Raw genomic sequence first — 69,869 nt, 5'->3', positions numbered from 1 at the left:
CTTTCTTAAGGTCACTTATATATATATCGAAGTTATATATACATGGATTTATTTATAGAACATATATGCTCAATGTATGAAATCAACAATTCAATTGTAATATAATCACCAATGGGGTGGTGGTCTATTGGGAAAGACAAAGTCTTTAAACACCATTATTTTGGAGGGGGAGATCTTGGGTTAAAGTCTCATAGACGATAAGGATTAAAAGAAATTTATCGTTAAGAAAAAATTGTAACACAATCTTGGGTATTTTTATAAGGCAAATTGGAAATAAATAATCTCACATTTTGTGTATTGGCCAATAATAGTTCTAGCTTTACAAAACACTACCAACGGTCCAACCTTTCAACTATTTTTGTCTCAATGGTCCTTCGTTAAAAACACTTAACGCCGTTACGTTTTTTTCCGAGTTTCAAACCGATATTTTAGGGCTTTTGATCGGAAGACTGATACGAGTCAACTGATGTAAAACTTATCTCGAAACGATGTATCAAATTGGTTGATTTTTGTTAATTGGAAATTCGAACACCCGAATTGAAACACCATTATTTTGGAGGGGGGGATCTTGGGTTAAAGTCTCATAGATGATAAGGATTAAAAGAAATTTATCGTTAAGAAAAAATTGTAACACAATCTTGGGTATTTTTATAAGGCAAATTGGAAATAAATAATCTCACATTTTGTGTATTGGCCAATAATAGTTCTAGCTTTAAAAAACACTACCAACGGTCCAACCTTTCAACTATTTTTGTCTCAATGGTCCTTCGTTAAAAACACTTAACGCCGTTACGTTTTTTTCTGAGTTTCAAACCGATATTTTAGGGCTTTTGATCGGAAGAATGATACGAGTCAACTGATGTAAAACTTATCTCAAAACGATGTATCAAATTGGTTGATTTTTATTAATTGGAAATTCGAACACCCGAATTGAAACACTGTTTCGTCGTTTGGATCACTGTTTCTAGATAAGTTATACATCAGTTGACTCGTATCCTTCTTCCAATCAAAAGCCCTAAAAAATCGGTTTGAAACTCGGAAAAAAAAGTGTAACGGCGTTAAGTGTTTTTTAACGGATGACCGTTGAGACAAAAATAATTGAAAGGTTGGACCATTGGCGGTGATGTTTAACGTGAGATTATTATCGGCCAATACACAAAAGATTGGATTATCTATTTCCAATTTGCCTTTTTATAATACATTTTCTTCTGAATGATTTATACAAACGGTAACAAGACGAGTATGCAGAAATGACTTAAATGATACCCTTGAGTTAGCTTCATAGTTAAAGACAAAGACTAAAAGCTAAACACATTGCCTTAAATTCCTTTTAGTTGACTAAGTCGAACCGATACTTGTCTGCAAGTAGGGTGTTTATCAGGCCAGTTAGGGTTATTCGTAATTGCGATGAAATGGAAAATTATGTACTTGAATCAAATTTAAGGGGAATAAAATAAATAACAAGGTATGTATGTCATAAAAATAAATAAAAATTATATATATAAACCAAATATGAGGAAACATTGAAGGTAATTATGGTTAAGGGGAAAGTAATTAATTAATCAATTAATTAATGATACTTGAGATTAGAAGTTTACATTAATAAAAGAACAAACAACATGTTGGATGGTAACATCCTAAATATCAACCTACGACAACGAGTCATACAATAACAATACTTCCCTTGCACATCACAAAATGTTATTTCACTTTCAAAGTGAAAGTGACTTTACCATTGGTATGTATGCATTTTCTTTATATTTCAAACAAACTATCCTTTCTAAAAATAGCGTTTACATTAAAATAGAAGGCAAATGGCCTACAAGCTGTATTGCTAGCTCTTTTGACTTAGTAAAATTAAGTCGTCCAAATATATTAATGACTCGTTGCACAGGAGTAAGTAACCTCACAGCTTCATACACAAAAAAAATATAAACACGTGTTGGTTGTCAACATATGTGTTTTTTTTTTATGTTTGGCATTAAGCAGCTTTTAACTAGTCTGACAACAGTGAAAAAATATTCCCTAAACTCACAAGAGGAGAAACCTATATGATCTCATTCAATAGACCAGTTGGACTAGAACCACACACAATTGGTTTGGTTTACCAAGTTTGGGCGAGCAGTGGCTGTTGAACCGGTCCTCATTCTTTTAAGGTTTTTTCCTCTGGAAAAAAATCTTTTAGCATATGTTTGGTATTGTGTAAATGAATAGACGAGGTAATGGAAGGAATCATTAATATTTCATTGTTATGTTTGGTTAACCTATGGAAATGAAATGAACCAGTACTTTATGTTGTTTGGTAGATACGAAAAGATGCATGAATGAAATACAAATAACATAAATACATATATCTTAAAATATAGAAAGTTTATTAGAATAAAAAAATAGCAATGGTGGCGACGATCGTGGTGGTGGTGGTCATGCAATGATGGTGGCAGTGGCGGTGAGGATGAGGGTGGTGGTAGCCATGGTGATGGTAGTGGCGGTGAAGGTGAAGTTGATGGTGTGGTTGTAGGGGGGGGGGGGGGGGGGGTAGTGGTGAGAGCCAGGTGGTTGGTGTTTAGGTGGTGGTGTAGACAAAGTAAGGTTAAAGTAGTAACTTGTTTAAAATTTTCATCGAAATACTTATCAAAGAAGGCTCACCAAACTTGACAAAAATTTTGGATCGAGCCCTAGGTTTAATTTCGAAAAATTGAAAACCAAATCAGTTGGGCTAGGTGGGTCGGTTGATCTGGCCGAATTTACCGGTTTAACGGATTGGTTTTGTTGGTTCGACGGCTTGAACCGTTTTTTTAATCATTAGTTTAGCATTAATGGTTTTAAAATAATAAAAGATGGTTCATCATTGTAATATATATAAAACAGCATAATCCATATACAAAAAGGAAAAAAAAAGTGAATAATAAAGGGTAAAAGGCCTGTAAAGTTGTAAATCGTAAATCGCAGACCGAACCATTTAAATCTTAAACCGGCAACCTGCCAAACTTGCTTCAGTTTGAAAGATTCAATCAATTTTAACGCTTTACGAACACCACTAATATTTAAGGGTGTGCAGCCTATGGCGTTTTCTAATTCTTGAGACAAACAATAAGCAAATAAGTTGTTCAGAATAAACAGCTTAACATAATTTGTCATATCACTACATGATTCAAAATTACAAATGCATTGTTAACTCATCTATCTAAACTAGCTTTGACTTGTCTTAAAAACATGACCGGGCTGGGCCTTAAAACCGGCCCTAAAAGGTGAAAAAAGATAAAAACTTTTCATTTGAGTCTAGCTCAAAATTTTATGGATACTATTTAGTCATATGTAGGTGTCTTGAGCCCACAAAGTTTACATGACTGACCCGAAGTGACAATGTGACCCACAAAGTGCACTTAATAATACTTAGATGGAGACCCACAAGGCTTCCTTAACCAACCATATTAGTAAGCCATGGCTGTAATGTCAACATATGAATATAACAACTTGACTTGTAAACAACTTTAATGTTTTGGATGCTTTATTGGTCTGATGGCGACAAAGACGTAGTCGATGTATAATCCAAATAAACAAGGCCTTCGACTTAGTCAACTAACGATTATTCAGTTTCATCAATCGGACTGCATTATTAAGAACAAAAAGTTATTCTAACTTTATTTCGCGTCATAGTAGTGACATGGACTATTGCATCTTTTCTTTAACAGGTGACAAATAGGGTGGACCAAGAAGGCTATGTAAATGTAATGAGTCAAAACGGGCTAGGCTAGCCCGTAACTCTTTTCGTCTAGACATCTTTTATAGAGTGAATTATACAAATACTCACACCTTTTATAGAGTGAATTATACAAATAGTCTAAACGGGCTAGGCTAGCCCGTAACTCTCTGGCTAGACATTCTTTTATAAAGTGAATTATACAACTGGGTTAGGATTTCTAATAAAGGGGAAGAACAAATATCACAACGTCACTATCATCTTCGTCAAGATCCATAAAAGTAATAAATTCATTGATCGAGTTTTTTTAAACTCGGTTAATAAATATCTTCCAACAATAAATTTGACAAAGATGTCATTAAGGTTTTGATAATTGTTTTCCACCTCTATTAGATTCCTAGGCCAGTTGGAACAGAAGGGGGTTAGCAATTGATTATTCAGTTTGGGGCTTCGATAAAACGCGCCATATAATCATATACTCTCGGATATGGTGGGTTTTCTTTTATATTTGTATTACTTTTCAGTAATTATATAAATATTACTTTTTAAAGAGCAAAATAACCATTTCAACCCAACTTATATGATATTTTTATATAATTTAATATTAGTTCCCAAATTTATTACAAACTTACAAAAACGGAACCACATAACGCATACATAAACTTTTTAAAATTTAGACCGCAAACGTGTGACTAGAGCCAAAACATAATGACCACTTGTATAACTAACTCTTTTATAAATAACTATATCAAATCCGATTTCAAAAACCGTATTACTTAGATAATAATAATATAATTGATGAACTTAATGATTTATGACACTTTATGGAAAAACATATGAAGAAACATGGATCGACTTACTAGTATACGATCAACTTTCCTCGGGTATGAGTGTGCTATATCACCGATGGTTTTCCGGAATATGAATTCTTCCACCTACAAAACGAGCAGCACCGTGAACTTACCCCTCAGAAAGGGACAGAGGGGTCCTCTTTGGGGCAACCCTCCGGTGTGAGAATAAGATATTGTAGGAGAAGATAATAATAATCTGAAAGTGAGTAAGGACTTAGAATGTATTTTCTTGCTTACCTCCCACTGTGGAGGTGGTGTGGTATTTATAGTATTAGGGTTTCCAATGATTGGGCTCAGACCCAATTAGGGCCTTTTTGGCCTCCTCCTATTGCTTCGCGCCACGTGTCCTTAGGACACATGGTGCTTTTTCATTAATTATTCTCTGACCAAGGTATTTCACTTGACCCATGTGCAATCACGTGGTAGCACATGGGCTTTGCTGAGTTGTCCACCCTTCATTGGCAGCTGTCAACATCAGCATATTCTTTATTCCTTAAGGGATACCTTCTGGAAGGTTGTCTGATGAGCACAATCATGGTTGTCCTTATCCTGATTTGGATAAGGACGTGGTTGGTTGTGTGCATGTGTGATATGCGCCTATCCTGGGGATGCACGAGGTCTTCTCTTTATTCTCATGCGCAGATGTTTCATGCGCAGATGTGATATGCGTGAGCATGTGATATGCGCAAGCATATGTAATATGCGTGAGCATATGTGATATGCGCCACGCGCAGATGCGCCACGCGCAGATGTGATATGCGTGAGCATATGTGATGCGTGAGCATATGTGATGCGTGAGCATATGTGATGCGTGAGCATATGCGATATGCGTGAGCATATGTGATGCGTGAGCATATATGATATGCGTGAGCATATGTGATATGCGCCACGCGCATAGGTTTTGGCTTTGCGTCTTCATGACATCCTGATTTCAAGCCTCTCGTCTATATCTTGTGGGTTGACCCGCCCCGCTCGATGTTAAGGCGGGTGCATACCTCTTCAAGCCCCCCCAGTCTAATGTGTGTCTTGTCTCGCGCGAGCGAGGTAAGATAGATATTAGACTTAATGGTTTGCTTTTTTAATAGGGTTTATCTTTTCTTTTTCATTTCTCACAAGTGCGTTGCGCGAAATTCTATCCTTTTGGTTGAAATGAATCGTCCCTGTACGTGGTTGGTTGGTGCTGACATGCGTCAGAGATGGAGACGTTATGTGTCAGACTTTTCGTGTGCTCGAGGTGCTACAGTGGCCTTTCATGTCTCCTCATACAGTGTCAGGAACACGTGTCGCACTCATGTTGGCCTGCACCTGCGAGTGGGGGCGCGTGAGCGTAACTCTGATCATTACCTGTTTCTTTCTCTCTCCTGGGCCTATAAAAGCAAGCCTTTTGAGTGGTTTTTTCTTCATCTTCATTGTTATTTTCAGAGCTCTTTCTTCTTCAATTTTTATTCCGATTAAGAGCCTTTATCCTTTGCTTCCAGATTTCCGTGCTTAAAGTAACCATACTGTTTGATTCACAATTGTATGTCTGATAACCCAGACACCACAATTTCCCCCAGCAAACGCCGTGTAAAGTCGTTGGTTATGTCCACTTTGAAGAAGACCGGCAAGGGTAAACGGGCTGCCGAGGCCTCGTCGGAGGAGGTGGGGAAGAACAAAACGGTGAAGAGATGGGATGAGATTCCCTGCAAATTGAAACAGTCTGACTTCGATAATCTCGTCGCCTCTCAGGGTTTTCTCCCTGAGCACAGCTGTCTGCTCCCGGCGACTGGGCAAACGGCGGCAGATCCGCCCACCGGCTATATCTCTTTATACTCTCACTTTTTCACTCACTGTAACCTTCGTCTTCCGATGACAAGGTTTATGGGTGCGCTCATTCAGTTTTATGGGATTCACATATCCCAAGTCCATCCTTGTGGACTAGTGCGCATGACTCATTTTGAGTTCATGTGCAAAGCTCAGCGCGAGGAGCCCACCCCTCGGCGCTTTCAATATTTTTACAAGCCAAAAATCCAAGATTCTTGGTTCTCATTCATACCGCACAGTCAGAAGGTTAAGTGCTGCACTGTTTCATTCAAAAGCCTTCATGACTGGGCTGAAAAATTTTTTTATATTAAGGCTGGTGTGATTCCCATCCGCATGACCATGCGCTCGATCACTTCTGCGCCCGCGGATGAGAATGTTCTTAAGAACCCAACGGGCGCATGGGTTAACAAGTTATCTGCTGAACCATCCCCCGCCAAGAATATTTGCGAGGAGGCGCTGGTGGGGGTTGGTATGAGCAAGAGGTGGACCGACAGCGCGACTGAGCCTGTCGTCCAAGTTGATGGCTTAGGTGAGTTATTAGCTCATTGCATAATTTCTACGCGAATATAATTCGTTTTGCTGATATCATTTGTCTTGTTTTATGCAGTAAGCAAGGAATACGTCCACGCCGCCTATGACGAGCATATGGAGGGCGGCTCTGTCGCGCTGAGCGCTGGGGAAGTTGCTTTCCCCGATCGCTTCGATGATATGTTCATCCCTGTCGATTTAGAATTTTGCTTTGACAGCGATGCACCTGGTAAGCCTTTGTACTTATGCTTATGTCTTTAGAATACCAAATTTGGTTAACATTTCTGTTGCACGTATTGTAGATGCGCTCGAGAACTATGAGTTGGAGCTTGCGGAAGAGGAGGTGGAGGAGGAAGCAGCTGAGGCGCCACAACTCAAGCGCAAAGCTAAAGGCAAAACTGGCGCAGGGGCCAGTAAAAAACTGAAGAAAAATGATGCCCCTGTTGCCCAGAATCTTTCTCCTACCCAAGCGAAGGGACTTGAGAAAACCAAGGGATTTACCTCCAAGTTTTCCTCGTCTTCTTTGCCTCGAGGTGTGGGCAATCCTCCCGTCCACACGAGGTATGGTGCTGCCACCTCATCTCTTCGCGCGGCGGACAAGGGAAGCGGCGCTGCGCCTGCTGTTTCATCTTCTCTAACAAGTATACTTTGTTTATATTTTGTGGTTTTATGAGCGTGATTCCGATAGAGTTATTAATGAAGCTTTGTTCACTCAAATGTTTGTAGAGCCGGCGACTTTGGTGGCTCAACCTCAGGCGCAGCAAGGTACCGAGGCTGCGCCGAAGGTTGCTTTGAAGTCCCCTGTTTTACCCTCGAAAAGGGAGAAAATGGACTTCATGGCGATGCTCAATTCGCGGACGGCGGTGCGCCAAGGTATTTATTGCGCTTTGATTTTCTGATTTTTTCCTTTAAATCAAGTCATGAATCATTTCTCCTTGGTTTTTTCATAGGAATTATAGCTGGCACACAAGCTGCTGGTGGCACTGCTGGCGCCGGCGCCGGCGCCGTTAGTTCTGCTCCTGCTCCAACAAGCACTGAATCTCCTCTCATTGGGATTACTAAGGAGCAGGAGACTATTTTACGCGCTGATCTAACGGCGTCAAGACCTCCCTCACCTCCTCCTGGGCGCAGCCCTCGTGAGACTGTTTTTGATTTTTCCAAGTCGCAGGAGAAGAGACCTGTTACAGAGGATGATGAGGAGGTCAATTCTGAAGGCTCTGATGGTGGCCGCGCAAGCCCTGTAGTGCCACGAGATTTCGTGACGCAGCCTTCTTCTCGTGGGGCTGGCGCTGACTTTTCTGCTGGCTCTCCGCAGGTATAAGTTTGTTTTGCTCCGCTGTGCGGACTTCCAGATTAGTGTTTAGATGACTAAAACGTTGCTTTTGCGTTGCTTTGTGTTTGCAGGAAGCCGATCGCATATACCGCCCGAGCTGGAATATCACTGAAGATAGCTCATTTCAATCCATGGGCGTATGTGAAGACTTCTGGGCTCACTCTGTTCCTCCGGCTGAGAGGAGGTTTCAAGAGGACCGCGCTCGCGTGGACTTACTTAATGACCACCTTTTTGCTGGGTCTGCGTTCTTTGCTGCCTCCCAAGAGCTTCGCAATGATTATATAAAAGTGCGTGATGCCCTTGTGGAGGCCAAGCAAGAGGCTAAGATTTCTGCTTGGAATCTTTCTGACGCTCGAGAGAGAGCTGAGAAACTCCAAGCAGAACTTAGCGAGAACCGAGCAAGTGCCAACGCTGCCTTTGTGTAGCGCGGGCATGAGCTGCAGGCTGCGCGGGAGAAGCTGCAAGCGGCAGAAGCGGATGCAGCCAGGTACGCGCGTCGAGCGCGTGACTTGGAGTTGGAGGCAGAGGCGCGTGATCAAACTCTTGCGCAGGCTAACACTGACAAATCTTTATTAGAGAGTGAGGTTGCGCGCCTGAAGAAAGAGCTCAATGCTGCGCGAGCAGAAAAGAATGAAGCCTTGGCGGCAGCAGCGTCTGACAGAGAAGAGCTCGATGCTGCGCGAGCAGAAAAGAATGAAGCCTTGGCGGCAGCAGCGTCTGACAGAGAAGAGCTAAAACAAACCAAGGAAACTGTTGAGTTGTTAAACTCTCAGATTCCTGCTCTTGAGACGTCTGTTTCTTCCCTCGCGCAGGATCGTCAATGGCTAGTTTCACAGGGTGTGACTCGTTGCGCTTATGCGATGAAATACTCAGACGAGTTTCAGACCCATGTGATGGATTGCAATGCTGCGTCGCGCTTGGTGGGTCGAGCTGAAGGGTTTAAGGATGGCTATGAATATGGCATGCTGAAGAAGAATCCATCCGACTACCCTTATCAGCTCGACGTTGTCTGCGCTGACATGGCCGAGGTGGGGGAGAAGTACTTGAATACTCCAATTCCCATCCTTGAGCAGGTATTTTAACCTTAATGAGTTTACCTTGACTTATTTTCCTAATCTTTTGTACTCATACTTTTCCTTGTGACTTGCAGATAGCCGCGCTTGCTGACCAACCCGATCTTGGCGCGCTAAAGAAATTACTTGACGAATGTGAAGGGACTGGTGGCAGCGATGATGGCGCGGGCAATGCTGCCTCTGCTAGCGGCTCTGGCGTGGCCAAAGGACTTACTCCTGACACTATCGTGATAGAAGACGACTCCATTCAAGAAAAACAGCTTGATTATGGTAAGTTTGGAGATGACGAGGAGCGGGCTGCGCCAGATGCTGAGGGAGGAGGTAATGATGAGGACGATGAAGAGGCTGATGTTGATATAGAGACTTGAAAAGCCCTTCATGTTTTTTTTTTGTTTGTAGTTTTTATCTCATCATTTTGTAAATTTGTAAACTTCTATGTTTTGGAATGAAATTTTGTTTTCCCTTATTCGCATCTTGCGCATTCCCAATTCATCTCTTTATATTGCATGTTTGTGGTCGTTGAATATAAGGTATGCTTACACATTGAAACTTGGACAAGGCTGTAAGGAAATTATTTTATTTAATCCTTAACAGTTGTCACATTTCAAGTTATTTTGCAATATTCTGAATATGCTGACACGTGCCTTGGCACTTCATTATTCCTCCTTTGCGCGACGTTATCGCGCATTTATTATAGGGAATTATGAATGAGTTTTTTAGCCTTTACGTGTCAGTATGTGTTACTTTGATATCCATTATAATCCCATGCGCGACCTCGACCTGAGACCTTAACAACTATGTTTTGGCATGTGCTTTGCCTTAGTTGTGCTTATGTACTTTTATGGTCTAGCTGCGCAGCATGTAGGATGGATGTTGTGAGTGATTTGAGCTAAGGCTCATATTATTGGGCTAAGGCCCCGACGTTTTAGAGTTAAAACTCGTTAACGCGTTTGAGCTTGAAGCTCGCGCATGTATGTTTTACTTCGTTTTATTTTTAGTTTGATGTCAGTACAATGTTGTCATATTGCTCAAAATTAATAAAGGGAAGTGTGAAACATGTATGCAAAAGGTAATAGAACACACATTAAGAGAAAATAGCGCGCATCATTATTCATAATGGCTTAAAGGGCCTTGATTACAAACTTGACAACTTTTACATGAAACATTTTCTAAGCTGTGCTGCGTTCCATGTGCGCGGGATCTTCTTTCCATTCAAATCTTTTAAAGCGTATGCGCCTTTTCCCAATTCTTCCGAGACTTGATAAGGTCCCTCCCAGTTGGGAGACATCTTTCCCGGGGGTATTGCGCGACTAGCTTCATTGTTCCGAAGGACAAAATCATTCTTCTTGAAGTGGCATTCTTTCACGCGCTGATTGTAATATTTTTCTAGTTTTTTCTTGTATTTGGCTTCACTGATGATAGCCGCCTCTCTGCGCCCTTCAAGTAAGTTGAGATCCAACCTCCTTTCTTGCTCGTTGTCTTTTTTACTCATCATGAGCACTCTATAGGATGGGCATCCAATCTCTGCTGGAATCATAGCCTCCGTTCCATAGGTTAGGCTGAACGGGGACTCGCCATTGCTGGTTTTGCTTAATGTCCTGTGCGCCCACAGGACATTAGGTAACTCCTCGACCCATGCATGGGATTCTCCCTCCAACCTTTTCTTCAGTCCATTCAGCAAGCTTTGGTTCGCGCGCTCCACTTGGCCATTCCCTTGAGGGTGGTATACTGAAGTGAAGACTAGGTTGATGCGCAATTCCTTGAGCCAACTGGATATCTTCCTGTCAGTGAATTGTTTGCATTGTCGCTCACAATTTCCATTGGCAGGCCAAAACGGCATATGATGTGGCTCCAAATAAATTGCTTCATTGCCTCGGCTGTGATTTTTGCTAGTGGCTTGGCTTCAACCCATTTTGTGAAATAGTCTACTGCCACTACCAAAAACTTTACTCGCCCCAGCGCTTGTGGTAAGGGACCCACAATATCGATTGCCCACTTGTGGAAAGGCCATGCAGAGGTCACCGGAATCAAGTTGTTCTTTGGCCGCATGGTGTTTGGCGCATAGCTCTGACACGCTTTGCATTTTTGGATCTCTTTTAACGCGTCCAAGTACATGCCTAGCCAATAGTAACCTGCGTTCATTGCCTTGGCAACCACTATGCGCGGGCCAGCATGTATTCCACAGATTCCTTCGTGTATCTCTCTGATCACATAGCTTGCTTCCTCAGCATCCAGGCATTTCATGAGCGGTCCAAGATAAGAGCGTCGATATAACGTACCATCAAGCAGTTCGTAGTTCTGCGACTTGTGTCTTATCTTCCTCGCCTGTGCGCGATCGTCCGGTACCTTTCCCTCCTTCAAGAATTCCATTATTGGAGTTATCCATGATGAAGGTGTTGTATGAATTACAAGGACAGACTTCGCTCCCACCGACGGGTTGCTCATTACTTCCACCCTGACATCTTTGCCAAAGTGATCGAAGCTGGTTGATGCCATCTTGCTCAGCGCGTCGGCAGACTTATTTTCACTGCGCGGAATGTGTATGATTCTGAAAGATTCAAATTGTTCGATGAGTTTTTTCGCCTGCTCTAGATACAGAGGCATGGTGTTCTCCTTGGCATCATAAAGGCCATTGACTTGCGCTGCTACCAGGTATGAATCTACATGAGCCTCTAGCTTTTTGACTCCGAACTTGTGCGCGATGCGCAAACCAGCCAGCAGGGCTTCATACTCAGCTTCATTGTTGGTGCTCTTGAAATCCAACCTGATTGCGTAAGTATACTCATGATTTTCTGGATCCACCAGCTTGAGGCCTGCGCCGGACCCTTCGTTGTTTGAAGCTCCGTCAGTGAATAATCTCCAAACGTTTTCTTCATTATTGGCTTGCGGAGGGTCTAATTCGCGCTGAGCCTCTTCAACTTTTCCTTCAGGGATTTATGCGATGAAATCAGCTAAGACTTGTCCCTTGATTGCTGGACGAGGCTTATAGGCGATCGTGTGCTCTCCTAATTCCAGCGCCCATTTTGTCAGCCTTCCTGAGAGCGCGGGACGCCGCAAGACTTGCTGGATGTTGTAATCAGTCAGGACTTCAATAGGATGACCATTGAAATATCTGTGAAGCTTGCGCGACGCATGCGTTAGTGATAAAACTAACTTTTCTATGATGGTGTAGTGCGTCTCAGGATCTGTCAGCACCCGACTTACATAATAAATTGGTGTTTGGATTCCTTTGCGATCCACTAGTAATACTGCGCCAATGGCGCGCTCTCCTGCTGACAAGTACAACGTTAAAGTTTCACCAGGAAGTGGAGCTGTGAGCGCAGGCAGATTTATCAGACGTTCTTTTATCTCATTGAAAGCTTGCTCAGCCTCAGGCGTCCACTTGAATTGGCTTTTCTTTAAGCAATTTCTCAATGTGTTAACGAATGGGGTAGATTTGCTTGCATGGTTTGCTAGGAACCTGTTAATTGATATCAATCTGCCATTCAACTTTTGAACTTCCTTCATGGTGGATGGTGAGGGCATGTCAAGGATAGCCTCCACCTTCTCTGGGTTCACCTTGAAACCATCCTTGGTGACCATTACACCGAGAAATTTCCCTTCTTCTACGCCGAATGTGCATTTGCTCGGGTTGAGCTTCATGTTTACTTCCTTTAGGCGCCAAAGGGTTTCTTCGATGTCTTTGAGCATTTGTTTTTCCTCCCTGCTTTTAATCACCAAATCATCCACGTAGACTTCTAAGTTTCTTCCAATTTGCTCGTTGAAAACCGCATCCATGAGTCTTTGGTAAGTGGCTCCTGCATTCTTCAAACCAAATGGCATTTTTGTGTAACAGAAAACACCCTTGTCAGTTCTGAAGGCAGTCTTGTCCTCATCTTGTGGTGCCATTTGAATTTGGTGATAGCCCTTATAGGCATCCAGGAAACATTTGAGCTTAAATGGCGCCACAGAGTCCACCTTCGCGTCAATGTTTGGGAGGGGGTAACAATCTTTTGGACACGCTTTGTTGAGGTCCTTGAAATCAATGCACATTCTCCATGACCCATTGCTCTTCTTTACCATCACAGGATTGGCTACCCATGTTTGGTATCGTATTGGGCGGATAATATTTGCGCGCAGTAGATCTTCTACTTGCTCATTCATGGCCTTTGCCTTCTCATCCCCCATGACTCTTTTTTTTTTGAGCAATTGGCTCTACAGACTTGAATGTGTTGAGAGAATGCTGCGCCAGGTCTCGCGGAACCCCAGTCATATCAGAATGTTGCCACGCGAAGACCGATATATACGTTGTGAGCAATCTTTTCATTCTCACCCTTGTGTCATCTGATATCGTAGCTCCAATTGTGATTGTTTGTTCTGGGAATTTTGGGTTGAGAATCCATTCCTCTGGCGCGTTGTTTGCCATTGGAAGCTTCATTCTCCCTTCTCGCGGTATACTTGTTACTGCGCACAAATGATCTCGGTATACAAATGTTACTCCTGTTGGTGTTAGGAACCCCAACGCGCCGTGCGCTGGTGACGGTATGGCGTTGAATTGGGCAATCGTTCCTCTACCCAAGATCATATTATGGCATGAAGTGGTGGGCAAGACCAAGAAGTTGACAATTTCAGCTCGCTTGTGTTTCTCATCCCCCATAGTTAGTTCGAATTGTATCTGACCTAGGGGGTGAATAATTTCGTTTGAGACACCCGCGATTGGTGCATTCACAATTTCGAGCCTTGCTTGGTCTGCAGGATCCAACTTCCTGAAACATTGCTTATACATGATGTCTGATTCACTGCCGGTGTCCACCAAGACTTTTGACACCTCATAATGAGCGATGTGTGCAGTGATGACTAGAGGACTGCTGATAGACGGGCCTCCTCTGATTCTTGGGAAGATTACTTGTTGCTCGCGCCAATCCCCTTGGACTTGCGCGCTTCTCTTCCTCGATCTTTGCCCTTGCCTTCCTCCTTCAGCTACACAGATTCTTTTGAATTTTTTACTGGCTAAGGCTCCGTCTGGTTGTTCATTCTCTGGTCTTGGGTTTTTCACCAGGTGAGCCAACTTGCCTGATTTCACATCTCTTTCAATCGCATCCTTCAAATGGTGGCATGCATCGGTGTTGTGCCCTGTGGACTTGTGAAACTCACAATACTTTCCACTGTTTGGTGGTCCCTTATGGAGTAATGGCTTGGGGCTTTTAAACTGGACATTCTCTGTGCTTAACACTTGCGAAGGCGTTTTGGTGAGGGGAGTCCATATTCTTGGTAGAGGTCTGTTAGGCTCTCTGCCGCCTTCCCTCTTGTCACCTTCTCCGCGATTACGAATGTCTTTTTGGGGCTGGGGTGAACTTTGTTGCGCTTGCTTTTCTGCGGGAGAATAACTGGTTTGTTGCTACCTGGACCATACGGAGTTTTGTTTGCCCCTCCTTTCATTGTTGCGTGGTGCTTCTTTTTGATGCCCTCTATCTCTCTCTCTCTGTTTTGGGCAATTTGTTTTTCATTTCGCGCGAAGACTCGCGATGCTTCCATAAGCTTAGCCCAAGTGGTTGGCATGCCATCTCTGCTCACGAGAGCTCTGCGGAGTTGATCACTGCGCGCACCTTGTATAAAGGCCACGCGCAAGAGTTGTTCAGTGATACCTCCAATTGCAAGAGATTCCTGATTGAAACGAGTTATGTAGTCTTCAATGGTTTCATCGTTCCTGCGCACGCAGTGCATGATGTCATCGGGGTCGCGCGTGTGTCTGCGCTGCTGTACAAAGTGAGCCTGGAACTTCTCCAATAGCTCTTCGAACCCATCGATTTGTCCTGTCGGCAAGCTTTCGAACCAGACACGCGCTGTGCCCGTGAGGCAGCGAGCAAACATGTGACACCATGTTGGCATCGTCCAGCTTTCTAGGTTTCCAGTGTTGTAAAAACCTTGTAAGAAATCATCTGGATCTGTTGTACCATCGTACTTGCCTAGACCATTTGGCATCTTGGTTTTGTGTTGAATGGGAGCCTTCGCAATGCGCTCAATGAATTTTGAATGCTTCACCAAGATGGCTGGCCTATATGGTGTGGTTACGTCCACTTGCCCTTTCGCTTGTGGGTTGTACGGTGTGTATAGATCCATATCAACTTTGGCTCCAGGCGCTATGTTCATGTGCGCGCGAAGCTGTGAACCTCCTGCATGAGTATCTCGCGTCTTCCTCATGCTGTGCACCTCTTCCTCATCACTAACATCAGCGTGTTCGGTGTGAACAGAGTGACCATCTTCCGGCGCGCGCGCCCTTTTTGTTGTTCCCTGAATGGTTTGTTTATCAAATGCGAGCCTTTGTGTTAAGTCGGCTAACTTTTTGTGTTTGACCAGCTCATTGTATTTGTCCATTTAACGCCGTTGTTCGTTTATGATCCATTCATTAGGGTCATTGGTTTCAACTTCCGGACCCATTGGTCCTTTTTGTTTTGCACCAGTCAGATTTTGGAACGTGAGATCGTCTGGAGGAGTTTCAGTCTGGCTATGAGGTGTTGTGATGAAGGGATGGTTACTGGTGGTGCGCGCAGTATCACGCGGCGCCCTCAGAAACTGATATCCCTCATTAACATCCTCAAGCTCATTATCCTCCAGAACTTGATCGCTGTTTCGAACACCGGAAACCATGGTGAAGATTTTCAGAGAGAACTGATGAGAAAGTGGTTTTGTTGCCGTTGTAACAGGTGATGGCGCCAATGAAGAAACGTGGATCGACTTACTAGTATATGATCAACTTTCCTCGGGTATGAGTGTGCTATATCACCGATGGTTTTCCGGAATATGAATTCTTCCACCTACAAAACGAGCAGCACCGTGAACTTACCCCTCAAAAAGGGACAGAGGGGTCCTCTTTGGGGTAACCCTCCGGTGTGAGAATAAGATATTGTAGGAGAAGATAATAATAATCTGAAAGTGAGTAAGGACTTAGAATGTATTTTCTTGCTTACCTCCCACTGTGGAGGTGGTGTGGTATTTATAGTATTAGGGTTTCCAATGATTGGGCTCAGACCCAATTAGGGCCTTTTTGGCCTTCTCCTATTGCTTCGCGCCACGTGTCCTTAGGACACCTGGTGCTTTTTCATTAATTATTCTCTGACCAAGGTATTTCACCTGACCCATGTGCAATCACGTGGTAGCACATGGGCTTTGCTGAGTTATCCACCCTTCATTGGCAGCTGTCAACATCAGCATATTCTTTATTCCTTAAGGGATACCTTCTGGAAGGTTGTCTGATGAGCACAATCATGGTTGTCATTATCCTGATTTGGATAAGGACGTGGTTGGTTGTGTGCATGTGTGATATGCGCCTATCCTGGGGATGCACGAGGTCTTCTCTTTATTCTCACGCGCAGATGTTTCATGCGCAGATGTGATATGCGTGAGCATGTGATATGCGCAAGCATATGTAATATGCGTGAGCATATGTGATATGCGCCACGCGCAGATGCGCCACGCGCAGATGTGATATGCGTGAGCATATGTGATGCGTGAGCATATGCGATATGCGTGAGCATATGTGATATGCGCCACGCGCATAGGTTTTGGCTTTGCGTCTTCATGACATCCTGATTTCAAGCCTCTCGCCTATATCTTGTGGGTTGACCCGCCCCGCTCGATGTTAAGGCGGGTGCATACCTCTTCAACATACATGTTGGGTTAACTTTGGACTATTATTTAAGCTACTTTTTATGTGTTTGGACTCCGTTAATATAAGTGAATAACAAGTATTTGTTTCACTTCTTTGGAGCATGATTTATTGCCAACATATATACGAACTAATATTAAAGATCTTATACTCATACAAAAAATAAGCAAAATCATATTAGCAAGTTATAACTTTAGGAGAAATGGAATAAAGCACATATGCATTGAAAGTTAAGTTAATATAAAAATAGAGATACTAAGATAACATAATAGTAAGCATATACTAAGATTCTATCTACTAAAGAGGTTTAAGTAATGGTTTAATCCAACGAACTGCATAGAGTTTGTGCATACCTATTTAGATAATTCACATAGTTTTCTTATTCATCAAAACATTGTTGTAAAAATCAGTATTAGTCATTGATTAATCGCTAATCAATGAGTGAGCGATTCGGTTTCATCTAATACGACCCAATAACCGGTAGGTGGTCAAAGCCCGTCAAATTTTGGTCAAGATCAATCAAAACATGTCAAAATTTTTGAATTATTTGAAAACATTATAATTATTAATCCAATCCAATTAATAAGTTTGTAAAACAATATATAAAATTTTGAAAAATTACATATAATAGTCCAATAATAGCACCGAGCAAGTCCTACTAGTCGACGGCATTGAATCAAAGTAGGGGTGTAAACAAGCTGAGCCGCTCACAAGCAACTCGAGATTATTGATCTGTAAAAAGCTCAAAATGAGCTAAGCATTATCGAGCTTGGCTGAGCCCAAGCCTCAAATACAGCTCGTTTACTTATCAAGCTCGAGCTTTGTATGCGTAGTCAAGCCTTGTGTATTTTTAAGTTTGAACTCTTTTGAACTTCTATGTATTAACTTCAAACTACACATCTGAGCTTGACCCGTGGCTCGTTTAAGGTACTGTACACGAGTTTGAGCCGAGCTTAGGCTTGTTTAAGGTTTTCCTAAAATACATAAGAATAAGTATACAAATGTATAGAATTAATTAACAAATAATAAACGAGCCGAGCACGAGCATAGCCAGAGCTTTAGAAACTCGAAACGATCTGAGCTCGAGCTTTAAAAACTCGAAACAAGCCGAGCTTGAGCTCTCGTAAGTCAAAACGAGCCGACCTCAAGCTTTATCGGGCTTAGGCTCGGCTCGTTTACACCCGCGCATCAAAAATATGTATATATTTAATGCTAATTAGGAATGCTCGAACCTCAATGGGCGTTGATTATAAGCGATGAATTTGAATGTTGAATCTCAAGTTCTCAAATCTCAACGGTTTCTTCAATTCGGTGATCATTTGATTTCTGTGTGTAGCTCGTAGCCCATATGGCCCAGCCCAATGAATCAAACCGAGGCTATAATTTTTCCTATGAGCCCAACCCAATGTGTTTTTTCTATTAATAGCTAACTTTTATTTTTCATCCTTTTTGTCTTTTGTGATGTTTGAACCCTAATCTTTGCTAGGTAACACAAACATTTTTACCACCAGAGGTGCCCAAAAAACTTGGAACCGGACTTTAAAAAAAAACCAGAATCAGTTTTTTTATACCCAGGTTTTTACTGTCTGAACTCGTGGCCGACCCTACCAGTAGGGGTACGGATAGGTGTGCATTTTAGTAACAAAACTCGTACCCAGAACTGGACCTAATTTGTACTCAAAAACCAGAACTGGTTCCATACCCGGAACGAGGTTTTTTTAATACCCGAGACCTGATATTTCAAATACCCGATCTATACTCGAAATTATCCGAAAAATACCTTAAAAATACCCCAAAAGTAGTTGAATCGGATCTTGAATCCATGGAAGGAATTATGGTTGATATTTTTTCTTGTGGAGGAATCATGTTCTAGATATATAGTTAAAGTGGCGAAGAGAAAGAGTGTATTTTCAAGTTAGGGTTCTAACCCTTTTATATTTAGAACATAAAATAAACAGAGTCATCAAATATTGAGACCCGACGTAAACTACGCCGTGATGGCATTGCGGTGCACCCTACTCCCATCTGCTTAAAAATCCAGCCCCGGCATATTGCTACGCCATAGGGGGTGTAGCTTGCATCCTCTGAAAATTATGCCATAGGAAGTAACACACCTCTTGTCTACCTATGCTTCTGACAAAAATAAAAAATAAAACTATACATGCATACCCTAGTCTTGGTTTCTTTATTCTTTTCAACGCCGTAAGCAAATTGATCTCGTTTCACTTCCGATCTTCTCCTGTGAATAAAAACAATTAATAATCACGATATTACACTAGTAGAAAAAAGACCTATAATGACATGCGTACTACGACACGCGATGATTTATGATGTGTAAATGTGTGTGTCATCAAAAAAATGTCAAATTTTTTAAAATTAAAAGATTCATGACACTTATTTTTGGGTGTCAGCAATTTATTGTTACAAACTGAAATTAAAGCACATGATCAGAAAATGCATGTCATATTCGGTCCTAGTGTGTCATCAAGGATCAGGCCAAATAGAAAACTTTAGCACGCCCAGTTAGTACTTCTCTAAAAAATCACCTTCCATCTGACTACCTCTCAAACCCTAACAAACCTTCTTCATGACCATCACATACATCTAGATAATTGGAGAGGGCTTCAATGAATAGATGAGGAAATGGTGGTGGTGGTTGTGGTCGTGGTGGACAGAGCATAGTATTAGACTAGAATATAATTTGAAATATGTAACTTTATTGATTTGTAATTTTTATGTTAATTACTTGTTTTTATTTTGCTTGATCTTGGCCTATTGTTAAGCCTTGATCTTAGTCTTTTTTCTAGTATATGTAACCACACATTGTGAATAAAATATTTAAGTTGATTTGATAAACTTATTATAGAGAGAGAAAAAGTTTTTGTTAACAATATGAAGTATTTTTATTATTTTCAATTTATATCCAAAAGTATGATTGTGTTTATGTTCTGTTTTTTGTGTTTTGCATATGGGATTATTTGGTGAGTTATGGGGCAAGTGAGAGAGTTATGGGCTTATGGAAAGTGTTCATGGGCTTATGGAAGCATATACACAGATTTTGTGACTTATTATTTAGTCTCGCTTTATCATCTTGTTCATTACAGTCTCGATCGTCAAGGTCTCAATCACCATTGTGTCGATCTCGACCAGCCTGCGTTATTCAAGAGAAATGTACATCACAACTTTCATCAATCGTTAACTGTAGGGTTTTATCTCTTATAATCGCATCTAATTTAGGGTTTTTTCACGTTAATAGTTCTTGTCTAATTCTTTTGTGGTTCTGATGGTATTCATATGTTTGACCAGATCGTTGTTTTAAGTCTTAATTTGTTGTTCGTTTGTTTCAGTTTTGTGTTTATTCAAACTTTTGTATTGTTCTTTGGTTAAACAATTGTGATTTGGATTTAATAAGATAAGATTCTATGTTTGTAACAGTTTTGTATTGCATCTGCTTCAAGTCGGCATCTACATCGAGGTAAGAAAATTGATTTGCTAGATAGGTCGTTTTAATTTTTCCTTCTAATGGTTAGTGTTTTTTCGTTCCGGTGTGGTTTGTTGATTTAACCATTAAACAATTGACTTTACAGGTGGGTCGACTAGCTGGGATAATTTTAATTTAAGTTTGTTAATATAAGAGCGTGTGTAGTTTGGTGACAAGTTGGGGCTTTTTTGGGTGTAAAACGGCTACAACACCGTCTCCTAGCCTACAAATGGGCGATAAGTGGGGAAGACGATATAGATTTGTCGTCCAGCTTGAGGCTAGAAAATATATAATTTTATTCAATTGGCCACTGGCAAGCCTTGCGCGCGCACCGGGGGGGGTATTTTGGGCTACAACACCACTACACCCCTAAAATAAAGATCACTCCTTTGCTGACGTAGCGTCACATATCGAAAATCCTCCCATTCTATAACCCTCCACGACTCCAAACAAAGGAAAACGAAAAGTCCCCATTTAATTATGTTATATTGAACTACTCATACTTATCTAAAGTGCATGTACTTATATATAAAAAAAAATACTTTGAATAGTAACTCGTTACCCCAGCTAAATTATTATATATAGCATTTAAAGAGTTCGATGTTGCTAAATGGCAAGTCGCATTAATTAGGCCACCTAGCGACATAATATTGGTTCACCCTTTTTTTTACAATATTGGTTAACTGTTTATTTTTTACTTTCGGTGGCTTAACGAAAGTCGATCGAATGTCAATTTTGTTTGTGTTTCTTAGTTCCAGTATCGTAATGAACACGACGGAGACCGACTAAATTCGCATAGACTCACTGCATTTTGTTTTCATTCCGGTACCTTAATAAAAACCGACCGAATGTCAAATTTGTTTTTGTAATTTTTTTTGTTTAGTTACAATACCGTAATAAACGTGACGGAAACCAACTAAATTTGCGTAGACTCACCTCCTTAATGGTCGGGATTGACAATGCTTGGGTCTTTCCAACACACGAGTTTTACCATGACGCTACCCTGTAGATCCACCTCAATTTTTTATATATATTTTTTGTTCTTATTTTTTTTGGTTTTTAGTTCCAGCATCATAGGCGCATGTAACAGAAAAAATCCAAATTTGCATTAACTTATCGCCACAACGCACGGAGTGATAAACGTTTGGGCTTATCACTATCCAAATTTTACCGACCTGTTCAACGTGTTAACACATCGGGTAAAACACTAGTTCATCGTAATGTTTGAATGCTACTACGTCATTATTTTTAAATATTTTTCACAAGCACTTGGAGCGCCGTGTCAGTAGAACAACCAACAAGAAAACCGGTTAGGAAGTTGGCCATCATATTATTAGAATCAAGAACAAGAAACCCAGTTTGGATTATACCAAGAAGAAAGAATTCACAAGAATTCAAGCTAGAGAAAGAAACTAGCTTTTGGGTTAGTGCAAGAAATAAACAAGAAGGAAAGTAAGAGCAAGTAAGAAAAGTAGCAAGAAAGAAGAACCAAAAAGTGGAATTCACTGAAAATCATCGATTATTTTTTTACCATTGGCCGACTGAAATTAACCGAACCATTTATATTTTCATATATTTCTAGTTTTCATACATCAATTTAATGTATTTCATGTTATATGCCACCATTTCGTGTAGTTATACCTTCATTTCATATGCTTATGTATCTATTTCATATAAAGCCCAAATTTGAATTTAGTTATTAGCCGAACCAAAAATTTAACCAAACCGAACTGAAAAATTAACCGAATAAACTGAACCGATTAACTGAAAACCAATTGGTTAATTTAATTAGGGCTAATAACGAAGTCGTATTGAAGCATGCACACCCCTACCGTCAAGATCCGTGTTGTTCAATCCGGGAAGAGAGCAAGAGAAGCATGATCTAACTAGGAGCAAAGGAGCTAAGAGTAATGAAAGTTAATCAATGTGTGATAGTAAAAGGTATGAACTCTAAAAGAGTCAAGAGATTAGTTTTAATCATTAGCAAGCTTATCGGTTTAATAGTTTGATTTGATAAGTCCATTCACATTAAAAACGTTTTTAGCCGGATTTCAATGAAATAAAATGAATGCGTTAGTCAAAGTAAACACATAATCGTTATGTCACTCTTTATTATACAAATTGAAGTAGTTATGCTTTTAAGTTAACATCTTTATAAAACAAGAGTCTTAAGAGATTAGTTTTAATTATTAGTAAGCTTATCGCTTTAATAGTTTGATTTGATAAGTTCATTCACATTAAAATGTTTTTAGCCAGATTTCAACGAAATAAAATGAATGCGTTAGTAAAAGTAAACACGTAATCATTATGTTAGACTCTTTATTACACAAATATAAGTAGTTATGCTTTTAAGTTAACATCTTTATAAAAAGTATTTCACAATAAAATGGAAACACATAATCGTTATGTCAGACTGGTGAGCGATGTAGCATTTGCTTCAGAGCTCACGACCTAGGTGGGCGTCCACGTTTCCATCCACTTACAGCCGGTGCAATAGTCGTCAGAGTAGGAGAGACCCTCGCTTTTGGAGGACGGCCTCTTCACTTTGACAAACAGCCACCGGCAAAATAGGCTCTTTAGCCTTTGGTGGACGGCCACATCCACAACGGGAAGGGACATCTGCATGGGGAATAACGTAGTTATATTTAAATTTCAATAAATGTGACTACTCACATTGCGAATCATGCACATAACATAGGTAATAATATTACTAGAATAATATGAACCACATCACATAGGTGATTACATATGTCTTAGTATCACATTCAAAACAATATTGGCTATGAATGCTTTATATTTTTCTTAAGCCCTCACCAGTGTTGTCAAGTATCTATGTTCTCTTGATAACGGTCGCCACTCGCCAAACACCCAACCGTCGCCTATCTTCACCGCCCATTCCTGATCCCCGTACTAAGTATATATGGTGATTGTATCGTTCCTTAAATCCTTTCTCAATCGTTTCAGTATCAACTGCAACAACATATGCACATGCAGTCAACAATAACATAATATTTATCAAAGTACATTACAGAAAAGCAAATACCATTTAGTCCCAATATAATGTACTTAATTTCTGAGGAATTTTTATAATAATTTCTCATCAGCAGAATTTGTCTTTTATATTGCAAAAAGTAGGGTTGTGGATGAGACCGAAAAAACCAAACTGTTATAACAGAATAAAAAAAACACGACCGGTTAGTTTTATGTTTTTTTGTAAAACCGAACTTTCGGTTAAATTTAGTTTTTGTTGTTACCCATATATACAACCAACTTACAGCTGTAGATTAATAAAAAGATTCTAAAAGTCATATAGTTTTAAATAAAAAAATTGGGGGGACTGAAAAGAATTATTTAAATAAAAGTCATATAGTTTTAAATTAATATTTATGCACTCATTTCCTGTATTACAAAGTAAAAACTTTAGCCCAAATTTAAATTTAGTTATTAGCCGAACTGAAAATTTTATCGAGCCAATTAATCAAAAACCGATTAGTTAATTTAATTTAGGCTAATAATTGAATCGAACTGAACCGTGCACACTCCTATTGTGAAGACCCATGTGGTTCGATAAGAGAAGAGAGCAATAGAAGCAAGATTTAAAATATGCTACTTGTTGTAGATGCTGTTAAACTTGTTAGTTAAAGCGTCATGTCACCATCACGTAGGCAGTGAAGAATTATTTAAGTGTGTCATGTCACACCCGAGTAACGTTTTGATACATTCAAACTTAGCATGTACTGGTTTAGAGCCTCGCGCAGTTATTAAACATGTATGTCATACTTTATTATAATCTTTTTTATACTGATTCATAAGAGACATGGTGTATGAGTCAAATGAGTTAAATCACTTTTGTACAAAAAAAATGCAACAATTAACTAATCTTTAACGTCACTATTTAGTCTTTAACTGCCATAAGGATATGATACTAAACATGCAAAACTTGAACTTGGTGGATGATACTTATGATGAGGATTTGAAGATCGAAGCACACGTGCTAGTGGTACCGCCTGGCACTGCTAGACGTGGTTGCAGTGGTGGCGCTAGTGGTTGATTTTGAAGAGCGAGAATGTGTCCGGCTGGAATATTTCCTTGTTGAAGATAATGAACTAAAGGATCTACCTGGTGTGGTTGGTTCGTCTAGTGGGCCCACGTTCTTCGATAGCATCACTACCACCTGGCGCATGGTGGGCCGTAACTTCGGGTCAGATTGCGTGCATAGTAATCCGATTTGTATACAAGCCGCCTCCTGATCAGTGTCCACTGTTGTGGCTAGTGTTGGATCCATAATTTCTACACTTTTACCTTTCTCATATAGCTTATACACCTACAAAAATATTGATGTTTGAGCTACAATTCAAGACTGTATTGCAGTTGACTTTGAAAGTCAAACAGTCTCCACTTTGACTTACAGTTTAGAACTTGTGAACCAAAAATGTAATACCACAATAGGTGTTTTAGTAGATGATAATAACAAAATGATTTGATGGTAGTTTTGTTAAAGAAACTATGTATGATTCTGTTTGATAAGTAATAAATTTGACTTCAAAAGTCAAAGTATACGTAAACGGTAAAACAGACCAAATTCTTACCCAATCAAGTAGATTTTGGCACTCTGGATCAAGATTAAATGTAGAGTTCTTGTGACCACTAATGAGCTCTAGGACCACTACACCGTAACTATATACGTCTGCCTTCACTGATAAATTACCATGCAACGCATACTCTGGTGCCATATATCCGCTGTATTTACAAATATAGAAGGAAAGATATTAAATAAAACAAAAGTCATATGATATGATGATCAAGCCCTTTATTATATATATGTACTTGAGAATATATTCTAATGCAAATATTTTCTAAAAGTCATCACTTTAATAAGTTATCAAATTCAAAAAAATCATATATTGATTTGGGAGTGCATACTCGGTACCGGCTACACGGGTGTTGACATGAGTTTTATCTTCAGGGTAGAGTCTGGCCATGCCAAAATCAGCAATCTTGGGTCTCCATTTTTTATCTAACAAAATATTACTCGCTTTAATATCTCTATGAATCATACGATCACGCGAGTCCTCATGAAGATAAACCAGGCCTTGCGCTACACCAATGATAATGGAATATCTTCGTTTCCAGTCAAGTATACCCCTCTTTGCCGATTCTAAAACAATAAAAATCCAAAAAAAATTAAAATATCTTTTTTTAAGATTTATAGAAAAGAAACGGCGGAGAAGAGATCGTACTGAAAAGGAGCTTATCGAGGCTCTCGTTAACGACATATTCATACACTAAAAGCTTCTCCGGGGACGCGCAATACCCTAACAAACTAACGACGTTACGATGTTGTATGCAAGCTAATAATTTGGCTTCATTTGTAAATTCTCTTTTCCCTTGTTTTGAGGTTTGTGAAAGCTTCTTCACAGCAATCTCCCTTCCATCCTGCAACTTCCCCTGCATATCCAAATAATAATTTTATAATAATAATAATAATCAACATTTAATTATTAATCATCATGAAAAGTAATAATAATAATAATGATGATAGTTTAGTAAATAAGTAACTATCCACCGCCACGTGTTACAATTATATGAGCCCAATCTAGCTTTTTACGTTTATCTTATTTCACCTTTCAGCCATTCGCAACATATCAAAAAAATTTATTTAAATTTGAAACAAATTGGGTAAAAAGGTAACTTACTTTCATCTTACAAACTGACTTTTAATCATATCTTATCTTAAAATAACGTTTTGTCATTCTTAAATCATCATTTCTAAGTACTTAATGTTTCTTTAGTTAACAGCGTGTTTCACGGGTTCTAACCTAGTAGTAGTAGTAATAATCAGGGCGTCTTAGAGCATGTGCGGGCTAGGCAATCATGCAAGGCCCATCGAGGATTGAGGCCCATAAGTTTTTAATTTCTTTGAATATATTTCATATATTATATGAGTTTTTAATTTCTTTTAATATATTTTGAGGCCCATTTTTATAGCTCGTGCAAGGCCCACGACGACCATCGTGCTCTTAGAGACGGACTTGATAATAATAATAATAATAATAATAATAATAATAATAATAATAATAATAATAATAATAATAATAATAATAATAATAATAATAAAAGACAGATGAAACCCTTTGAACCAAACCTTGAAAACAGGGCCAAAACCGCCTTGTCCAAGCTTATTTTCCAAATTATTTGTAGCAGACATTAAAGTTTGGAATGTAAAAATCTTCTGTTGTTGAGGTACATCAACTTTTTTCAAATCTTCTGGTATACCTTTTCACCAAAAATTATAAAATCCAAAATAAATTAGCAAACAAAGAAAACAATAATATTGTAGAATTCTGATACAGAAACAAGTAAAAATCAACATTTAATGCGGTTTTCAACTAGAGATGTACAGAAAAACCGTCCTGGCCACGGTACAGTTTTTTTAGTGAGGCGGGCTTGGTTGGGAATCGTTCTAACCCATGCTACCTCACCAAAAAAATCTCATTCACTGAAAATGGTTTTTTACCTGAACCGATTTGAAAAACATTAAAAAAAAAAAACGTTTTTTTTTTCCAAACGGAGTCGACTTGCTAGGTTCGAACATTTTCCCTCCTAAATTGATTTATAACCGGGAACAGTTTTTTACAAATAGGTTTTATAACATGTTGATCAACCCGGTTCAGTTTATAATTCTTATCTTTAACTATTCAAGATTGTTACCTGTATAGCTAGAGTCACAGGGTTTGATGATTGCGCGACAAAAGTACTTGAATTTGATCATGCTGGTTACAAACTACAAAAAAAACCCATGAATTTAATGTGCAAAAATAAAGAAAATAAATTGATAAAAATGTGTGAAATGTTGTGTATATATATATAATGCAATATTTGCATTAGAACGATGTCGTTTTCTATTTGTTGGTTTGTTAACTTTGCTGTTCAAAATATATTTTTCAACAAATTAAAACAAACACAAAGATCACTGAATATGTCATTTTTTTGCATTAAATTATTTGTCATGTTATTGTTGACTTTTTCTTCCTTGTGTTGGTGTACAAACAAGACTTTGTTTCACATTACATCTAGGGATGGCAACGGGGCGGTTTCGGGGCGGGGAATGCCAATCCCATACCCGCCCCGGTTTATAAAACCCATTACCAAAACCGTCTAAAAACCCGCGGGGACTAAACGGGGAATCCTCATCGGGGATTCGGGGAAAACCGCGGGTATTCGGGGAACCCGTCTAGCATAAATGGTTTTTAAACGGGCTAAATTCCCCGTGGGGATCCCCATTTAACCGTCGGGTTCACCGTTTAAAACCCGATTGTAAGAAAATGATACAAAATTACAATACAATATTAATACACAAAAAGTTCAATATCCAAACACATTACACATACAAAAGACATTATTAATACATAAAAATGTTTATTTCTCCCATCACAACGGAAATTAACTTCATGATTGATCCTTCTTACACGTCCATACCGCACCCATTCAACCATTCAAACACTTGTCACGCCGGATTGCTATGATAATCAAACATTAACATATTAATTGGAAACTATATAAGAATCAATGTTAAACCATATTAAAATGTAAACGATAAACCATATATATATGTATTACCTCAATACCATCGTCACAATCATATTCAATAGTTTGGCAATATGCCTCGGAGGTTGTTCTAGGGTTAGGGTAAATGGCCAAATGGGAAAGTAGGAAACTGGTTTTAAACGGGTATACGGGAAAATGGGTTAGGCAGCCTTATTGGGAAAATAAATAATAAATAATATATTATATATAAATATAAAAATTATATTTAATTAAACGGGTTTTAAACGGGTATACGGGGCGGGTACAGGCTATACCATACCCGCCCCGAACCCGATTAACTTAAACGGGGAAACCCCGAACCCGGACCCGTCCCCGATTAAGTGTCCCCGAACCCGCCCCGTTCGGGGCGGGTTTCGGTTTTCCCCATCGGGTTTGGTTTTTTTTGCCATCCCTAATTACATCACATTAATATTCTGGTTTGGATTTTATATAATTGTTTATCTGTATAGTACATTGTATTAAGATGTTAGTAGGAATAGAAATGGTCAACATATATACTTTAATTGTTTTATTCTAGTTCATACTCGGGCGGGCCTAGCTAGGTGTAGGTACGGATGTGCAACGGGTCTTGCCTATCAAAACCGAACCAGGTCCTATGTGGGTTTGACCGGTCCATGAACCGTTTAGAAACACTGGACCGGATTATGTATTTAAGCCTTAAAAAAAGCTGGGCTTAACAAAATATTGAAACCGGACAGTTTAGGTTTTACACGATAATTGGAACAGAATCACCGATAGAGGTGATCTCAAAACCAGGCTTAGATACTGATCGTGATCTTCTTATACAACTAGATTTCTATATGAATTGAAATATTGACTAGTTTCAGGGTTCTCTTCTCATATACATTACTAGACCCAGACCCGACCTGATACCTGAATGCATTCATATGCTATTAGTTAATAATTATGCCAGTGAACCAACCATATTTAACAATAAACGGATTTTGACGAATTTGCTGGTCAGGGTGTGGCAGGTCTTGCGGATTTTGTGGTCTTACATGGTTTACACAAATCCCTACTGTATATGTGATTTTAACTCGAGAGACCAGGGTGAAGGTTAGTGAGGGCCCCCTGTTATTTTGCGCAGTGGTGTAAATTTACCTGTTTTTGTCCGAAAATTTTGTTATGTTGTGTAAATTTACCCATTTTCGACTTAAAATTTGAGCCCCCCCCCCCCCCACGCGTTTGTGAATTGTTGAATACATTTTGAGTCCCCCACGAACACGTCCAAGCTTCGCCACAGCGAGAGTACCCAAAAATTTTGGAAATAATAACTAGAATTTCCATCCATTATTCCACTGTTTTCACAAACCTTAGCATTATATATAACTTCAAATAAACTATACATATAGATGTATATATGCTTGTATATACCTAAGAGAGGTATGAGGTTATTGGAGAATGCTACAGAAAAAAAAACAGAGTGTTATTTTGACATATAGTTATATTATATTATTGTTTGAAAAGGTAAATAGATGTTTTATGTTGAACCGTCCAAAAAAGTCAAAAGAACGTTAATCAAAGGGCAAGGCTGATGTCAACAATTCAGATATGTTTTGCTTGTATTAATATAAAAAAGGATTAAAAAAATCAAAACTGAATATATTTTATTTTATAAAAGAGCCACCAGTAGGTAACTTTTAATTAAACAAAATTCTATGTTAGCTTAACTAATCAAAAAGTACGCCAACTAACAATGATATTAATTTATAACACTGACTCTATATAGTCCCAAGGGTTTGTAGCTTAGTGGCAAGACAAAGTCTCCATTGATTTACTTCCTCTACATGACCGTTATGATTCTATGAATCCTTTTGTTATTGGGTTGACAATTCTGTTACTAAAATTTTTCATTACCGTCTTGAAACTAACAAGATCTTGACAGAAACATCTTTAAAGTAAGGAAAAAAAAGTTTAAACGTGACTTAAATAAAATAATAATAGACCAAAAATACCTTTACATGCTTACATGACGGTGACATTGCGGGTATTTTTCCACTATGGATGCCCTCACGGTTGCGTTGAATGCCCGTTTGGGCTCAAGATTTGGACATTTTTCTTCTTTTGAGTTTCTTGGACTAACTCATAGCCTCAAAAGAGCCCAATAAGTACAACCATTACCAGACTAAGGTCAAATGAGAGAAGGCCCAAAAGAGATGGTATTCATTCCCACCAAACCGACAACTTATTATTAGAGGTGTAAAACCGGTTTTAAACCCAAACCGAACCAATTTGGTCAACGGCTGGTCAAAACAGGTTTGACTCAAACCGGTTTAGAAGCAAGATAGGTCGGCCTGATCCAAGTCGGTTCGGTCCGGTTTAGAGCCGGTTTTAAACCGGTTTTCCTCAAACCAGTTCGGTTTTAAAACCGGGTTGGTTGTTCAAAAGGGGAACCGGTACCAAAACCAAAACCAGAGGTTTTGGTTGGTTCATGAACCGGTTAGGGTGAAACAGGTTTCCTTCTCAAACCGGTTCGGGTCGGTTTTCCATGAATCGGTCCCAAACCGGTTTTTTTTATCACGCCTACTTATTATTTATTACTTGCATGCTCTTTATTAAATCAACTAATTTTTTTTCCTAGAATTAGCAATTTATACCATATGCATGTGTGCATGGCAAATAAATAAAAACATGAAATGATAACACAAAACACCATTTTACATACTAACAATTATCAATTTACACTTTAATTTGTCAAGAATAGGCCAATCTACTTGGCTTAGCACACTACATATTTATAGAAAAAAAAAGTAATAAAGGAAAATATAATAAAAAAAGAAAAAGAAAACATAAAAAGAGATCCGACACCTAACTCCCTATAAACAAGCATACACATGCATTCACCATCCACCTTTTCCCCTTAAAAAGGTGGGGTAAATTTGCACCTAACTCTCAAGAAAATTTGGCCTAAAAATAATGATTCTCTAGCATGTACATGAAGTATTAATTGCTGTATATTATTCTTAAATTAACTGCTAGCTTTTAGGTTGCTTGGAAACCAAGATAATAAAAAGGACAAGACAACCAAACCAAACCAAGAAAAGAACAAAAGTTTGGTAGCTTAGCCTTCTAAATGTGATCACTTCATTCAATTGATGGATGGATGCCCTCAATTCATTTAAGCAAGTCTCTATTTTTCAAACTTCATTCAATTGATGGATGCTCAATCAATTCATTTAAACCAAGTCCCCATTTTTACCTATAGATAGAAGAACAAATGAAATAAATGATAAATTACAATATTACTTGGGAATTTAGAATTATTAGTGATATTGATATAAAAATGGATTCACTCGATGCTCTTGATAGTATCGAGTCAATCCACGTTTATTGAATGGATTCTGAATAAGAGAAAAACAAAATAATTGTTATGGTTATACCGTAGAGAGTCTTATAGACGATCATACTAGAGTTCCATCGGTGAAACTTTGTGCTCGAAGATCTACATTTTTAAGATCGCGTAGATGTTGCAAAATTTCTTGAAGAAGCTTCATTCCTTTATCGCCTTTCTTTAATGATCCAACGCAGTGTTTTAAAAACTCTCTATCTGCTTCTATAGCTTGTAACCTTACATAAAGTTGATCAACTTCCTCTTCAACGTCGATCCTCCTCTTTTGCAACTCAAACATCGTGACCGCGGTGTTTTCCACCTTGTTGGCATGGAATCCGTTTCCATTCCCGTTTGACGTGATCACACCGTCATCACTCTCGGTTTCAAGTCTCCCAAAAGGAGGAAAAGGTCTATTTCTCATTGAACCAATGACTCTTCGATCTTGATAATCTATCTCATGTGGTTCGTTTGGAAACCCGTTTGCCATGTCGTTGACTTCTTGACCATCATGGTCGTAATCCTCGTTTAGATGCTTTCCATTCTCTTCAAAGTAATCCTCTATTTCCTTTAACTCGCCAAAATGTCGATCTTCTTCGTCACTCAAAGTGAAAAGCTTTTCCTCTAAAACCTTAAGTTGGGAAAGAATCGACAATCTTTCGTCCTCAAAGTCTACAAACGACGAGTCTGGATCCAATCTAGTGTCAACGGGCGGATTTTGATTTCCATTCCTGCTTTCCTGATTCTCATCACCGATTCCCTCTTCTTTTGACTCATGATTCACATCAACCCACATTCCATCCCCATCATCGGAATGGCTACATGAACTCGAACACGTCACACTTTTCACACTACTCGTTGAAAACTGCATCCTATCCTTCGCCTCGTATTCCAACACCTTCTTTCGATACAATTCCAATTCCTTATCTTTCTTCACCTTAAGTTCATTCAAAAGTTGCAAAGCTTCTTGATCATATTCGGATTGTTCTTCCATCATTCGTTGATAATGCAATGCCTCCATTTGCATTGCGGCTTTCTCTTCTTGAAGACGATTTATCATAGCCATTGTCTCGCTAGCAGCAACCGCGGAAGCACTTCTCTCTTCTTCTAACTCGGTATACAATGCTTGCAGCGCCTTCCTCTCGGCTTTCAATGCCAGTTTTAGCTTCTCGGTTGTGTTACTCGAATCCCCACTGTCCATTTCACCTTCATCTAAAGATTCATCCACCGTTGATTCCTTTCTTTCAATCTCATTCAAGTTCAAATCCTCTGTTTTTTCATCTTCTCGAGTTTCTTCAAACCCTATAACAATATAATCACATTTTCTTGAATTGTAATTCATAAATAAGATTAACAAGATTGCATCAAATTGAATGATTAATTGATTACCACACTCAAGATTAAACTCCAAATCATGAGAACTCGTCGAAGGTTCTTCGTGTGACAAAGAATATAAATCGAAATTATCTTGAGCTTTAATCTCATCAATTGAATCCAAAACCGGAATCTCTGTTCCAATCGAAACCTCTGCTTCTTCATCCTCTGCATAATCAAATTTCATTTAACAAAAATAACATAAAAAGCACTAAAAACCAACAAAATCGAAGCTTTAACATTAATACCTGAATTACCCTCCTCTGTTTCTTGAACCATTTGACTCGGTTCCGAAACAGAACTGCTTGAATTCACATGAAACACGAGCGAATTTTCGGTCTCTTCAAATTCCATTGAATCCAACTCTGAAAACTTGGATGAATCCTCTGTTTTTTCAGTCACAACAACCACTTCTTCAGTGACTATTTCGGGTTCGGCTTTCAATTCCGACACAATTTGCGCTTCTTGAAAATCCCCAAATTCTTGATCTTCATCAATTGGATCAATTGATTCAATTGGGACCAACTGATTCCCACTATAATCCAAAAAGAACTCAAGATCTTGAGTCAATTTCTCAGAATTTAAATCTTCTTTCTTTAATAATCCAACCTCTGTTTCCCCTGTTTCCTCTGTTTCTTTCCCCTGTTTTTGAACTTCATCCGATCCGATTAGATCGATAATCGAATTACAACTAGCCAACCGATTAATCACAATATCAACCCCACAGCAAGAACACTTCAACCCCACTTCATCTTGATCATCACTTTCAACCGAACACACCAATTTCTTCGACGAGCAATCCGGACACATACCATGGGACTCTGCTAACTTTTTATGCTTTAAACACAACCCAAGTTGTGAAATTTCTTTAGAATGAAGCTCACACAAAAGATCTCTATGTGAATTCTTGTTTTCGGGTTCGAAAAGGCGGTCGAGGCGCGTGCACCATATGCAGGGTGGCTTTAAACCAAAGAATTGAGTGAATTTGATGATGAAATGTTGGAAGATTGAGTTGAGAAAAAGTAGGAGTATTAGTGTCCATTCAAGAAGTGCATAGATGAGAACAAGTGTGATCTTGTTTGTGTTGTTATGTACCATTGTTGCAAATTTGTTTGGCGCCATTGTTGCATTTACACACTCACAGAATCACAGAAACAGAGAGAGAAAAGAATGTTTTTGGTTGAGGTTTTAAGCAAGTTATGAAATGGGAAAGAGTGTAAACTATTGGAGTATTCTTAAATGTTTTTTATTTATTTTATTTTATTAATAATTAGGTGCTTAGGTTAACAAATAAAAAGAAATTGCTAGATTGTTCTTTATTTTTTAAATAATTGATTGCTTTTATATCATTATATATGATAACTTTTTTGAAGCATGATATTCCTTTAGCAAATTTAATTTAGGTGACGTCGTTAATACTTTATTAACCAATAAAATTTTGACAATGAAATTAGGTAAATAGTAGTTTGTGTTAAACGGGTGGTATAAAAGATTATGATAGAAAGCGGACGAAAGCTATATTCAAGCATAAGTTCTTTGTTTGAGGAATTTGGTGCTTTACATTTCAATATTAAGGTTAAAAGGTTAAAGAAAAAGAAACGAGTGTATCGAGTATAATATCATTACTCCTTGTAGTAGGTATTTGTAGGGTATGTAGAGGAAAAGAGGATGTGATGGGATTAAACCTTAGGGTGCTTGGGGCGTTCTTGGTTTAGGGCGCCCCCGCAACTAGCTTGATTTTTGGAATTCAGGTTGTGAAATTTGTTTGGTGAAACCGAATTGAACTGAAGGATGAAGGATGATCAGCTTGCTCGGCTTAAGCCTCTAGTGCATTCATGTACTTTAGAAAGTGAAGGCGAATTATTAGGCAGCATGCGGTTTATAACCGAACACCCTTGCTTTATATGAGAGGATAAAGAGACTGCTTAATCAGAGAATTTTATTTAAATTAAACACTAAAGTGTATATATGTATATGATTTTTTTTTATATTTTCATGGATAAATCAACTTTTCTTATATCATAAATATGATGTTGGATATTTCACTTTTCTATTCTACATATTTTCTAATAAAAACAAAACTAGTTTTGTGGACGTACTTTGTTTTCAAGGGAATTAATTTGCATATCTAATAAAGACAAATGGGTATTTGTTACTAAATTAAATAATATCAGCAATAATTATGTTGCAATTGTTAATGAATTTAATAATTTAAATTGTTTTAAATCAGCTATTCTAAAAATAAAAAATAAACAAATATTGTTTTCTAAGGATGAAAATGGCAACTAATAACTATTTTGCTAAAAGAAATGGGTAGTTGAGAATCTTTTCCAAGTTCTAGAATTTGCCGACCAACTTATTGTCATATTTGTTATGCATTCAAAATTATTTTAGGTTTTCTGTTCTATTTGTTCATTTGTGACCAGTAATCTTTCCACATATGATTTTATTCACTAACCTATCATCTTCATTATATATTTGTGAAAAGATGCATAACTAGGTAAGCTAAGCCCCTATTAGTTGTATTGTTATGTTGTTAGTTGCTACTATGATTAAGCTTCTATTATTTTATGTCTTATCAAACACTTAGTATTTCATATGAATAATAAATAACACACATAAAATAATATTAATGATTCTTGAAATGATTTTCGTCTTTAACAACTTTACATGTTTTTGTGTATAACTAATTCTTTTCATTCTATTTGATCTAGAACACAATATGAACTATAACTTATCACATTTTTTATTAAAATAAAGGAAAATAACAATACCAAGAAGCATAATTGATGATACTAGTGATCAAAACTCGAAAACATATCAAATAAACAAAAGGGTTTATCATTTAGGCTTAAACATGTTTGTTTGATTTGTGTTAATAATAATAGATACAATTAAACATAACTAAAGTTATGAGTTACTCATCAAAAAATAGTTAGGAGATCCAAAAAATAACTTAACCAGAAGATCAAAGATAAATAGTCATACTTTATTAGTCATGTCACCAATTATTTTATTTACTTAGGTAAGGGTGTTAACTTAGATATAAGAGGTAATACTTAAAAGTTAAGACCCAACTAGGCCTAATGATTTGAGACACACACTTGGTTATTTTTGTCGATGGGATCAAATGGAGGGACCTAGAAACAACACAATATTACATAGGTGGGACCACATACAAAGTAAGGTGTGGGTCCCACCATGGATGGCATATGTTGGACCTAATAATACTTGTCTACCTTTTACTTTTTCTTATTTTTGGCCAACAATCACCATGGTATACCAATGCTATCACTTAATTCTTGGTTATTTCTCAATACAATCTCTATTTTATAAGTTAAAACCATAAAAATCTTTATCGAAAAACTCATAGTGCCCGTCAATATCTGTTAACAAACTCATGGTACCCGTCAATATCTGCTAACAAACGGAACCAGATAAACTGTTTGTGTTAGGCATATGATTTTTGAAAGATTATTATAGGAAACCAGTAAAACAAGATTCAAATGTGAAAATCAAAATACTGATAGAGTAAACTTCAGATGATTACAAGTCGAGTCTGTTGATTATCGGATACGAAGATATCAAATAGGCTACATCAAACTCGCATACCTGGTAATGTATGTGTGGTATTTGAAACTTCTTCCTAGTTATATTGTAAATCTTAATATATGTTACGATTCATATACTTGAGTTTGATAGATTGATTTATATAAAAACTACCATATTTTGAAATGCTCTTAATTTTTTATAAATACAAGTTTTAGCATGTTAATTGTCACACCATTTAATGTTTTTGTTTATAAAAGTTTAAGAATACTTTTAGCATTATAAATATATTTTCTTGTCAAACTCTACTAAATGACAACCTTTTGTTATTTTTAATATCCAATATTATGGAATGAGTTTATTATTAAAAGTTTTCAGTTATTATTCTTTTTATTAATATTCGTATCGTTTTCAGTCCTTTAAACTTACTAATGTCATAGCAATATTTAAAAAGATTAAATATTTAGACAACAACATTTAAGTTTGTAGCTAACACTTTTAAGCTCAAATTTCGTTTTTTATATCTATGGTACTACTAACTAATCTGAATGCTACTTGTTATTATTAGCCATTTGATTTTATATCTTGAGCAAATAATTATTTGATTTTGAGTGAAAAGCATTTGCACATTGTTAAGACATGTTATGTGACATGATTGCGATACACACATTATTCAAATTCAGTGATTCAGTCACACATGAAGGAGAATTTTAATAATTTATATTAAAAATATAAAAATTGAATTTTAAATTGGCTGATAATTCCTCAAATACTTACAAATAAAATGCATTCTTAAACCACAATATTTAACACTTGATATTTTGGTGAAATAAAAAAATATTAAAACTTTAAGACTTATGTGTCTGTGAAAATACCAGGTAATCAGTTTAATTTTTTTTAATGTAATAAAATAATGGGATAAGACAAAAGAAAGGTGGTTTGAAATATCGAAGGGAGATGTTTCAAACTTTGTGGGCAATGTTCTAAAACAAACTGCAATAAATATTATTATTATTTTCACATGTTTTTAGAAACTAGTTTTCACATGTTTTTAATAACTTCATTTTTAATAACCTATTTTCACATATTATTCATTTTTAATAATAACTTCAAACATTGTTATTTTCACATGTTTTTAGAAACTAGTTTCTTCAATCCAAAATTTTCACGTTGACTTAAATAAAACAATTATAAAATTTGATATTATTCATGTTGAGATCTTAAGCTTTCACACAAAAACTATTTTTATCCTATATGATTTTTAGGTAATTAAATATGTTAAAATATTTGTGGAAATTAAGAAAGTGTGAAGTAAAAAAGGTTATGAGATCCAAGAGCCACTTCAAACAATTCATAAAGTTAGCATTACACCTTTGTTTTTGCTTTTTCTTTATTTTTATTTATCCTCGGCTTTATTTTATTTGGAAAAGAAACACCGATGATAAGAATCTATTACGCGCTTTAGTGGTACTCCGGTAACTTTCTCTAGAGGAGATACAGTTCGAGTCTTGTTCGAGATAAAATGTCTTAAGCGAGCCAAGGTTTTACTACAACGGCCTTTAGGATGTGGGTTTCCCCAGTTGGTGTGATAGCGGATGTGGGTAACCTTTATAATAATAATAAAAAAAAAAAACCTTACAATGCTATACAAATACCACCCCAAAAACATATACTAGGTTTAGGCCTGTAAATGAACCGAACGTTCGGTGAACTTTCGTGAACCGTTCGGCGGGAAGTTCGCTTATGTTCGTTTATTTAATAAACGAACGAACATGAACAAAAATTTTGTGTTCGTTTAATTAAACGAACAAACATGAACACATGTTCTGTTCGTTTATTTATGTTCATGAACGTTCGTTTGCGTTCATTTATGTCTTTTTATTTATGTTCGTTTATGTATTAATAGAAAATAATTAAATATTATCTGGATATGTCATCGGCTTAAAGGTTGTATATTTGTTAATTTGTGTTCATTTAAGTGTTTTAGTTTAAGTTCGTTTATATTTGTGTTCATTTACATATGTTTATACATGTTCGTTTATCTTTGTTCAGTTATGTTCGTTTAGATTTTAAACAAGCGAACACAAGTGTCCATCTTTAAATAAACGAACATGAACTTCGAATAAGTGTTTGTGTTCTTCTAAAGTTAAATGATCGAACTTGTTCGTGTTCATTCGATTCGTTTATATGCTTTCATTATTCACATTGATGAATACACCGGTCTCAATCTCTAGGCTCTGCCGATTTTATTTGTGTTCGTCTGTGTTCGTGAACCGTTCGTGAACACATTAATTTCCTTAATGAACGAACACGAACATAAAATCTCGTTCGTTAAGTGTCACACCCCGCCTTCGGGCCTAGGCGTGTGACTCACAGTTGGTACCACTTTTGTCAATTTATCAAAGTTTGCAACGGAAAATGTTATTTTAAAATATTTACTTTCATAACATAGGGAATTAAATACCCTAGTTTGATTTACAAAATTACCTGTTTTAAAAAAATAAGTTTAATATATATATGCATCAATACAAAATTAGCCGAGCCACCAGCTGCATTCTATGCCTAGTGATCTTCTATCTTCATTGGCATATTCTTCTTTATACCTTACTCTTGGTTACCTGAAAACAGTTTGAAAATACGTCAGCTATATGCTGGTGAATACGCTGACTCAATAAAACATTTTCACCATTCGTAATGACACAACACCAATAGTGTTCAACGACTCAGTGGGCCTCAATCCCATCTCATCGGAACTAACATACGCACAAACCACATAATCGGACTTCACTGACCCTAGAGACAGTCACTTGCCTCATGGTCAGTATGCCTGTAGTGTGCCCACTACAGTACATGTATGTAAGGATTCAGATACATGTGTATTTTAGCCTGAGTGTTTAGTACTACCTTGTATCAAAACGTTATAGAGGATTTGAACCAACCCTCATGCAAATATTTTCATAACTCTTTTACATATGGATAACGGTCCATAGTTTTAAAGAGTAAATATCTTTTCAAAATATACAGTACATAGACGTATTCACGTCATAAAACTATAAAAAGGTTTCGACGTATTCACCTTTTATTGATTTCAAGAATTCTCACCAACAGATGTCTGATCTTTATCTCGGACCTATAGTACGAGAACAACATTCTATAAATAACTAGATCTATGATCTAGCTTTAGACCTTAAGTCTATTTGCATAACCTTTACCTTGATATTCATTTCATTTTATAAAACATTTATACACTATGTTTCTTTATCATGAAGAAACGTATATTCATTTCTTCATCCATAAGATAAATCTTTATAATAAAGATTTATATTTTATTCATACTCTTATCTTATGAAAGCTACATTTCACTTATTATTTAATCAAGGTATAGACTATACCCCCGACTAGGGTCTAAGCCATATAATAAAATAATCGGGCAGAACCCCTACCTTGTATGGCTTATCTTGAAATGCTTAACCTTCACATGGGTAGCGCTCCTACTTGCACGTATTTCTAGACAACGAGCGTATCAGGAATGACGGGACTTTGGCACGAAAACCGAGGTAAAGTGTGATATGAGATGTGAGGTGATGTGATAGGAACTTTATCCCATGGCCGGCTATTTATAGGCAAAAATTCGTGCATCTTTGCGTATCGCGAAGGACAAATGTAAATGTAGCCGCAATTAATATTATATTCCTTTGCGTATCGCGAAGGATTCTTCGCGTATCGCGAAGTTGCTTAATAGCCTTGCTGAGTCAACCATTAGGGCTGCCACGTGTCAGCACCGGGTGAGATTACTTCATGTATCTTCGCGTATCGCGAAGTTGCTTCGCGTATCGCGAAGGTGCTAAATTTTCATTTTCAGTCCTTGGTCTTTGGTAACTTGTCACATCTTGATCATAGTTCAAAAATACTAAAGCGGCCCTTATGCGGCTCGCGGTGATGCGAGCGTGCGAAATGCAAAATGCGCCATCAAAATGCCACATTACGCCCATCGCCCGAGTCCGTGTCCGAGTCCGTGTGCATCGGGTGCTTTGCACCCTCCGCTAGGACTAGTGAAAGTGGTTAGCCATACAAGAACATTACCATGGAAAACTCCTTCCTTATAAAGTGCTTTAAATTCTTTTCCACTTTCCATGTGAGATGGAGTTTCCTTATTTATTCCTTTAACATATAATTCTTTCTATTACTTATCTTATAGATATTTTTAGTCCTTTATCTTTATAAACTTGTCAAATTTGTATCAAAATTTTGTAGGTGTTACATTAAGTGTTCGTGAACACATTATTTTCTTAACGAACGAACATGAACAAGGCCTTGTTCGTGTTCGTTCGGTTCGTTTACAGCCCTATAGCTTTATTACATCATACGAGGCATATGAAGTCATATAAAATTATCATACCAGCCAATAGAGGTGCACAAATTGGGCTGTTCAAATACCCGGGTTCGGGTATGGAACCAGGTTCAGGTATGATCGGGTATTGGTAATACCCGGGTCGGGTTCGGGTCCGGGTGTTGTCTCTAAAAGCCATACCCTATGCATCGGGTTCGGGTCGGGTATAGAACCAGGTATTCTAAAACCGGGTATTTGAATACCCTATTTTCGGGTACTGAATAAACCCTATTTAGGGGTATTTTTGGGTATTTTTCAGGTAATTTCGGGTATTTGATAAACCCGGTTTTGGGTATTGGAAAAACCCGTTTCGGGCTTGGAACCGGTTCCGGTTTTCGGGTATTACCGGATATAAATCGGGCCTGGTTTCGGGTACGGATATTGGTACTAAAATGCATACCCTATCCATACCCTACGGGTAGGGTCGGGTACGGGTAATTAAAAACACAGGTATAAAAAAATCGGTTCCGGATATTTTTTTCGGGTCCGGTTTCGAGTTCAGATTTTTTTGTGCACCTCTACCAACCAATAAGCCATATGTGATATAACTTTCTCAGCGGCCACATTGATTATTTATGTGTATTAATTGTGTTATTATATGAAGTATTATGAACGGTATTTTTTGCATGTGACGTCATCACTTTTTTTCTGTTATTCAACCTATAGTTTTTAAAAATATTTTTATATCTGATTCTTTCTTATGTAATAAGTGTTAGCTTTTGAACAGACAAATTCGACAATGACACCTTACCACCCACTAAAGTTATAATAATAAAAACATATAAAAAATTAAATAATAATAATATATAATAACTTTTTTGTAATATTTCAAGTTTTTTTTTCCTTTGTATTTTTTTTTTAAAAAAAATGGGCATTTACATATTTCCCCTATTTAAACTTTGAAATTACATATTTCCCCAAACCATGCTTAAAGAGCAAAAATCCAATTACAATAGAGAAGCAGATTAGCGAACAACAAACTGCGCCACTACCCCATTTTGAATAGCAAAACCGATCCTACTGAAAACAAATTAATAATAATAATAATAATAATGATAATAATAATAATAATATAAAATGTTCCAAGTCTGAATTTACCCAAAAATGATTCTACAACTCACTTTAAATCTTTAGGACAAAAAAAATTCCAACAAAGATTCATTACTGTGGATAAAGTCATCAAAACATCATTGTGTTCCACAAGATTCTACCTTTGATATATAAACATTAAAAGTTTACAAAGACTATCAGCAATGCAGCATCCTATGAGTCAATCCAGGAAACCGGTCAAGATCATAACAAACAAACAAACATGAAACATGTTTTTCTACTATTATTTCCTTAAAACACTTTCTAACTACGAAAATACGTGTACGAACGATACTATGAACACGAAAATAAACAAAATGTTTACAAGCCAAATCACATGACCATATTATCAACCACGAGCCGTTCACGTTCATTACAACTACATTCACATTGCAAAAAAATCATAACTTGCAAGAATATCGAACCGTGTGTTTTGATATACACCAACAATCGGACTCTCGGCTGATGTAAGTATGTTCACATTTGTATCATGATATCATAATAAGGTTGATCCAAAAGGGTTGGTGGTTTGGGGGTGACTGTTATTAGTGTCTACTGGAAACGGACCGAACCCTGAATCAAGAAAAGGGTTTGGTGGGGCCATCATAAGATCCTGTGGTGGCTGTGGCGGTCCATAGGTGGGGGCAGGTTGGTATGGGCCGAAAGGGTTAGCGGCTTGATACGTTGGTGGGATCTGGTTGTGGACTGGTGGGCCTGATACGGCAAATGGGTCGGCTACTTCAAAAGGGTTTGGAGCTGGAGATCGGCATACGGGCTGCTGAGCGGCTCTATATGCTCCTTCATCATACAAACTGTTGAGCGTGAGTGAGTCCAATCCGCCAGCCTGCCAACAAAATTTTATCAAAATACAGAAAATAAAAATAAACATAAAAATCTAAATTTAGCAGGCAATTATGGGTCTCAATTTGGCTCGCTCGTTAGGCTCGTCTAGTTGGCTTGTTGCCTCGTTTAAACGGCATCCCAAATTATAAAATATATAAATATAAATTATAACCCAAAAGTATAAACTACACAATTTATGTAAATTATAAATTTAAAATATTACGCATTACGTTTATCTTAAAAATATTATTTTTTCGTTTTTAAATATATCAATATGTGTAAACATATAAAATTAAATCTTTTTTTAAGATATATACAAGCTGGCTCAAGCTTTTTGCTCATTAGGCTTTGTTTAAATTAAAGCCCACATACTAATATATATATAAATTTTAACCCAAATTTTAAGCTATATAAATTACAAATTTTGTAGTTTATTAACTATCTTAAATATATTATTCTTTTCTTTTTATACATACCAATATGTGTAGAAATAAAAAATTAAATTTTGTTAAAAATAAACGAGCCAGCTCAAGCTTTATACAAGCCGAGCTCAAGCTCACCAATTCAGCTTGCTAAGATAAACGAGCCCAAGCCCAACCTGGCTCGGCTCGGCTCATTTACAACCCTAACTAAAAGAGATGTTTCAATCCGAACCCATTTTGAGATGTTACCCAACCCGCCTGATGCATACAAGCAAGAATCATTAGAGCCGTAAGAAAACGGTTTTGACAGTTATTACCAGTTGCCGGTCCTGAACGGAAGAGATATCGGTGCTAGGAGTGCTGACTAACGCGAGTTCCCAGCCCGTTGGATCAAAATCTTTAGCTTGAAAGCCCAATCCAGAAGACGTAGTATCTTAAACAACAAACGTCAAGAGATTGTTTAAGTAACAAAAAAATGACCAAAATACCCTTTTACCTAAAATAAAGACTTAAAACATATTACCAGATGGAATAATGGCAAGAGCCAATGCATTGCTTTCCTCAATAGCCGACCCGTTAGGTGCATCGAAATTTAGTCCCTACACGTAAATCATTGAGAAAAATGTTTTATTTTCAATATTAATAAATAAAAAATAAATTACCAATAAAAATATATTTGAGAAAAAGGTTTTATTTTTGAGTTTAATAAGTAAAAAATAAATTACCAATAAATAATCATTTAAGCAAAAAGCTTTATTTTTAATATTAATAAGTAAGAATAAACTACCAATATAGAAATATTTAAGAAAAAAGGTTTTATTTTCAATATTAATAAGTAAAAAAGAAATTACCAATAAATCATCGGGGTCCCGGCTATTAAAAGTTGGCTGGTGTGGCGTTTGTGTGGGTTCAGGAACACCGTTAGAGTCAACAAAGTCAACTGTCGGCGGTGGTTTAGGTTCATCAACGGGCGATACCCTCTCTTCTTCATGAAGGGCATTATCTTCTTCTTCTAGTTTATAAGTCAGCATAAATCTTTCTGGAAATTCCTGAACATAAATAATTAAACATAATTAAAGGAAATGAATATTTTGGTCTTTTGAAGTGCGGTTATCGAATAAAAAAAGTCAACACTCACTAGTGGCTGTGTGGGTCCCTCAACCAACCGCGGGGCCTCTCTTATGTACTCTTCCATTGTTGCAAGAAAAGATTGTGGAGGCTGAAACAAATAACAGAATTCAGATGCCAGCTTGTAAATTACCATAATACCCTCTTGTAAATTACCATAATACCTCTCGGAGAACCGGAAACTGAAAATTTCTGGCAAGCTCCAATCCTTTGCAAACTTCATAAAAGTCAGAAAGACTCCCGGCCTGCATAAAATAATTAAAAATGATGGCATGCCAATAATAATTAAAAAAATTACATTTCAATAATACTCTTGACCGTTTGAATAAAGTGAGTTACGACGTTTTAAGCATAAAAAAATTCACTTTGAGTGACTCTTGACCCGTTTGACCCATTTAACCACATCTCCTTTTTAATCAAGTTTTTTTTTAATTAATTTTTCCCGTTTGAACTGTAAGAAGAAAAAGAAAGAATAAATTACACTTTTCGTCCTTTACATATATAGCAAATTTCACTATTCGTTGTTAAACTAATGAAATAACAGAAATCAAAAATGCCCTTTTCGTTTGATAGAAGATAAAACATAGAACAAATTACACTTTCCGTCCTTAGAAGATAAAATAAAGTACAAATTACACTTGCTTCCACTAGAAGATAAAATGAAGAACAAATGACGAAATCGCCCTCACGTGCAACGCACATGACTGGACTTAACAGAAAGAAACTTAACACATGGAAATGACAAAAAGCGTGACAATATACGAGCATAAAGGTCATCAATCAATCAATCAATCAATCATGCCCAGTAAAATCCCACCGACAGCAAAGCTATAAGTAGGGTCTGGGGAGGGTGGGATGTAGGCACACCGTACCTCTATCCAAAGGAATAAAGAGGTGGCTTCCAGAGAGACCCTCGGCTCTAGGTACATGTGTATGAAGCAAAATAAAGGAAATCAAAGTTTAACAGTTATATAAAAACTACTACTAATTATAATAATATTAATAATAAGATCACAGTTTAACAACTATATAAAAGCTAATAATAATTATAAAAATAATAATAATATATGTAAGGGAAATACCATTATGGTATGTGACTTAAATAAGTTAAGTCTAAGCCCTAAGGTATTCAATTCTCTCTAAAAATCCTTAACTTTAATTCTACTTCTCCACGAATTCCTATCCTCAACCATGTCCTCTGAGAGGTTTAGGTCTATCAAATCCTGCCTAATCCTCTCATCCCAAGTCAATTTCGGTCGTCCTCTACCCCTCCTCCCCTCTATAATAATGTTTTCTACGGATCTAACAGGATTCGTCGTCTGTCTTCTCTTTACATGTCCAAACCATCTCAATCTCCACTCTCTTATCTTGTCTGCTATGTTCGCCACCCCTAATCTCTCGCGAAACACAACGTTTCTTATTCGGTCTAGCCTTGTGTGCCCACACATCCAACGTAGCATTCTCATTTCTGCTACCTCCATCTTCCGCACTTGTGCCTTCTTGATGGCCCAACAATCTGTTCCATATAGCATTGCAGGTCTAACTGCCACCCTATAGAATTTTTCCTTTAGTTTAGTCGGGAAACTCTTGTCGCACAATATACCTGTGGCTGCTTTCCATCTACACCATCCTACCTGAACTCGGTGGGTCACATCACTGTCTAATTCCCCATCGCTCTGTACAAAAGATCCTAAATACTTGAACTTCGTTACCTGCGGGACCACCTGCCCTTCAATTGTGATCTGTGCGTCTTCATTGTCGTTTATCCCACCAAAATCACAGTGGAGGTACTCCGTCTTAGATCGGCTAATCTTTAAACCTTTTGTCTCTAAGGCTGTTCGCCACTCCTCAAGCCTCATGTTTAGATCTTGTTTTTTCTCAGCAAGTAACACAATATCGTCTGCGAACATCATGCACCACGGGAGAGTCCCCTGAATCGACTTTGACAACTCATCCAAGACTACTGCAAAAAGAAACGGGCTCAACGCTGACCCTGGTGAAGACCTACCTCTACAGGAAAGAAATCAGTATCCCCCACTAGCGCACGGACACTTGTTTCACTCCTGGTATACATATCAATAATTATCTCTATGTATTTCCTGGACACTCTCTACCCTCCAAGCACTCCCAGAGCACCTGTCGTGGCACACTGTCGTAGGCCTTTTCTAGGTCAATAAACACCATATGTAGATCATGCTTCTTCTCCCTATACTTTTCCATTAATCTTCTTATAAGGTGTATTGCCTCTGTGGTGGAACGCCCCGGCATGAAGCCAAATTGGTTGACCGTAACCTGAGTTTCTCATCTAAGTCTACCCTCAATCACTCTTTCCCATAGCTTCATAGTATGACTTAGTAGTTTGATTCCTCGGTAGTTACCACAACATTGGGCGTCTCCTTTGTTCTTATAGATAGGAACTACAACGCTGCTCCTCCACTGGTCTGGCATCTTACCTGATTTGAGAATACTATTGAACAGAGTAGTTAACCACATGACTCCTTCCTCCCCCAGACACTTCCACACCTCGATGGGTATGTTGTCTGGGCCAACCGCCTTAGACCTTCCCATCCTCCTAAGTGCATCCTTCACCTCTTCTCGTGTGATCAGTCGGCAGTAGCAGTTATTCGATTGTTGTCGTTGAAAGTTTGTGTTGTCATGTTCTTCTTGGTAAGCTCTCCCATTGTTAAAAAGATTGTGGAAGTAGGTTTGCCATCTTAGCTTGATGTCCTGCTCCTTGACCAGTAAATGCCCATCTGTATCCTTTATGAACTTCACCGGTCCTAGATCTTGCCTTCTACGCTCCCTGGCTTTGGCAATCTTAAACATAGCATGTTCCCCCTCTTTTGTTTCTAGACTTTCATACATCCGTTTAAAGGCCGCCTTCTTTGCTTCCGCCACTGCCTTCTTCGCCTCTATCTTGGCCGTTTTGTAGTTGTCCCTCAATTCCACTCGCTCCACCTCATTCGTGCACCTCATTAGCTCCCTAAAACATCCTTGTTTGTCCCTTATCTTGTCTTGCACTGCGTCATTCCACCACCAAGACTCCTTATGCCCACTTGTCTTTCCTGTTGTGACCCCGAGAGTCTCCTTTGCTACTTGGATGATCTTTGTCTCCATAGCTTCCCATATATGAGTTGAGTCCCCATTTAGTCGAGCCCGCGTATGCAGTATGAGTTTATCCTTAAACAGTAGGAAATTTTCGTCCTTCAAATTTCCCCATCGAATTCTCGGTGTACCTTTCTTCTCTCGAACAGTCAGCTTATTTCTGAAGGCTATATCTGTCACTAGTAGTCGATGTTGAGTCACAACTGCCTCCCCAGGTATGACTTTGCAGTCCTTCCACCAACGTCGGTCTCCTTGCCTCATCAAAAGGTAGTCAATTTGCGTGTCGCGTCCGCCACTGCTAAAAGTGATTAAATGAGAATCTTGTTTCCTAAAAAAAGAATTTATAATACCTAGGTCATGTGCCACCGCAAACTCTAGAAGATCTGTTCCGGTCTCATTCTTATCACCAAAACCGAAATCCCCATGTACGGCTTGAAAACCATCGTTAGCCTTACCAATGTGTCCATTAAAATCACCTCCTATGCAAATCCTCTCCCCCCTAGGTATGCCCCCTACCACTGCGTCTAGGCAATCCCAAAATTCTCTCTTTTCCTGATCCCCTAGGCCTACATGAGGCGCGTAGGCGGAGACTACTGCCTACTTCCTCTCCTAGTACTAATTTCAACACCATAATTCTGTCATTATGTCTTATCACCTCCACCACACTAGTGTGTATTTCCTTAGCCACTAGAAACCCCACTCCATTCCTAGCTCCATCAGACCCCGAGTACCACAACTTATACCCATTACACTCAGCCCCTCTATGTCCTTTCCACTTAGTCTCCTGGAGGCATGCTATCTGAACCCTACGTCTTTTAAGCACATCTACCAATTCTAGCAACTTACCATTTAATGTTCCTATATTTATTTTACACCCGTTGTTTCGCTGGTGTAATATTCCAAGCAGTGTATTGCTATTAGACTTTTGATTTGGTGATATTTTCCATTATCCACCAGTGTCGGGTTTGACCAGAAATAAAGTCAACCGACCAGACCTGTCTCTCGTACCTTTATTTCTAGTTCTTGATTCCGTTCTTCAATCACCGATATGAACCTATTCATATTATTATTATATTATTCATTTCACCTAGGGTTTCTTGTAACCTGGCTGCCGTTGAGCTGTATCTGCCTTCATCATCTTCACGGTATACTTGTTCCTTTCTCACTATTATTATTATTAGTAGTATTATTATATTATTATTATTATTATTATTATCTTTTGTCACTGGTTGGAATATTACACCAGCGAGCATAAAGGTCATGACTTCTGTTATTTCTTTAGCTTAAGCACGAAAAGTTAAATTTGCTATACATGAAAATGTAAAATAAATATACCAAATTGCCCTATTAGTTACCTGCTGACCGGCTCTTTTGTAAATATCCAAGGCTTTAATAGCTTCATGTCTCGGCATCTCAAAAAACTGGTAACAGAAAAGAACAAAAATAAATAAAATGAAATAACATAAATAAAAACTAGTATACTGTTTTAATGTTTTATAGATATATAGTAATATTTTACCTTATCAATAAGATTGATAATTCCATCGTTCACGGCACAATAAATTTTGAAACTCTCTTTAAGTACTAAAGCCAGGGCATATTGTATCAAATAATTGCCGACAGCTGCACCTTCAGGCTGCACAAAATAAAAAATAAAAAGAGGTCATTTTAACTGATTAAAACGAGATTAAATAAGTATAAAATTAACTTACCCTGCATCCCATAAGACGATACAGTAGCTGCTGCAATGAAGGCAGTTGTTCCAATAGCTGTTCACTTTCTAGATCCCTTGTTCTGCTATAACCCTGCAATTACAAATAAATATTGGCCTAATAAAAAAAATTATATAATCATTAACATGAATTAAAAAAATAAAAATAATCCATTGAAAATTTGTATGAATTACAGTGAATGGAAAACTAAATCTTCCAATGACTTCAATTTGAAAAAAAAAACAAATAACCAAACTATAACCAATTTAACGAAAAAAGTGAACCGAATTAACCAAACTAACTGAAAAACCGATGGTTCTGTTATGGTTTTTTTAAATTACCAATTATAGTGGTTTGGTTTCGGTAATACACACACACACACACAAATAATTGCCTTAGCCACAATATATAAACGAAAAACAGATTAAACCAGCCAAAAAACATCCACGACTTCAAAATATTGGTTAACCAATACAACCAAACAAAAAATGAACGACCATTCGAAAATCGATCATCAACAATCTTTAAACCGAAACCGATTGGTTACGGGTGTCTGATAACCGAAGTGTTCGGTTATGGCCCGGTTTGAGGCAATAATCGACCCATGCTGACCCATGTTCACTCCTACATATATTTTGTAATATCCAAACATTCTTGAAATATAGTTTATAAAAGTACTAAACTTGACAGATTTAAATTCAAGAAACCACATATTTCTTGCCAAATAAATGTGACTAATATTCAATCTATCAATTATCCCGATATTTTCTTTTACAAATATACAAATAAAAGTCTTATGCAAATAATCCACATATTTCAACTTGAAAATTCTACAATAATATAATGAATGATATAATTTTAATCATTTAACAACTTCTAAAATTGTTTAAATTACATCATAACATCAATTGTTCAGTAACAACATATTTTTCATACCTTATTATCTTGACCTGGTGCAGGTCTCGGGATTCTTTCGACTTCAATATCATATCTCAAAACTTTAAAGCACTCGAGTCGTTCTTCTAAAAAAAGCCCATACGTACGCACCCAAGCAGAGCAATCCCAAGCTAGAAACAAACAATTACACAAAAACATTATGCAACTATTAATTAAAACTATTATGCAATCAACAAAAATCAAGATTAGGGTTTAAACAAGAACCAATAGGGCTTGAATCATCCTTGAAATTAGCTAACTGAAGAACTCGCCCTCGTTGTTGGAAATTCAAAAGCTCTTCCCGGAAAGTAGGATCACTCTCCCTTAATAACCTATGAATCACTATAAGTGTCTTTAATGCCACCTGTTGATTTCATATACCAAAAATTCAAGAAAACAGATTAAAGATTGCATTTTATTCCTAAATCGATTCAACAAATGACACTAATCTATCGAATTACGGGTAAACAGTACCGTCCAATTACGGGTCTTTGCCAGTCTCCGTGCTAAAGCATGCAAGCAATACTGCACATCTGCCCGAGGCTGAATCGCAGATGAATATGCCAAGATTTCTACAAAAGAATCCACACATTCAAACAATTTTGAAATTTAACAATTTCAACTAGCTGTGCATGAAGCCGAAAAAAACAAACCTAAAGAAAAGCCGGTGGTTTGGGACATTTTTTGTAAAAACCAAGCTTAAGGTTCGGTTTTGGTTTTGCATATAAAAAACCCGAATTTATAGATTTTTATTTTTTATATTTTACTTAAAGTAGTTTATAAGAATTCAATATTTAATAATTAATTAGTTATTAATAGACATGCAACTCAAATAAGCATAAATGTTTAATAATTAATTAGTTATATATTAACAAAATGATTTTCACCCAAATTCATTATTTTGGGACATTTTTCGGCCCAAAAATCAAAACCTAAAAAACTGAAACCGAACCCAAACCAAAAACCGAGAAACCCGGAACCGAACCCAAACCGCAACCCAAAAAAACATGTTTTCAAAAACCAAAGTTTATGTCATTGGTTCAATTTTAACTCAAAACCAACCCAACCCAAAGATTGATTTTGCATATAATAGAAACCATATAAACCGAACCGAACCAAATTTATAGATTTTCATTTTTTTAATTTTTACTTTTAAGTAATTTATAAGAACTCAATAAATATTTAACTCAAAACATTTTAAAGCAAATATTTAATAAACAATTAGTTATTAATTAACAAAAGGATTTAGGCCCAAATTCATTATTTTGGGCCAATTTTTTTCTGCCCAAAATTTTCAAGTCGAAGAAAACCAAAATTATTTTCAAAAATCCAAAAACCGAAGTTTCTATCTTTGGTTCAGTTTCGGCCCAAAACCAACCCAAACCAAAGTTTAATTTTGCATGTAATAAAAACATATAACCCGAACCGAACTAAAATTATAGATTTTCATTTTTTAATTTTTAACTTTAAGTAATTTATAAAAACTCAACAAATATTTAACTCAAACATTTTAAAGCAAATAATTAGTAATTAATTAACAAAATGATTTAGGCCCAAATTCATTATTCTGGGCCAATTCTTTTCAAAAAACCAAAATCATTTTCAAAAATCCAAAAACCAAAGTTTCTATCTTTGGTTCAGTTTCAGCCCAAAACCAACCTAAACCAAAGTTTGATTTTGCATATAATAAAAACCATATAAACCGAACCGAACCGAACCAAATTTATAGATTTTCATTTTTTGATTTTTTACTTTTATTTATAAGAACACAATACTTTTATTTATAAGAACACAATAAATATTTAACTAACATTTTAAAGCAAATAATTAATAAACAAAGTAATTAATTAACAAAATGATTTAGGCCCAAGGCCAATTTTTTTCAAAAAAACCAAAATCATTTTCAAATATCCAAAAACCAAAGTTTCTATCTTTGGTTCAGCTTCAGCCCAAACCCGACCCAAACCGAACAGCACACACCCCTAACCTCAACAAAAACCCAAATTAAAAAAAAATGATCAATTTACCAAAAACATAACAAAATTAACTCACTTCTGATGTGTCTATCTTTAGGCGGACACTCAACATGATTAGTAGCTTTCACAATCGCCACATCCACTTCCTGCACCAAAACCCTAACCCTAATTACCAAAATTCGCTCAATTGGACGAAAACAAAAGAGGGAAAAACCTTGAAATCGCTATTGACGTGTGCCAGTCCGACTGTGGTCTGATCTTTCAGCGCGCCGTAAGCTTTCCGCCATGTTTGCATAGTAGCCATCGGATTGACCGGTGGATCAAGGGTTTGGTTGATTATTATTAAAGGAATCCAAAGAAGACAACTGCTCACAGCAAATGGAGTCTGGGGTTGGTTTCTTGTGATTGAGGGCTTTTGCTATATTCTTGATTATTATTATTATTATATTATTATTGTTGTTATTATTATATTGGTGTTTATATATTTCTAAATTTAGTGATTGTGGTCAACTTGGTGGGCTCTGACGGCCAACATATCCACGTCATCTAGAAATAGAAATGGTCCATTTTTATTTATTTTTTTCTTTTGACTTGTTTTATATATTGTTGAGTATTAGATATTAGATGCAGGTGGGCGAGAAACATGGGCACTCTAATGTGGATATGTATACATCGGTTAACTGGTTATTCAAAAATCGATTAATTTAATTGAAGAGCCTACGATGGTAATGGGTCGGGTCTGGGACGGGTCTAGGTATTCCCAGACCCGGACCCGTTTATAAAACTCTATCCCAGACCCGTTAGGTATTTATCGGGTAATTACCCATCGGGTCTCGGGTATACCCACGGGTTTCGGGTATACCCGTTAGTTTATTAAAAATACTCATCGGTTATACCCGTCAAGTTTTGACAATATGCAACTGGTCAATATGTTTTTTTTAATTGATTGCTGATTGATATACACATAATATCCTTTTAATAGTCTTGAATATTACTAGAATGTAAAAAAATTAATACGACAGTTAACACAAATTAGAAATATTAATTTTTATATTTACATATATATACATATATATGTATATAGATATATAGTTATTGGGTACTTCGGGTACATAATCGGGTAAATAGGTCCATATTATCGGGTAATCGGGTATATTAGAAATCCCAAACCCGTCTCAAACCCGCGAAAAATTTAAAAACTAATCTCAGACCCGTCCCAAACCCTAATGGGACGGGTAAGACACGTTCCAATTATGTCGGGTATCGGGTTTTCCCATCGGGTTCGGGTTTCACTTCCATCCCTATATAAGACGGGCTCATGGGCAGACCTTAGCCCAACAACCCAAGCGAGGCCCAACAAAGACAATCCCAATAGCGTAGGAAGTTCTAGAAGATGGCCTGGAGGGAAAAGGGTTTGCGAGGGAAACTCATGCAACATGTCCGATCCAGTGGGTGGCCCGAGGCACGTATGACCCGGGATAGGGGACAGTAACCAGGGGATAAAGATGTTCGAAGGAAGCAAGGTCCGAGGGAAAGGAGATCGGACCGAAGGACTCAGCCGGAAGTAATAAACCGTAGGATCTTGTGTATACATATCCTCTCCTATAAATAAAGGGGAGATGATATTTGTACATTCATTCACTCAATACATAGAACATACTACACACACTTTGGTTATACATTGATCCCATTCTTGTGATAGTTAGGAACCTTCCCAGGTCAGCCGGAATAGGATCCAACATTGGCGCCATCCGAGGGACCTCTTGATCACGGGTCTTACCGTAACATCAAAGAATGGTTGATCAAACCCTAAAAAACATGCCACCACCTTTCCCTTCGAGTTCAGGGAAAGGTCACGCTGTTAATGAAGAAGCCAGCGAAGTTCAGCAAGAACCAGACTCCCGACCAGAAGAAGGACGACCCATCCTCGTAGAGGATATCACGGGGCGAGAGGGGGAGGAAGAAGATCCCCAAGACAACGAAGGCAAGAAGGAGGGGTGGAAGGTCACACTGGAGTTCATACGCGCTCACAGGGACACTTTAAGGGCCTTCCTGGACGAAGAAGAGAAGAAAGAAAAACCAGAAACGCTCCGGACTCGGCTTTCCTTCGTAACGCCCGGGTCACGGTTGAATACAGAAGGCACAGGCGTCCCCACCGGGAGTCTCGAAGCGCTGCTGAAATCTTTGGTGACTCTCCTGTCCACGGCTAAAGGGCAAGAGAAAATATCAGGAAACCCATTAGAGGGTACCTACCGACCCAGACACACATCCGACGTTCCCAATTTCACCAAGCGAATAGCTGAGGCATCGCTGCCCCTGAAGTTGAAATACCCCTCCACGGTTGATAAGTATGATGGCACACAAGATCTAGAAGACCATCTGCATGCCTATCGAGGGGCTGGGCTGGTAAGCGGTTGGCCCATGTCGGTTTGGTGTCTAATGTTCCCCTAGACGCTGACGGGGGGAGCCCGAGTGTGGCTTGATAGCATAGAGCCCATAAGTATTGATAGCTATGAAGAGTTAAGAGAGAAGTTCCTCCGAAATTTCAGCCAGCAGCGGAAGGCCATAAAGAATCCTAACGAAATCCTGCATATACATAGGAGAGACGAAGAGAAGGTAGAACAATTCATGGAAAGGTACGTATCAGAAAGCATGAACATAAAGGGGGTGCCGGAGGTAATGAAGATTAGTGGGTTCATTAATGGAGTACGGTTCTCCCAGCTCACAGAGAAACCGGGAGAAGATTTCCCAACCACCTTTGATCGGCTTATGGACCGAGTCCGAGCCTTTGTCAGGGGAAAGGACACGGGGTCCAAGCTGAGGGAGTGGGAGGGAAAAAATGGGGGAACTACCGTGGGGAGATATGTTGGCATCCAAGCGGGACGGGGAAGGACCCTAGGGGAAGGGGCCAGGTTCTTCCCTTACAAATCCCCACATCTTGTCAACGCATCCTACTACCCCCCTCGGTTATCAACCCCCGGTAAGTCAGACGCTTCCTGTCCTAGACCCCTTTTGGGGGAACGGCTAGGCGTGGGACATAGAGAGGTGATGATGGCATATCGATCCAAGTATACTCCCAGACCTCCTGCCCAACTGAAGCAACCCTACAGGCCCAACCCTCAGGGGTATTGTAACTATCACAAAAGTTCGGGGCATTCCACCGAGAGTTGTGTGCAGTTAAAGAAATTGTGGGAAGCAGCTTTAAAAGCTGGACACTTACCACTTCCTCCAAAGGAAGGGACATCCAAAGTCAAGGAAGAGGACGAAGATAAACATTTCGTCGATATGATTCGGCGAAGAGGGGAGGTAGAGGGACGTGAAGATGAGCGGGCCAAGAGGGGGAAAGGCGAGGAGTTTCCCCGGAATCCTGTATGGATGAATGTTCCTTTATCGTTCTCGGGGTTAACAAATGAGGACGCCAGGGAGATGCCTTTGAACATATTTGCTAGCATAGCGGGGCACCGGGTCGCCCAAGTCCACGTAGATGGGGGAAGTGGGGTGGAGGTCATGTACGAGCATTGCTTTGCAAGGCTTCAGAAGAAAGTACGGGACCGTCTGGAAGAAGATGTATGCCCTTTGGTAGGTTTCTCGGGGGAAGTGGTCAAGCCTTTGGGCTCTATAACCCTACCTTTCAGTTTAAAGGAGGGGAGGAAGACTCGGACCGTTCAGCTTTGGTTCTCAGTAGTCAGAGCTCCTTCAAAGTACAACATTATATTGGGACGCCTTGGTATGAGAGTCCTTCGAGCCATCGCATCCACGACGCATGGATGCATCAAATTCCCGACCCCTGAAGGGGTAGCGACGATACGGTCCTCGGCCGAGATCGTAGCCAGTGTAGACCCAGAAGGGAAGGTGAAGAAGAAGCATGGGGGGACGGAGGAGTGGGTCTTGAATGGGGAATTCCCTGACCAAACAGTTAAGATAGGGGCCTCCCTGACAGATAAAGGGAAGGCGGGGTTGAAGGAACTATTATTAAGGAACGTGGATGTGTTTACCTGGAGACACGAAGACATAACAGGGATCCCCCGGAACCAATTTCAACACAGCCTCAAGGAATTCCATTGGATGGAGCCCGTAAAGAAAGAAAAGAAGTTTGGGTCTAGAAAAAAGCCAGGTTGTGCTAAAAGAAACCCGAAAGTTGTTGCAGGCCAGAATAGTCAGGAAGGCAAAATATCCCAATGGATATCCAACCCTGTAATGATAGCCAAAGATGACAACAACTGGCGTATGTGCATCGACTTCAAATATCTGAACTGTAACATCCCGAAATTTCTAAAGTAATATTTAATATATTATTTTGTCGGGTGAAATAAACGAGTTAGTTGAACGATAATAATAATAGCAAAATATGAAGACGTAGTAAGATAATTAGATGGGATTAGATATGGACCAAAAGGAAATATGGGCCTTCGGTCCATGGGCTTAAGGGAGTATAAATACCCCCTTAAACCCCAATCCTTTCCATTCCATCTATTTATCCATCCTAATCTCTACACACCCCAAAACACACAACCCGAACCAAGATCCAAAGGCGAGGACCCGAGCTTGTTGGTGCTAGATCGTCGTGACGAACCAAAGCAACATCAAAGACCAGCTCGTGTTCGTAGTTCGACTCGTTTACGGTACGTTTATATCGATAACTTGTTCGTTTAGGTTTGGATTAGTATAGAAATGATAGATCGGTGTTTGTATGGTAAAAACGAATCCTACAAAGCTAAACTTACTGAAAATGGTTAAGATTTGATGGGTTAATCGATTGATAAAAGAACCCGTAACCTATATGCCTAAATCGCACCCCTTAAACATCGATGTTAGGCCGATTTGATGGTTGGGGTTTGTAGGCGCTGGTCAGACGATTCCATGGATACCTAAATCGAGTTATTTGGTTAAGAAACTAAGATGATTAAGGACGAACAGTAGCTGCAGCCGACAACTTCGCCTGCAAGCTAAGTTCGCCTAATGAACTTCGCCTGCAAAGCTAAGTTCGCCTGATGACAACTTCGCCTAAAAGCTAAGTTCGCCTGATGACAACTTCGCCTAAAAGCTAAGTTCGCCTGATGACAACTTCGCCTAAAAGCTAAGTTCGCCTGATGACAACTTCGCCTAAAAGCTAAGTTCGCCTGATGACAACTTCGCCTAAAAGCTAAGTTCGCCTGATGACAACTTCGCCTAAAAGCTAAGTTCGCCTGATGACAACTACGCCTAAAGCTAAGTTCGCCTAAGGTTTAACTTCGCCTAGAGTCAAGTTCGATTAGAAAATAAATTAAAACGATAAGTAAAAGTAATCTAATACTAGGACACCAGATTAAATCAGGCGAGTATTGATACGTGTAACTTATACAGTCAGCCGAGCTCAGTTAAAGAAGGGATTTACAACTATCGGAGGAAGAAGCAGAGTTCAGGTGTGTTTCTAGCCCCATTCCTTGTTATGTTTTCGGGGCTGTGTGCATACTCGATGTGTTGTTAATACATTTATCCTAAGCGATAAGTGTATGCCATATGTGATATATGTGATGGATATGAATGATTGCTTGTCGGTATGCGAACGATCTTCGGATATTGCGCGTACTGTCAGGTTGAAAATAAAGGTACGAATATTATATATCGAAGATGTATGAACATTACAAATGAATACTTGTCGGGGCGTGAACGATCTTCGGATATTGCACGTATCGACAAGAGGTATGGTTGTTAAATGAATGATGTAAAGAACGCCCAGAGTGTTCTTATGCTATAATGTAATTATTGTATATGTGAAGTATGTGTATACAGGTACACGAATGGTATGTGAGTTCTACGTTCGACATAGTAAGTTAGGATGGCAAATCCCTCTAGCTTTTGTCGGACATAGACTCGGCTGGTGATGGCGTAGTTAAGGACTGCGGGCCTTATACGTAATGTAGATGATAGATGTAAACGTAGATAGGGGTGGTGGGCCTTATACGTGTTACAGATAATAGACGACAACGTAGTTAAGGACTGCGGGCCTTATACGTAAAGTAGATGATAGATGTAAACGTAGATAGGGACGGTGGGCCTTATACGTGTTACAGATAATAGACGACAACGTAGTTAAGGACTGCGGACCTTATACGTATTATAGATAGGCATCAGCATAGGAAAGGACTGTGGACCTTATACGTGCTGTATTTGTGTTGTGGTAGCATAGGGGAGGACTGCGGACCTCGTACGTGCTATGAATTAGGTTGCAACATAGGGAAGGACTGTGGACCTTGTACGTGTTGTGGATGTAGGATGGTATAGGGGAGGACTGCGGACCTCGTACGTGCTATGAATTAGGTTGCAACATAGGGAATGACTGTGGACCTTGTACGTGTTGTGGATGTAGGATGGCATAGGGGAGGACTGCGGACCTCGTACGTGCTATGAATTAGGTTGCAACATAGGGAAGGACTGTGGACCTTGTACGTGTTGTGGATGTAGGATGGTATAGGGAAGGACTGCGGACCTTGCACGTACCATAAATGGTGAACATAGGTAAGGACTGCAGACCTTTTACGTGTTCACGACCTTGAGTACAGGTATAGACGGCGGACTATGAACGTACTCTCGGTTGACTGAGGTTAGTGATTGTAGATATGTATGTATGTATGGTAGTAAGTATGTATGTAGAACAGAAGGGTAACTAGTTAGGTATGGATATGTAACTTCGGATATGTACGTATGTATATGTATTGTATGGCGTCCGTTTAACTAGAACTCACTCAGCGTAGCTGACTTTTAGTATGCACGCAGGTGAGTAGAATGAGACAACTAGCTTGAGCGGGCACATGGTGGGCGAATAGGAGACTGGCATTTGAAGACTCAAGATGTTGTAATGTAATTGACGTTTATTTTGAAAGACAAGAATGTTTAAATAAGGCAAGTTTTGGATTGCTGTAACGTTTCATGAAAGTTTTTATATTCCGTGAAAGTTTTAATAAACTCTGATTTGTAAGAACTGTGTTTATGAGTAAATCCGACGCTAAAGTAGGGCTACCGGGTTCGGGGCCTTACAAGAACAAGGCCTGCCCAAAGGATGCATACCCACTCCCCGAAGTGGAAAAGAAAATAGAGTCTTTGGTAGAATATCCCCTAAGGTGCTTTTTGGACGCCTATAAGGGATACTATCAAGTGCAGATGGATCCTAAAGATGAAGAGAAGACAACCTTTTACACTGACGAAGGAACCTTTTGTTACGTTAAGATGCCGTTTGGTTTAAAAAACGCAGGAGCAACGTATCAGCGTTTTATGGACCATCTCTTTAAAGAACAGAGAGACAGAAACATAGAGATCTATGTGGATGATCTTGTCATAAAAAGCAAGCATGAGGAGGGAATGCTGAGAGATATAAGGGAAACGTTCCAAACCCTGAGAGGGGCCAACATGAAGTTGAATCCGGGAAAATGCTCTTTTGGAGTGGAGGAGGGAAAATTTTTGGGGGTATTGGTCATAAAAGGAGGAATTTGAGCCAACCCAGAGAAGGTAGAAGTGCTGATTCAAATGAAGTCTCCCAAGAGCCTCAAAGAACTGCAGAAGCTCAACGAAAGACTTGTGGCTCTAAACAGGTTTCTTTCAAAGATAGCAGAAAGGACCTTGCCCTTCATGGCCGTCTTGAGAAGAAGCACAAAGAAGAGTAAGTTCTGCTGGGACAAGGAAGCAGAGGAAGCCTTTGAAGAGCTAAAGAAACACCTACGCAACCTCCCTACGATCGCAACCCCTCTACCGGGGGAGACGTTGATACTATACCTCTCCCAAACGTCAAGAACCATAAGCTCTGTGCTGATGGTTGAAAGGGGGGAAACGCAGGTACCTATTTATTTCATTTGTCGTACATTGAAGGGACCGGAGGAAAGATACCTGCCCATAGAGAAATTGGTATTTTCCTCGATCTACACAGCAAGGAAGCTCCGAAGGTACTTCCAGGCACACGTTGTGCGAGTACTTACCAACCAGCCTCTGCAACAAGTATTGTCAAAACCTGAGGTCTCGGGCCGATTGACGAAATGGGCAGTAGAATTGGGGGATCATACACTTGAGTATCGACCCCGGACAGCAATCAAAGGGCAAGTCCTGGCCGAATTTTTAGCTGAAACAGAAGGAGGAGAATATAATGAAAAAGTAGAAGAACATGAAGTAGGGGGTAGGGAGAAGACAAGGGAGGGAGACAAGGAACTTTGGTGGAAACTATATACCGACCGGGGCCTCCAATGAAGAGGGAAGTGGGGCAGGACTAATTTTAGTAAGCCCCGAGGGAATAGAGCTGACTTACGCCGTACGGTTGAATTTCCCAAGCACAAACAACGAGGCAGAGTATGAAGCACTTTTGGCTGGTCTCAGAATAGCCAAAGATATAAAAGTAAGGAAAGTGCAAGTTCATGTTGACTCCCTCCTGGTAGCCAACAAGGTGGGAGGGACCTACGACGCTAGGGACCCGAAAATTAAGGAGTACTTGAGGGTGACTCAAGAATTGATGAAGGATTTCGAAGAGGCGGAAGTGATACACATTCCCCGGGGTTCGAATAAAAAGGCAGATGCTTTAAGCAAGCTAGCTGTGGTAGCCTTTGATCATTTGGCAAAAGAGGTGAAAGTAGAAACTCTTCAACAACCGTCGGTAGCAGAAACCATGGTAACCACTGTTGAAACCCATGGGGATAGTTTGATGACCCCCCTCATCGGATACCTCCGAGAGGGGAAGGTTCCAGGAGATAAGGAAGAAGAAAGGAAACTAAGGATTAAAGCGTTACAGTATGAAATGATTGAAGGGGGTTTGTATAGGAAGTCCTATATGGGGCCCTCTTTAAAATGCATTGACGAGGAAGAGGCAGAATACGTGGTCAGGGAGATACATGAAGGAATTTGTGGGATGCGTATGGGAGCTAAGATGATCGTGGTGCGGGCAATGAGGGCTGGATATTACTGGCCAGCGATGTTTCTTAGCGCTGTCAAAGAAATACAAAAGTGTGACAACTGTCAGATACATGCCCCGGTAGGCAGGAAGCCGAAATCAGTGTTGATACCGGTCAGCTCCTCGTGGCCTTTCCAAAAATGGGGGATAGACATTGTGGGACCCTTCCCGGAGGGAACGGGGAAGGCAAAATTTTTGGTAGTAGCAATCAACTATTTCACAAAGTGGGTAGAAGCCAAACCACTTAGAACAATCACGAGTGAGCAGATCAAGAGGTTCATATGGGAAAACATTATTTGTAGGTTTGGGCTGCCGTATGCCATATTCAGTGATAATGGGAAGCAGTTTGCCAACAACCCATTCCAGGAATGGTGCCTACAATTGAAAATCAAGCAAATGTTCACGTCGGTAGCCCACCCCCAAGCCAATGGTCAAGTAGAAAGGGCAAACCGAAGCGTGGTAGAGGGAATTAAAGCAAGGCTAGGAAGAGAAAAGGGGTCGTGGGTGGAAGAGTTACCTCACATCTTATGGGCACATAGAACAATGCCTAAAACGAGTAATGGGGAAACACCTTTTAGCCTAACATATGGAACGGAGGCTATGATACCTGCCAAGATTGGGGTGCCAACCCGAAGAACTTTGCAAGGGGAAAGAGGAAATGAGGAGGACTTGCGGTTGAATTTGAGTCTGGCAGAGGAAAGAAGGGAGGTAGCAGCAAGAAGGGAGGTGGAGTACAAGAAAAAGATTTGAAAGGTACTACAATGCAAGAGTTAGGGAAGTCAAGTTCAAAGCAGGGGACTTGGTGTTAAGGGAAAATGAGACAAGTTGAAAGGAAGATCAAGGGAAATTGGGCCCTAAATGGGAAGGGCCCTATCAAGTTATCTGGGCCGAAGACAAAGGGGCCTACCGATTGGCAGATTTGGCAGGAAAGGAGTTTTCCAGGACGTGGAACTCCATGCAGCTCCGAAAATACTACGCCTAAGGGCATTAGCAAAAGGGGCTAAGGATCAAACAAAATAAGGAACCTCTCCGTGAGGAAAAAAGCAAGAAAGTCTAAAATTGTATTTTTTGTAACCACGATGTAAACACGGTCCTAATGCAAGAAAGTACTTTATCAAAACTATAACATGCAAACAATGAATCCGTCTCATTAAAAGGGCAATAAGTGTAGAACACGAGTCCATCTCGTAAATACTTATATAATGCTCCCCAAAGAGGGAAGGCCTCGCCGGTAGGCTAAATGGTTAACCAACAAACATAAAACTAAACATGCCAAGGCATACGCTAAGCATTGTCATACATGTCCGAACACAAAGGCATATAAAGTTCAAATTTACCCACACAGGGGCACATAGTGGTATCATTGTCTAAAAACAAACCAACATAAAGCTTACTTGTTCAAAACAAACCATAAAACAAAAAATATGACAACGGGGAAGGAGGATCAATGACTGAGGGAAGGGCTTGGATATCCACAACAGAGATCTCGGGGTCCGATGACACTCGTGAAACGATGGGTGGAACGTGAGAGGTAAGAGCCACAAAGGCCTACTAGGCTTCCGCCTCTGCAGTGGGGGAAAATAAGGGAGCCTCCTGAAGAGGAATTCCATGGGAAGATTGTTCGTACCCTGCCCGGAGCCCATGTTGAAAACCAGAAGCAAATACCGCCCGATTGAGATTGTCCCGGACCTCCAGGGTCTCCGTACAACTCAAAGCCCAGTTATATACCTGTTTAAAACCTTGAGAGACAAGCCATTTGCGACATCATTGTGCTTCGAAACAACCTCCTACAGGCGGGAGCACTCCCCCCTCAGCCACTCAATCTCTTTCAACAAGCCTTCAACCTTTTGCTCCCCTTGACTCTTGGCAACCTTAAGCTGCTCCAAGGCGGATTGGTGTTCGGAACGTTCATGATCAAGCAAGTTTTCCAGCTCATGTATCCTCATAAGGGGGGGGGGGGGGACTCTCTTTAAACTATATTAGCAATACAAAGCAAAAAAAATGAGATAAAAGGGAAGGAAAGAAGCAGGAAGTAAGAAGGAGAAACAAACCTTTGAGATTTTGGCCTGAGCATCGAGAAGAGAAGATTGAACAACATCAAACTCAATAACCTTTTGCTAAGCAAGCTGAAGAGAGGCAGTCAAATCAGAGACCTGCTTGTTAGAGGATTCCAGGGAAGCTTTCAACCCAGTAACCTCCAAACTGTGCTCCTCATCCACATTAACCCTCCTTCGCATTTACCCGACCCGCCGGACATAACCATCAACAGACTTTTTCAAACGTGCAACCTCCTCCTGACTATCATGGTACGCAACATTGACATCAACAAACCCTTGACGGAGGGCAGAGCCCAGCAATAAAGTACGATACAGATAAGTACCAAACTCCCCAACCGGGACGTCCGGTAGCATGGTTTGCACATGAGCATGATCAACAGGGGGAACAACACACGTGAGAAATTCGTGAGCAAGGTTAGGGGTATTAACGGAGGAATTCATGGTCAAAGACCATTTTGGGACAAAAAGATCAGCATGAGGAGGAGACACACCTGAGGAAGGGTTTGAGGAACCTTCCAGAGCAATGGAGGTTTTGCCTTTTGGATCAGCCTCAGTAACAACAGGATCTTTACCCGCGAAAACGGGAGCGGTAATGGGGTCGGGAACTGCATCAAAAACTTTGAAGGAAAAGTCATCGTCAACATCAACAACCTCACGAACAGATGAGGAGCTTTGACCAGCGGAGCCAAGATAGGTCCGCTTGGAGTTACGAAGGCGACATTTTAGGGAGGAGTCAAGAAGGTCAGACGCAACATTCTTGCGCTTGAGTGAATCCTGGGCAACAACAGATGAAAAGCCAGGAGCCTCCGAGTCAGAGGAAGCATGGATAACGCGAGCGGTTAGGGTAGAACCATCAACAAGTACCGGGAGAGTCACAAATTTAGCACCCTTCACAGGACGTTTCTGGAGAATTTCCATCAAATCCATTTCTAAAAAAAAAAAAAAAAACAGATGAGGATCAAAAGCAAGAAATTAGGAAAACGCGAGGCCAAATTAAAGGAGGCAAGAGGTCACCAACATGTCAAACATAGCTGGACGTGTCAATAGATCCGGCCAGATCTGACTAAGTCCCGCCATGTACAGCAGAGGCTCAGGGTAAGTAGCGGCCTCAGAGGGATTTTTAATCAGCAACTTGTAAAGTGAATCATGAGGGGTAGGAAAGCCGGGGGTAGGGTCATCAATGTGAGAACTAAGGTGGCGACGGCGAGTGAAACCAGGGGCAAAGGAGGAAGGAACAAAGAAAAAATCATTCTTTCACTCCCGAGGGTAGAACCCGGAGGGAATGTAAGATGTGCAGGGGAGATGCTTACCTCTTGCCCGCCGTTCAAAAGTATGCCAATCATCGTCGGCCTTTAAACGGTAAAAATGACGAAACAAGGTAACAGAGGCATCTCCCCCAAAAGCACGACACGCAACCTCAAAATGAGTGACTCGAAGGAAACCTAAGGGGTGAACTTGAGAAAAACATAATCGATAGTGTTTCAACAGCGCTATTTCAAATTCTGTCAGTGGGTAACGAATGTTCGCAAACTCAAGGTTTTTCGCATACAAAGCGATAAACCCGCGGCGGCTGCAAGCCGTCTCATTTGGCCCAGGAAGGGTGGGAGACAACGATAAAGGGATATGGTAAGTCGAACATAGAGAAGCCATTCTGACGAAGGACATGGTTGAGGTGATGGTAGAACGACCGTCGCGACTCATAATGAAGCAAAGAAAGGAGAAAGCAAACATGTGCAGAGATGAAGAATTCGCCGGAAAAGCTTGGAAAGAGAAAGTTATGAAGAGGAGGGACAATAATTGTGAAGTGACAAGAGGGGACGGTTATTATTAGCATTGGGAAAGTAAAACAGCCAAAATTCAAAATAAGGGTGGGCCAAGGAAAAGGGCGGTTAATTACTGGGCCAGACTTTGCAAATGAGCCAGAGAAGGACATAGCATGGGCATAAAAAGCAAACCGATAGAAGGAAAGGCCCAAGGGTAAGACGACGAATCAAAGATCGGGAAAAGACAAGTTTAGTCTATGGTCCTCGTCATAAGTAACGAGAACAATAGACTGGGGGACTTGAAGAGCCTACCCATAAGATGGGCTCATGGGCAGACCTTAGCCCAGCAACCCAAGCGAGGCCCAACAAAGACAAGCCCAATAGCGCAGGAAGTTCTAGAAGATGGTCTGGAGGGAAAAGGGTTTGCGAGGGAAACTCATGCAACATGTCCGATCCGGTGGGTGGCCTGAGGCACGCATGACCCGGGATAGGGGACAGTAACCAGGGGATAAAGATCTTCGAACGAAGCAAGGTCCGAGGGAAAGGAGATCGGACCGAAGGACTCAGCCGGAAGTAATAAACCGTAGGATCTTGTGTATACATATCCTCTCCTATAAATAAAGGGGAGATGACATTTGTACATTCATTCACTCAATACATAGAACATACTACACACACTTTGGTTATACATTGATCTCATTCTTGTGATAGTTAGGAATCTTCCCCGGTCAGCTGGAATAGGATCCAACATTAATATCTGGTTAATGGTCAACGGTTGACTAATTGGTTATACTGGTTAATCGGGTTGGTACTAGTGTTTTAAAAATCGGTTCAAACTGGCCGGTTGAACCGAATTTCACACAGCAGGCAGGTATTTTTAAGCCTGGTATATTTGACCGGTTTGCTAGAACAGTAACCGACGGTTTTTTCTAAAAATACCGGTTTAAAGTCAAGAGAATTTTTTTATATTTGCACCCCATATTTTTTCAAAATTACCTTTAACCCAACAAGTAGCATTGAAACGTGTAACTTTATGACTATTTGTGTTTTTTTTAATTGAGTGTTTTTGTATTAGTTTTTTTAGTGTAGATTAACTTTTGAATTATTTTTATTACGGAATCATTTACTTTTGGGTTATTTTTAGAGTTGAAGTTGCATTTGTAAGAAATTATAAGGTAAACTATTCAACTGGTTGAACCTCCCGGTATAAAATGGTGCAACCGGTTATACCGTTTTTAGCTCAATGCGGTACGAGTAAAAAGCCGGTTTTTAAAACGTTGGTTGGTACTACCTGGTTTTCAAGCAAAAAAAAAAAACTAACTGGTATAATTAGTTTCAGATATAACCGAAGCGGATAACCAGTAAATAACCGGGAAACAACCAATCTTAAAAGAAAATACTTAAAATGCCTAAAATCGGTTTCGGTTAACCGATTCTAAGGCCAAAATGAAAGACCAGTTACTAACCGGCATTTTTTTTTCAGGTATAAACCAGTTAGAGAATTGGGTACTAACCAATTAGGCTGTGCATCTCTACTCTAGTCACCCCCCACCCGAGTACTTGTGAGTAAGGCTAGCACACCGCCCTCCTGGAGTGAGTGTGAGGGTCGAGTAAGGATGGTGGGTAGTAAAACTGGAGCTAAATGGTGGGGTTGGTATAGTTCAACAGGTAATATTGGCGTTTGGTTATAAAAAATATATATAATAATGACATATTTGAGGTCGAAACTGGAATTTTCAACTATTGTATTCAAAATCAAATTCAATGATAGACTGATAGTTATAGAGTTAACATGTTAAGTATGTAAACTTGGGTGTTTTGATAAGAGAATACACGTCAGGCAAGCTTTCACAAAAAATAGAGAGACCAAGTTTGTGTATGCTTCTTGGTGCATACACGAAGGAGAATGAAACATGCATCGATTAGAGTGACGGTTTATCTATTGTAAGTCTTCGCTTTTCTTATAGGATTTTAGTCTCAATTAATCATGAAAAGCAAGCATGGGTAACTAACTTACAAACTTAAAATATGATTATTAGAACATGCTGGTTAGGTTTAATTTGATCATCTAACCTAACAAAATTTTGTACATGTGAAGGAGACGGAATTGAATTGGAAATGCACTATGAGTAATGATGGACCACCATTCATCATAATAAGTAGAATTGAGTGGCCTACATTTTGAATCATGTCACTTGCAAAGTTGCAAGCCCAATTGCTTTTCTGTTTAATAAACATTTAATTTTCTTTGGTTTTAAAAAGTTTAATATAATCAGTCTTAAGATAGACCGAAAAAAAAAATTAAGGAAAAAAAAAGAAAGAAAGAAATCACAATGTACACAGTGGGAAAATAATAAAAATGATTACAGTGACGAAAATGACCACGAAAACACGTATACGATAGCTTTACGCTTTATTATTTATAGGGGTATAATAAGACTCACTATTGTTTATCACTTTTATCTACTTCCATCGTTTTCTTAAAATGTTTATGACCTTTTCTATACGTTATTATTTTTTAATTCAATAGACACCGTAAAATCAAGTTTTTTAATTTTTAATACGGGTATAGTATTGTTTTTTAGATAATAATAATAATAATAATAATAATATATGGTGTTGAACTACTCATTCCATATGTATATATAATATGACGTTAATATGTTTTAACCACAAAACCGTTATCCAAAACTATCTTATGACTTATAGTTGAACATTTGATTTGCTAGATTCAATCATGCTAGATATACACAACATCATAAAATAGCAACAACCCACACAATTGCTGACAAACCAAAAAGTGTCCACCTAAGTTGTTAACAAACAAAGACTTCAAAATTTTCACGTGGATCCAAAATGTGCTATTTTGTTTTGATTTCGTTCGTTCGAGGCTATTCGATCAACCTAAAAGTATCGTTCATCAATTTGAGATTCTTTAGGTCACTTGAGTTTGTTGTACTTGTTTGATCTTTCATAGAAGACATAATTTTCTTCGTTTTATATGGAAATTTACATTATTAACCTAGGAGACACCTCTTGGTACAATGTTAAGAATATTTCTACGGAGACCCTTAAGTAGCCTTTATAGTGTGTGCAAGAGAATATGAATTTTGGTACAATTTTGAAGGAAACCAGCTTTAAGTGCTATATAGTGTATGCAGTGGAGTGGAAGGTGAACGTAGAAAACAATACAAATCTACCACAAATGAGAATGTAAGAAACAATACCAACTATAATACCAATCTACATAAACAATATTTTATAATGACAAAGAAAAAAACATAATAATAGTAACAAAAAAATCAAAACTAATAACAAAATAATAACAGCACAACTTTTAACAGCATAAGAAAAAATCTAATAATAACAATAAAATGTAAATCAGCAAATACTTATAACATCTCATAATCAGAAATCAGCAAATACGAACAAAAAATAATATCAAACACTTATAAAAACAAACATAATAATAACAAATTGGTTCTCACTGTTTTTATATTAAAAATGATTTGTATTTGATCCTGAAATAGTGTATATATATACAACACAAAGTGAGGACTGAGAACAAGAATACGATGATTTTGGTACAATTTTGTACCTGGAAGGTGGTGATTGGTTTATTGAGCATGCAAATGAGTTGGCTTATATGCTATGTGAAAAAGCGACACCTGTAATCATCGCTACACAAATTATTTTGATTGTCCCATTTTTTGGGTAGTTTAATCATTAGCAGGATAATAAAATTAGATGAAGAACGTATAAAATACATATAATATTGCATACATATGATTAAAATAATGCATTCATATGGAAGATGGTTTGAAACGAATTAATGAAGATTGTTGATATTGATATTAATTAGGGAAGTATTTTCTAACTTGAAATAAAAAGATACTAATTACATGCATGCTTAATTGTTTCCAAATTAAATACCCTTACTTATAATAGGTATATCTATCATTTTTTAATTTTAATCACAATAATAATATGATATTACTTTGAAACATTATCTTACATTATCAAAGTTTAGTAACGTTTAAATTTAATTTTCTTAACTAATATAGTTTTCTAGTCAAGCTCACAAAGAACACGGAATTTAGGTCGATAGGAAGAAGAAGAAACCAAGTAGCATCAACGATTTTTCCATCTATCCGTCGATTCAAACATATGCGAGGAAGTGGCAAACATGAAGAACACAAATTTTAGGTTGACATATATGTAACCTAGTAATTTCATATATCAAATTTTCATTCTGGTGTTTTTTTATTGTTACGTATATTGTTAAATATCATCAATGATATCCAAAATTAAAATGATTTAATCTACCAGATATACTCTTTAAATTATATATGCCTTGGCTTCTGTAAATTGCATCTTTTCCACCAATAGATTAGTTAAATGATAATAACAAGAATAATAACAATATTATTATCTAATATTTTGTTTTAATGTTAGATATCCATGTTAATTATCTTACACTTCAAAATCTTTTCTCTATTTAAAAAGATCACCTATTGCATCACTTTCGTTACAATTTCTTTCATATATTTCATTCATATTAGTTTCCAACATTTGAATCATGAATAACACAATCTTAGACATCACTCTCATATCTTCTTCAAAAGTATTAACAAACAAACATGCCTACCCAGTTGTATCCGTTTTGGACACAATTTGGACACAACTGAGAAGGTTCAAAAGATCAAAGCCACATGGGACAAACCGATTAAGTTTAACGTTAATGAGGAGGCTTGTGTTCGGAATGAGGTGACACTTGTTGTAAAGATCAAGGCTTCAAGAATGTTGGTTGATAAGAAGTTGGGAGAAGTTAGTGTGCCGGTTAAGGAGCTTTTGGAAGGTGTGACAAGTGAAGGGAAGACCACAAGGAGTTATTTAGTTAAAGGGCGGTCGGATGAGCCGAAAGGAGATGTTACATTTTGTTATGAATTTGGGAAACCAGTTTTGGGTGAGGCTAAGAAGTTAGTAACAGCATGTCCACTGCAAAAGGCGGTGTGTGGTGGTGGGATTGGTAAGAAGAGTAGCTCTAGCTTAGGGAATCCACTGGGAAAGGCGGTGGGTGGTGGTGGGATTCGTCAGAAGAGTGGCTCTAATTCGTGGTATAGGAACGATTTTCTAGGCGGGATGTTTGTCTATGCTGCTGCTAGCAATGGTGGCGGTGGTGGTGGTGGGGATGGTGGGTGTAGTGGTGGTGGCGGTGGCGGGTGTGGCGGTGGTGGGTATGTCGGTACCTAGCTATATGGTTACGG

The 69,869-nt window shown here is 38.7% G+C and overlaps 3 protein-coding genes across 4 annotated transcripts; all 3 read right to left on the bottom strand.

Moving 5' to 3' along the window:
- Positions 1 to 22,914: 22,914 nt before the first annotated feature.
- Positions 22,915 to 26,676, bottom strand: LOC143610811 (cysteine-rich receptor-like protein kinase 43). Its single transcript, XM_077085185.1, has 6 exons — positions 26,560 to 26,676; positions 25,655 to 25,862; positions 25,338 to 25,572; positions 25,004 to 25,154; positions 24,534 to 24,738; positions 22,915 to 23,033 (listed from the first exon to the last, which is right to left on the bottom strand). The coding sequence occupies exons 1-6, from the start codon at positions 26,620 to 26,622 to the stop codon at positions 22,915 to 22,917; spliced, it is 981 nt and encodes a 326-aa protein (XP_076941300.1). The 5' UTR covers positions 26,623 to 26,676.
- A 4,729-nt stretch (positions 26,677 to 31,405) lies between these two features.
- Positions 31,406 to 33,909, bottom strand: LOC143610808 (myosin-binding protein 2-like). Of its 2 annotated transcripts, XM_077085183.1 has the most exons (3): positions 32,973 to 33,908; positions 32,740 to 32,892; positions 31,406 to 32,652 (listed from the first exon to the last, which is right to left on the bottom strand). In XM_077085183.1, exons 1-3 carry the CDS (start codon positions 33,844 to 33,846, stop codon positions 31,424 to 31,426), a joined length of 2,256 nt encoding a protein of 751 aa, XP_076941298.1. In that variant the 5' UTR covers positions 33,847 to 33,908; the 3' UTR covers positions 31,406 to 31,423. The 2 variants fall into 2 exon arrangements, with proteins under 2 accessions (XP_076941298.1, XP_076941297.1); XM_077085182.1 differs by having other exon boundaries at positions 31,406 to 32,892; positions 32,973 to 33,909.
- Positions 33,910 to 41,970: 8,061 nt separating this feature from the next.
- LOC143610817 (putative clathrin assembly protein At2g01600) lies at positions 41,971 to 52,272 on the bottom strand. Its single transcript, XM_077085189.1, has 14 exons — positions 52,089 to 52,272; positions 51,951 to 52,020; positions 50,373 to 50,470; positions 50,124 to 50,262; positions 49,899 to 50,029; positions 48,963 to 49,055; positions 48,770 to 48,886; positions 48,606 to 48,671; positions 44,310 to 44,390; positions 44,156 to 44,236; positions 43,869 to 44,066; positions 43,541 to 43,616; positions 43,335 to 43,450; positions 41,971 to 42,596 (listed from the first exon to the last, which is right to left on the bottom strand). The coding sequence occupies exons 1-14, from the start codon at positions 52,176 to 52,178 to the stop codon at positions 42,249 to 42,251; spliced, it is 1,704 nt and encodes a 567-aa protein (XP_076941304.1). The 5' UTR covers positions 52,179 to 52,272; the 3' UTR covers positions 41,971 to 42,248.
- Between the last annotated feature and the right edge of the window lie 17,597 nt (positions 52,273 to 69,869).

Source organism: Bidens hawaiensis, unplaced genomic scaffold (genome assembly GCF_021521415.1).
Source record: "Bidens hawaiensis isolate Kalapana, Puna unplaced genomic scaffold, B.hawaiensis_p1.1 tig00028132_1, whole genome shotgun sequence".
In the NCBI taxonomy this organism is placed as follows: domain Eukaryota; kingdom Viridiplantae; phylum Streptophyta; class Magnoliopsida; order Asterales; family Asteraceae; genus Bidens; species Bidens hawaiensis.
The sequence above is the reverse complement of the archived record's forward strand: the minus strand, read 5'-3'. Positions and strand labels throughout refer to the sequence as shown.

Coding starts and splice junctions, on each gene's coding strand:
- LOC143610808 (XM_077085182.1), bottom strand. CDS start 33,846: ATGGCGCCAAACAAATTTGCAACAATGGTACATAACAACACAAACAAG. Junction 32,893..32,972: donor AACAGAGGAGGGTAATTCAG/GTATTAATGTTA, acceptor TTGATTATGCAG/AGGATGAAGAAGCAGAGGTT.
- LOC143610811 (XM_077085185.1), bottom strand. CDS start 26,622: ATGTCTGCTACAAATAATTTGGAAAATAAGCTTGGACAAGGCGGTTTT. Junction 25,863..26,559: donor GTTTTGGCCCTGTTTTCAAG/GTTTGGTTCAAA, acceptor TTGGATATGCAG/GGGAAGTTGCAGGATGGAAG. Junction 24,739..25,003: donor GCCAAAATCTACTTGATTGG/GTAAGAATTTGG, acceptor ATATTTTTGTAG/GTGTATAAGCTATATGAGAA.
- LOC143610817 (XM_077085189.1), bottom strand. CDS start 52,178: ATGGCTACTATGCAAACATGGCGGAAAGCTTACGGCGCGCTGAAAGAT. Junction 48,887..48,962: donor ATCGTCTTATGGGATGCAGG/GTAAGTTAATTT, acceptor TATTTTGTGCAG/CCTGAAGGTGCAGCTGTCGG. Junction 48,672..48,769: donor TTATCAATCTTATTGATAAG/GTAAAATATTAC, acceptor TTCTGTTACCAG/TTTTTTGAGATGCCGAGACA.